General features: G+C 34.7%; 1 long non-coding RNA gene and 2 pseudogenes across 1 annotated transcript; 1 reads left to right on the top strand and 2 right to left on the bottom strand.

Moving 5' to 3' along the window:
- Positions 1 to 15,171: 15,171 nt before the first annotated feature.
- LOC147792290 (uncharacterized) lies at positions 15,172 to 20,635 on the bottom strand (annotated as a pseudogene).
- Positions 20,636 to 20,936: 301 nt separating this feature from the next.
- Positions 20,937 to 58,427, bottom strand: LOC147792289 (secreted RxLR effector protein 161 pseudogene; annotated as a pseudogene).
- A 7,074-nt stretch (positions 58,428 to 65,501) lies between these two features.
- LOC111796767 (uncharacterized) lies at positions 65,502 to 68,029 on the top strand. Its single transcript, XR_002815418.2, has 3 exons — positions 65,502 to 65,747; positions 65,834 to 66,477; positions 66,579 to 68,029. It is a non-coding gene; the product is annotated as an uncharacterized LOC111796767 (long non-coding RNA).
- Positions 68,030 to 72,089: the final 4,060 nt, after the last annotated feature.

Raw genomic sequence — 72,089 nt, 5'->3', positions numbered from 1 at the left:
AAGTACCAGTCGATACGGGGAGGTGTTCGGAGCGTCAGTCCCTTGTCGGTCTTTTAGTGTCCTTCGTCCGTTTTCATATTTGGAGTCTTTTGTATTTCATTTTATATTTGCAATTCCTATTGGTAACATTTAACTTTGATTTTATATTTAATTTTGGTGTCCTTGATTTTCTTTTCTCGTTTTAAATTTTGCCAGATTTTTACCTTCTATTTTAATTTATTTTCAATTTTGTTTGTTTTCGATTTCGTCTTTTTAGTCACGATTCGGTCATTCGAAGCCTCGAAAGTCAGGTCGTGACAAATTGGTATCAGAGCAGTCAGGTTTTAGATTCTGTAGACCTTTTCTAGGATAGAGAGTCGTACACCTCTGTGACTCAGCTTGACAACACGCCTCACTGCGACCAGGTATGTAGTCTAACCCTTTTAGTAGGTTTTGATATGATGTAAAACATGTGAACTTGATATTTGTCTTGGGTTACGTGGTAGCTATAATTATGCCTTAGGGTGATAAATAATGAATGCTCACTCTATACGTCAATGCTATATTTTAGTTATTGTGAGGAGCCGAGAGGGGTCATGTTATAACTTACTAGCCTTAGGAAGACAGAGAGGTGACACCGCTGAGATCGAAACGTCCAAAGATGTACATGAGACTTTTCCAAGGCTTAGTACGAGGTGAATTACCTAGGACCCAGCCTCCTGTAACCATAAGTCTAGATGTCAAGCATGCCTCCGTAGAGGCCACGTAGTAGGCCTAGACAGTATAGAGTTGCCTTGGTGCAAACCACATAGTAGACCCAAACAATATTGTTCTTACAAGTAAGGCGGCCATTGTAGAAATTAAGCACCCCTCAAGCAAACCATTTTCACGAGTGAGTTTGGTTAAGTTGAAAGTCGAGAAATAAGATTCACCATCAGAGAGAGTGAAGCTATGGAGGCCATGGCTTCAAGGTTGGTTGGAGTCATCATGAGATAAGATCAGAGTTATCGACATCCATAAGTGAGATGTGTGCTTTTATGCCACTAATGAGTCATGGGGTGTAGGATATTCCTACTGAAGGATCACGTAATGAATGACAAGTCGCTTCAAAGTATTGCACAAAGAGGTGAAGGGTTGCTTCAAGAATTAACAAAGAACGAAAGGAAATTATTTTTCAACCCAGTAACTGGGTTTGGATACATTTTTGCAAAGAGCGATTCCCATCTCAAAGAAAGACCATGTTACATCAAAGAGGGGATGACCCTTATCAAGTCCTTCAAATAATTAATAACAATGCCTATAAAATTGATCTTCTTAGAGAATTTTCAGAACGTTCTACTTTTAATGTTGTTGAAATAATTAATAACAATCCAGTTGGAGTCCAACCTGCACATGCCCATTTCGCCGAGTCCAAGCCGAGACGACTGGACTCATTGGATTTCAATTCTATCAACCCATGCACCAAGGGAAACTGGAATGTTATTCAAGATTTAGAAGCTGTAGTGATTTTAGCATTAATCTCATGGGTTTTCAAAATATCTAAAACAAAACTTTTCACTTTTCTTTAGGTAACTTTTAAAATTCCTAATTCTCAATCTCACCTTTATCGTTTAAATTGGAGAAACATATTTTTAAATTTTTTACCAATAAATCTATATAATGACTATAATAATGAATGGTTAAACTTTAAACTTGACCTAAAAGGAACTAATATAATAAAAAATCAGTTACAAAAGCTAACAGCGAACCAGTACCGAGAAAATTAAGAAAGTTTAGGGGAGGGTCCCACCCTGTTATGGAAGATATGTTGTAATAACCAAAATTTACACAACACTTTTAACTAATTGTGTTTCAATATAACTAAGTACCACTCATTTTGGCTATATTTATGTATATATAAGAGATAGAATCCAATTAGGTTGGTAAAAAAGGGTGAAGTATCTTCTAGTAGAAAATGAAGTCTCTAAGCATATTCTGTTTAATCGTGTTGATTGCCTTGGCATCGAACAATATGATGAAGTTTTGTTTTGCAGAATCTAAGTTACAATTACCGTTCTCTCGATGGAAAGTGACTATTTTAAATGGGATGACTGCTTCAACTCTAATTGTTCATTGCAAGTCAGCAAATGACGATATGGGCGAGCACGTACTCCGCACTGGAGATAATTACAATTGGAGTTTTAAAGAAAATTTTTGGACTTCTACGTTGTTTTGGTGCCATTTTAGCAGCAAATATGGACAAGTTGATGGAAATGTTTTTTGGCCAGTAAAAGGGAATTGGTTTAATGATCAATGTGATAATAATAATTGCACTTGGGCAGGTCGAGAGGAAGGTATTTACTTGTATTTTGGATCTCTCAATATATTCCGGTTAATGTATCATTGGAAATGATGCAGTTTGACTTTCATTCAATTTCAATAAATAATTTTAAAACTAATCAAATTCTAATCAAATTTGATTTTCAAAATTTTAAAACTTCAATTATATCTTCAAACTAATTAGTTGGAATAGGATATATAATTTATATATAAAGGATACATAAAGTAGGAAGTTCCCAAATTCTTAAACTCTAGCTTATTTGACAATGTTTAGAATGAAAGTTCCCAAATTCTCAAACTCTAGCTTGGCCACAAATCAAATATCCCAAATTCTCAAACTCTAGCTTGGCCACAAATCAAATACAGTAAGTGGTTCGTAGATCCATATGATTTACTAGTGCATTGAATTTGCATTGGGTTAGGGTTAAATTTTAACCGAGTTCATGTCATGATTTTGGCTCCAAAAATCTACTAGAATTGGGGTAGGTAGTCCAAAGAGAAGAAGTATTACTAATTTCTTGCTTTTGTATCGTCAAACGTGTTATACCATCAAATTTATCATATGTTTAGTACATCATCAGAACACGTGTCATAACATTCACGTATCATCTCATAGCCACGTTGTATCGTACACATATCATGGACTCATCATCTTGTAAACATATCATAGTCATATTGTTTTGTAAACACGTCAGTCACATCGTTTCATAAATATAACCTAGTCATATTATTTCACAAACATATCATGGTCATCTCATTTCATAAAACGTATCATAGTTGTATCATTTTATAAAAATATTCTTGTCATATCATTTCATAATCATATCATAGGCATCTCGTTTTGTAAACATGTCCGAGTGTAATAGCCAAAAATAAAGGAGTAAATAAACAAATAAAAATTATTATAAACAAAAATTATTATTCCCTTTTAAAAATAATAATAATAATAAATTAATAAATAAAAAAATAAAAACAACCTATCCCACAATTCCTACCAAAGGAAACATAAACAAAAAAACCTATCCCACAATTCCTACCAAAGGAAACATAAACAAAAAATCTATCCCACAATTCCTACCAAACAAAAAATATGGTTTGAGGAAACATAAATGCTTATCTGGATTTACAAGCTCATTTCGTTTGTAAACAGAAAACAGATTTCGTTTGTAAGTTAGAAGGAGATTTAGTCTTATTATTTCAGACCTTTTTTTCGTTTATCAAACGGTTAGAAATCAATTTATATCTTTTTCCCTTATCCAATCATTTAGATTTTTGAGTTCAAATCACTCGGAATCAATAAGATTTTAAATCAATTCAGATTTTTTTTTTGCTTATCCAATTATTTAGATTAGAATCAATAACATTTTAGTTAAGAGTTTGAATAAATCATCTAACCTCAGTAGTCCAACAATATTAAAAAATTGGTCTTCCATATATTAAATCAAAATTAAAATAAAATAAGGAAATACAGTCCAACAATACTTGTCTTGACTAAACTTAGATTATTGGGAAGTAAGAAAATAAGAAAATATAGAAAAAATTTTGAAAAGAAAATCAATTAGCAAAATTGGCCAATAATATTTGTTGGATTAAAAAGTAAATATTTAATGAGAATAGAATTTTATATATATATCCAAGACTTTAATCATAAAGTCTACAATGTTCACGTCACAAGTCTAACCCATGGACCATTCTAAAATTTAGAGAATTGAAATTGAAATTGATGTCACAGTTTATATAGGTTGACTTGGATACAAAAGACAAAATTGAACTTTCTTAAAGATAAGTCAGTGACACCAGCCTAAGCTAATCAGGTAAGTGGCCTTGCTATCGGCATAGTTCTATTTAGTGTTGACACGTGCCCCGTTGTTCTACACGTGTCATATATATTGATATATGTGAATTGCCTGTTGATTGATATGCTTCTTATATGTTATGTATATGTTATAATATGTGAATTGTATGATAATAATTACGGTACGACGTGTTCAATAATATGTTTGAGATAAGGATACGAGAAGGGTGCACAAAACAAAATGTAACGATAGGAGTAAGATACGTTCATGAAAAGTTAAGGTTAGGATAAATACCGGAGTGCTATTGATAGGAGAGATTGATGAAAGAATACGGTTAGGTTATGGGTAGAAAGGGATAGGTTTGTGATAGATTGATAGAACGATAACGTTACGATACGTTCCTGTGATGATATGACTAAGGTATGTTCACGTAACGATATACTATGATAGGTATAAGAACGTTAAAGCTATGATAAGTTAGGGAACAATATGACCACGAAGTGTTTATGATATGACATGTTTATGATACGATATATTGTGATGTGATTTGTTATGTTTAGATTATTTTGTGTGACCATTGAGGTAATTATTGTATGAATTGCACGTTATGAAATGACATGTTAAAAGCATAGAGCATTATGTTATGTTTTCTAAATTGTATGTATACAGCATGTTATAAATGACATGATATCACGATAAATGAAATGAAATATAACCCCGTTAGAATTATGCATGATATGAGAATTGAAAAATGAGAAAAGATATGATATGAATGTAAAACGATAGCGAGGTTATATTTAATAATGTTGAAAATGGAAAAATATTGAGCATTATGTGTGCTCATGCATTTGGGGATACCCCTATTTCATTACGATGGGTACGGGTACGATCGGTATATTTTACAAAATCCTGCCGGAAGGGGTACGATCATTATGTTTTACATAATGCTTCCGGTAGGGTACGCTCATTATGTTTTAGGTTAACACTTGATTTTAAGTAATCCGTTAAGACTAGAGTCTCCAAGTTTTGGTTGATCGTAGTTTGCTCCATTTGCCATGTTATTTTTGGGATTTGCGGTTGCTTTCTTGTCTAATACAACTTTTTCAATTATGCTATCTGAGGTGGAACTTATGGTCTATGTGCTAAGACATTTGAGGGTTTGCTGAGTTTCTAGTTATTTACCTAGATTCATAGTTTCATAAAATTAATATATATTAAATGTAATCACGGTTGAAAGAGGAGAAACAAAATAATATAAACTTTAAACCAACGAAATAATATTTAACCTAAGTGCTACAATTTAAAGAAGAATACAATTACCCTAGCTTCGATGCCATGACCTTCACAGCAACGTTGTCATTTGTACAAGGGTACCTTACCTTTCCCCGAAAAATAAGAGTAGAACATGATTTGAGTATTTTACGATATATTCACTCAGTAAACTCACTATTGGGATTAGGAAATGCAATTATATGTAATCATGATTGAGACCTATACTTTAATTATCATCATGGCCTTGGTCTCACTTTCAAGTTCGGGCTGAAATTGGATGTGAAGTACTGCTCTACATACGACCCTTGCATGCGTGCATGGACTCCAAAGCGAGTTCGTATACGTATCATTTGACCTAGCTTTCAACTAGTGTACCCTCACGCCACAAAAAAAAAAAAAAAAAAAAAAAAAAAAAAAAAAAAAAAAAAAAAAAAAAAAAAAAAACTTGACATAAATCATGGTATATACGTATGATGCAGGTCATAACTTTGTTCTTTCATTAGATAGCTTTCATGAATAACATACTTTATTCAACCGTAATTCATAATCCTGACATAAACATGTTAACATGGTGTGTGTAGCATAACATAGAGAAGTATTATGTATCACAAAATACGAGTGCAACAATCCAAAGTAAGGATAAAACTAATCCAAGGAAACCAATAAAACTAACCCAAGGAAACCAAGAGAATGAATTAATGCATTTAAGCAAGAACAATGTCTTAAGCAAGTAATTTCTATACCCTAAGAATTAATTTAAGAAACTTTCGACATTCGACATTTTTAATTCATTATCTAGAATGAATTTTTAATTCGATATTTTTCGACATTCGACATTCGACATTCGACATTTAAGCAAGACAACGTCTTAAGCAAGGATTGGAAAAGAAGAGACAAACAAAAATACGCAAAATGAAATTCTTTTGTCCAATTTATAAGGAACTTTCGACATTTTTAATTCATTATCTAGAATGAATTTTAGTATGCTCAAGAAAGGAAAATGATACATTACTAAAATAACCTTTAAAATATGGATAATTATGAAAGTGCCCTTCATTCCAAAATAAGAACATCCACAATGACCTTCTACACACAATCTATTGAATCTAAAACCAGTATTGGATCCCTCCAAAAATGGACAAAGTCTATAATGTTCACAGATCACCCCAAGTCAGAATTCAAATTGGAAGTTAATAGCTCTCTGATCGAAGAGGATGTTTCTTATGGATTATCTAGAAAATTAATTAAATCACGACAATGATGGAGGTTTCAGCATCGGTGTAAGTTTTCCCTATGAAATCTGAAATTGAGGCAACAGTATGGAACAAGAATCAAGTTGAATCGATCTCTCAATCACAAGCAATAAGCGTTTAGATTTTGGGTCTCCTACTCTCAAATTTCTTCCAAATTCGAGAGAAATTCTCCCTTATTCCCCTTTAAACTTGTTCCTACATCTTCTATACAAGATTACAAACAAGATTTATGAAGGAATCGAGGATTGAAAATGCCTAAAAACCATTCCCCCAATCCGATCCGCCATTGAAGAACTTCAAAGTAAGCTTGAAAATTAAATCGAGCCTACACAAAAGTTCGTCAACTAAGACAAATTCTAACAAGTTTCTGCACCTCCAAGAAGTATTTTCATAGAATATCGTGAAGAAAATAACCTCAACAACGTGTCCAATGGAAGGAAATCCGTTTCTAGTAGAATTTGGGGGCAAGTGTTAGAATTTCTTTCTACCATCCCTTTTCTTTCAATTTAAAAATTTCTTTAGATTAAGAGGATCAATTTGAGTAACTTTGAAGTAGGAATCGAGAGTTAAAATGATAAGATAAGAAATCAATACAAGGGGAATAAGATTCGGATTACCTTGTTGATCGAATATTTCAAGATAAGAACACTTGTTTGAGATTCGAATCACTCCACAAGCAAGATCGATCATGTCTAGCTTGAATGATTCTTGTTGATCAAATATCTCAAGACAAGAACACTTGATTGAGATTCGAATCACTCCACAAGCAAGATTGATCATGTCGAGCTTGAATGATTCTACATGCAACCTATACTACATAGAATTGCAAAGAAACTTAGCCATTGGCTAAAGAAAAGCACAAATGCTTCTTTTTATATTTTCCAAGTCTACCTTACAAATACAACATACATGACTTTATATAGCCTCAAAATGAAACTATTAAAGGCATTCCAAAAGTTGTAACATTCATAATGAGCCATTATGTAAATGTAACCTAAAGTAAATAAATGTCTTAAAATACAATAACTCTAAATTACCCTAAATTGTAACCCACCCAAAATTTGCAACAATCAAACTACATTTCTTCTTCAATGTAGCATGAATTGAAACATCTTTTGATAATTTTGACAACCTTTTCTTCACATTTCATTGAAGTATATTTTGACAACCTTTAAAATTCGCCAAAACCTTGACCTTGTAAGTCTTCTAAGGGTTTTCAGATAAAAGGTTTGTCTTTTCCAGAGTTCGTCTCGACATTTTGGCCGGAGTTCATTGATACATGGGCTTGTTAGTGAAATGAATCCAACCACCGATTATTTTCATGTACCCGAATGAGCAATTACAAGAAGCAAGACAAAGAGTATTCAATAGGCCTTTATATTACATCTTCAAAGGCTTGTCAATGTACAACAAATACAAAGATTTTTTAGTACAAATATATTTATTTGCGAAAGTTTGTAAGTATCCTAGTAGTACCTCTAGCTTTGCAAATCCAGCATGGTTGGCGCTTACCAGCTACAGCCAGAGCCAACAGTTCATTTTTTCCAGAGTCTATCTTGATGTTTGGACCAAAGTTCTTCCAAACTCTTACAAACTAGAGCTTTAGAGAGCTAAAAACCCAAAGTTCGTCCATCCCTCACATTGTCTCGACGTTTGGTCCAAAATTCAAACAAAATATGATCCGTTAGGCTTGGAATCCTAAATTTTTTGGTTTAAAGATCCCGTTTCGTCTGGACTTCGACTTGTTAGAGCTTTGGAGAGTTTAAAACTCAAAGTTCGTCCTTTCGAATGTGAGTTAATAAGCTTGACTTAGTAAAAGAAATTATTAACGTGTAACAATTTTAGGATAATTATTGAGTAGTTTTTTATTTAAACAAGTTTAGATTTGTTATTAAGCGGTATTAACAACTTGAGGAGGAAGTTGAGGAGATCAAATATACAATCTACAAGTAAATACTTATGAGATTTATGTTATTTGTACCCAAGGTTTGGTACAAAAATAAAAAAAAAAATAATAGAAGTATTAACAAAGCATAAGTACTTAAGGTTCCTATGTTCAAAAGCTCTCTCCCCTCAAGTACCCTCAAGTTGTTCTTCCGCTTCAAGTTCCCTCAAAATGTTCTTCCGCTTCAGTTATTTGTTTCGACATATTTCAATCGTGGGCAATTGAGGATTCTATTGACATGGCTAAGTTAGGGCATGGCTCTAATACCATGTTAGATGAACACGACTCTCCACAATGGTATGATATTATCCACTTTGAGAATAAGCTCTCATGGCTCTGCTTTGGTATTCCCCAAAAGGCCTCGTACCAAATAGTATTTTTTTATTATAAACCCATGATAATTCCCTAAATTAGCTGGGACTTTCCTCCAACACTACCAACTCAAACAACTTAATGTATCTTTGAAGGATAAAAAAATGAGTGTTTTTAATCTTGCATTTTAAACCTCTAAAAAAGTACCATCCATCAATTTAATACTTTATCAATTTTTTTAATACATAAAAAAATGAATGGTCCAACTTTAAAGTTTATATAAAAGGAGCTAATAAAATACAAAATTAGTTGTTACAAAAGCTAACGGCTGAGAGTGTTGAGAAAATTAAGAAAGTTTAGTTGGTCACCTTACCTTTTACACCTTGTTAGGGAAGATATTCTCGGATAACTAAAATTTACAGCACACTTTCAACTAATTGTGGTTAAAACATAACTAGCTACGACCTTAGTTCGACTATATGCATGTATATATATATAAGAGATAGAATCCAAATACTTTGTAGAAAAGGGTGAGAGATCTTCAAGAAGAACATGAAATCTCTAAGCATATTCTGTTTCATCGTGTTGGTTGCTTTGACATCAAACAATATGATGAGATTTTCTTTTGCAGAATCTAAGCAACAATTGCCGTTCACCAAATGGAAAGTGACTATTTTAAATGAGATGACTACTTCAACTCTAATTGTTCATTGCAAGTCAAAAGATGACGATTTGGGCGAGCACATAATCCGCACCGGAGATAATTACAACTTGAGTTTTAAAGAAAATTTTTGGATTTCTACGTTGTTTTGGTGCAATTTTAGCAGCAAACATGGACAAGTTAGTGGAAATGTTTTTTGGCCCGAAAGAGGGAGTTGGTTTAATGATCAATGTATTCATCATAACTGCGCTTGGGCAATTAGAGACCAAGGTATTTACTTGTATTTTGGATCTCGCAAGGGCTTCCGATTAATGTATTATTGGAAATAATGAACTCCGACTTTCATTCAATTTCAATAAATAATTTTATGAATAAAAATGCTCGTTATCTTTTCGGAGGTTAAAGTTTCAATTCTAATGAAATTTGCTTTTCAAAATTTTAAAACATCAATAATGTCTTCAAACTAATTAGTTCGGATAGGATAACCGTGACGTCGAGGTACCATCACGAATGCGTCGACAGAAACTTTTTGGTAATGCTATGTATATGACAGCGGTAAAAGACACACATGCCAATGTCTCCAACATGGCACCAATAGACATGAACAAATCTACGCAAATGGGTCCAAGTTTAGACAAACATTGGCACGAACTTCAAGAAGAAATCTAAGAAGAGCAAACTTTGGTTTGTGATCTTTTAAACCTCTAATGAGTCGAAGTTTTGTCCAAATGCTGAGATGGACTCCATAAAGGAGAAACTTTGGTATCTAACTCTTCAAAGCTCAAAAAGTGTTAGAAAGAACTAACTTGTACACATGAGTCGAGACAAGTTCTGGAATGGATGAACTTTGGGTTCCAAACTCACCAAAGCACTAACGGTTAAAATCCAAATGAAACGGGCTCTTTAAACCATGATGTTTAGGTTTCTAAGCCTAACGGATCTAAGTTTTGACAAACTTTGGACCAAACGTCAAGACAGTGTGATCAAAGGATAAATTTTGGATTTTCAACTCTTAGAAGCTCTAGTTTGGAAGAACTTTGGTCCAAACATCAAGAAAATATTGGCTCCCAACACGATAGAGCACTAACAAGTTCATGTTTCGACGAATTTTGACACAAATGTCGAGGCAATCTCTCGAAAGGATGAACTTTTGGTTTTAAAACCCTCCGAAGACTTGCCAAGGTTTTGGCGAACTTTGAACGCAACATACTTCGAGTCTCTAAGTCTCCAAAATATCGACGGGTCCAAGTTTGGACGAACTTTGGCACAAACTTCGAAATGAACTCTAGGAAGGGCAAGCTTTGAGTTTGCAGTCCTCCAAACATCTAATGGGTCAAAGTTCGGTCCAAACGCTAAGAAAGACTCCAAAAAGAATAAACTTTGGGTTTTTAACTCACCAAAGCTCAAAAAGGGTTAGAAAGGACGAAATTTGGACAAATCTCTGTCCGAAATCTAGAAAGGATTAACATGTACACAAGCGTCGAGACAAGCTCTGGAAAGGATTTACTTTTGGTTCCTACCTCTCTAAGATTCTAACAGGTCAAATTCTAGATGAAACGGACTCTTCAAGCCACGAAGTTCAGGTTTCTATGCCAAACGAATGGACGTTTGGACGAACTTTGGACTAAACGCTGAGATATTATGACGAAAGGACGAACTTTTAATTTCTAACAATCTGAAGCTCTGGTTTGAAAGAACTTTGGTCCAAACATCAAGACAAACTGGAGAAAAAATGAACTTTTGATTCTCAGCACGATAGATCTCAAACAAGTCCATGTTTCGACGAACTTCGGCACAACTGTCAAGATGAACTCTAGAAAGGACAATCTAGCAATCTTTGGGTCTCTAGCCCTCCAAATCTTCTACAGGTTTTGAAAAAAATAATGTTTTGCACAATAGAGCTCTTACAAGTCTTTGTTTTGATGAACTTCAGCATAAATATCGAGACGAACTCTAAAAAGGATGAACTTCTTATTTCAAAACCATCCGAAGACATACTAGGCCCCAGGTTTTGGCGAACTCTAAAGGCAGCAAACTTTAGATCTCTAGCCCTCCAAAGCTCTGACGGGTCCAAGTTTGGACGAACTTTGACATGAACTTCTAGACGAACTCTGGGAAGGGCGAACTTTTAATTTTGTAGCCCTCCTGAAAGGACAAACTTTGGGTTTCTAACTCTCCGAAGCTCGAAAAGGGTCTGAAATGATGAACTTTGGGTGAACTATTGTCCAAACTCTAAAACGGACTAACTTGTACACAAGCGTTGAGACAAGCTCTTGTAAGGACGAACTTTGGGTTCGTAATTCTTTAAAGCTCTAACGAGTCAAAGTTCAGACAAAATGCTCTCTTCAAATAATGAAATTAAGGTTTCCAAGTATTAGAGCCACATAGCAAGGCCTGATTGTGAGAAGAAGAAACTTCAGTCTTTTTCTTTAAAGAGTGAGCTGAAAGCGATTCAAAATATGGCAGCTAAAATCAAGTTCATCAACCGGCAATTCCTAAGTTTGATTGCCATTTTTATCATTGGTTTATGCTTATGAAAAATTTTCTTCGTTCAAAGGAATATTGGTCTTTGGTGGAGACCGGAATCCCTGCCGCAGCAGAAGGAGTAGAGATTACCGAAGCACAACAAAAAACAATTGCAGACCAGAAGCTAAAAGTCTTGAAGGTCAAGAATTATTTGTTCCAAGCCATTGATCGAACTATTATGAAAACGATCCTTAATAGAGATACTGCAAAACAAATTTGGGACTCCATGAAACAGAAGTACCAGGGTTCCACCGTAGTCAAAAGAGCTCAACTCCAAGCTCTTAGGAAAGAGTTTGAAGTCCTACAAATGAAAGAAGGTGAGAGTGTTGATGCATATTTTGCTCGAGCTCTCACATTGCAAACAAGATGAAAATTCATGGCGAACACATGAAACAAGTTGTGATTATTGAAAAAATCTTGAGATCAATGACATCAAGATTTGACTGTGTTATATGTTCGATTGAAGAGTCTAATAATTTAGACACTTTAACAATTGATGAATTGCAAAGTAGCTTACTAGTACATGAGCAAAGACTGAATGGACGTGTAAGTGATGAACAAGCACTAAAGATGACATATGATACCAGATTTGGTAGAAGAGGAGTTGATCGAGCTCGTGAAGTTTTTCGAGGAAGAGGTAGAGGAAGAGGAAGAGGTAGACATCCATTCAACAAAACTACCGTTGAATGTTATAAGTATCATCAGTTAGGACACTTTAGATATGAGTGTCCTCAATGGGAAAAAGAAGCAAATTATGCTGAGCTTTAGATATGAGTGTTTGACTGTGTGTTCTCCCTGCTTAGCATGTCTATCTACACAGAGTAAGGGTGTAAGAGTTAAGTTTGTTATACGATGACTTAGGTTAAGATGACAAAAATGACTAGGTACCTTAGGATTGTGAACAACGTGAAGAGAGTCTATACCCTATTACACCAACACTAAAGAAAGACTCGAGGAGTTAGAATAGAGTAACTCGGAGTCAAAAGCTCGTGCTAAGCAACCTAGCTGGCCTAGGAATCCTATAAACCTCTTCAACTCCCAGACATGATCAAGACATATTTTAAAATCGTGAGTCGACGGTTGACTTTTTGACCCTTAATCTCAAATTAATTAATTAATTAATTAATTAATTGATGTTTTGATGATAAAATCTATACTTAATTATTAACAATTATCAGTATTTTGAATTGTCCGTAGTGTAAGGTTGGGAATAGCGATTTCAACTTCTTTTTCAATCACTCAAATTAGAGCTAAAACGAAGAAGTTTCAGTCGAAATAAGATATCCGACGTGATGATGTGGCGGCAAAATTGACATCATAGATCAATCAAAATATGACACTTATAACTTTGGAAGAGTAACCGGAGCTTTCAATTACTCACATTATCTTTATTAATTTTTTTTTTATTATATTATTATATTTTAAAAAATAATAAAAATGAATTTGGAAGTTTTTTAATATTTACTTAAAAAAAATTAAAATAAAACATTAAAAAATCTGGTCTACCTTTTTTTTTTCAAACAACAAATATAATTTTAAAATACTTTAAATGATCTACCTTTTCATTTTTCTTAATGGTCAGTTTTTTTTTTTTTTTTTTTTTTTTGGTTTATATTAAATTCTTATTTTTGCGGATTCTTCTCTATTTAAACTCATCCGTTCCCCATATTTTTCACAACACAACACACAACTTCCATAAGTTTTTAGGGATTTATACTAAACGAGTTAATGGGATGTGTATTTACTGTTGTACAAACTGTCCACACGTGCAAGTATGAACCTACCAATCGGTTCGCACACCTCCTAGGCCCTATCGTGGTCAGGCGAGCATTCTCTAGAGTTGTTGATGTCGGACACCTGCAAGGCATAGTGACCGTCGTAGCATTATGATTAACATGATGATCATTTTTCTGTCTCGTAGTGTACGTGTCTGTATCATCGTAAAATAGGGGTATTCTTGGATGCATGAACGCACAATGATGCATGAGATCCCAACATTTTTATTCATTATTATGTAAGACAACCCCTTCCATTTTTCCTTTGTATCATAATCTTTATCATAGTTTCCTTACATAAATTGCGGTTGTGCATTATGTCCACACACTTTTGTCGTATATCATTCATATTATGCATCGTGTCATACCATGTCATATCATACATACATCATATCATCAGCATATCATGTACAATATCGCCAAACGTGTTATACAATAATATTTATCATATCATCAGTACATCATCATATCACGTGTCATAACATTCACGTATCATCTCATAGTCACGTTGTATCACGAACATATCATGGACTTATCATCTCGTAAACATATCATAGTCATATTGTTTTGTAAATACATCGCAGTCATATTCTTTTATAAACATATCATGGTCATATCATTTCATAAATGTATCATAGTTATGTCATTTCATAAACATATTCTTATCATATCGTTTCATAAATATATCATCGTCATCTCATTTCACAAACACATCTTAGTCATACCATTTTCTAAATGTATCCTAGTCTTATCGTTTCATAAACATACTCTAGCCATATCATTTCATAAACATATCCTAGTCGTGTCGTTTCCTAAACGTATCGTAGTCATATCGTTTCATAAACATATCCCAGTCATATCATTTCATAAAGATATCTTAGTCATATCGTTTCATGCACACACCATAGTCACGTTGTTCCGTAAACATTTCACACATGTCAAGCATATATCACGTATAGAACCACGAGACACATGTCATGATACAAACATCAACTTTTAACCAAACCGTTAGTAAGGTCACTTACTTGGTTTGCATTAGCAGGTGTTCTCCTTACACTCGAGTACAATTGACTATGTGAATTTTATTTCCCGACCTTAAGGTAAGTGCTACATATTAATTTATGCCATATTAGTCGGTTCAAAACTACAAAATAATTTTTTTTTTACAATTATTATAGGTTACCACTACTTTAAAAGAGTTGAGTTTGACTTATGTCGAGGTTGAAAATGAAAAATGTTGTCATACGTTAATCAAAAGTTAAAATAAAACCTCATACAATTATGCTATAATTTTACTTATGAACATTCCTTGGAATATCATATTCACAAGTAAGTCCTTACTTAATAGTCAATCATTATTATTCTACCCAAAGAAAGAAATTTCATGCGTTGTTCTTACGAGCCTCAACACTGTCTCTGTTTTCCTCTATTTCATCAAAGTAGTCCTCTCGAGCATTTCCAGCCAACATTAAGGCAGCCAACCAGAAGAGGGATGAATCAAGGGATAGAAATGCACCCCCACCCAAAAGACCAGTCATAGCGATCTGCATGCTGTCTCAAGATTGTGATGAACGTTGCGAGTCAAGTGAATTTGCTCGGCGATTGTAGGCCATACGAGCAAAGTTATAGCCAATCCAATTGTGAACCAGCAAACACAGAGTAAAGGATGATAACGTTTCGAAATCACTTTTTAGGTAACAGTTAAGAGTAAAGGATGTGATTTGGAAAGAGAAGTTACAAGGCAATGTTGAAGAAAATAGAGAAACTGGTGCTCTTAAAAAAGGCACCTCGAGGAACGGATTTTCGTTGGTAAGGATAGAACAAAGAGAACAAAGAGAAGTATCCTGCAATTGAAGAAGCAAGCATAAACGCAAGGGAAAGATATCCGAGGGCCACAGTTGGGTCCGCTGGATATTGATAGATCACAGTGCCTTTGCTTGGGATGGGAGTTCCAGATGCAAGCTGCCCATAAGCAATCACAACAAGAAAGGACAGTGACCATCAATGAGGGAGCTTGGAAAATTATATGTTATTACATTGGTTGGGAGGTTCTCATCTTGTTGTGATTGTTTCAAATGCACAAATATCTACACAATAAGAATCAAACAATTTGTGTTAGTGAAAAAGTGAGTAATTGAAGGGTTGATAAGAAGATTGTAGTATGAAGAGCAAGAATGCTCTCTATATAGAGAGAATACAAAAAGATATTTAGAAAATCTACTTCAAAATCTTCTGAAAATTGGGTAACAAACATGTAAACAAATCAAAAACTAAATCAAATCAAAACTAAATCAACTCCTAGCACGTGATCTTTAACACTCCTCCTTGTTTAGATGTTGTGAACTCCAAGCTTTTTCCTGAACACCCATCTTACTCCAATTATCTTTCTGTTTAAAGGTCGATCAACCAACTCCCTGGTTTTGTTTTTCTCGATCACTGAAAGCTCCTCCTCTGACAGGTGCATCATCAACCAAAGCATCTTGTCGTTCATCTTCAGACTCTTCTTGTCGTTCATCTTCATGCTAATTTAGTCGTTCATCTTTAGACTCTTCTAACATGCTATAAAATATTAAATTGTTTGGTGCATTAGAAATCTGATTCATATTCATCAGTTCTTCCAATTTTCATTGCTCATTTGTAACAAACTAATCATCTTGGCTCACAATAACACGAATAGTGTGTGGTTGAAAAACTCTGTAAGCTTTGGATATAGTGTTATACCCAACAAAGATGCCAGCTTCTGCCTTTTTGTCAAGCTTATCACGCTTGACCTGTGGAATGTAAGTTAAGCAAAGACACCCAAATACTCTAAGGAACATTAAAGAAGGTTTGTAACCATACCAAACTTCAAATGGTGTTAGGTCATTCACAACTTTTGTTGAAATTCCATTTTGCAAGCACACAACAGTGTTTGCTGCTTTTCCCTAAAAACATTTTGGAAGATCCTTCTCATGAAGCATGCATCTCGTCATCTCCATTATGAATTATATGAATCCAACAACTGATCACGTGCATGTACCCGAAGTACCGATTACAAGAAGCAAGGTTAAGAAGATTCAAGAGGCCTATACATTGCATCTTCAAAAGCTAGCTAGTGTACCGGTTGAAACAAAGACTTTTGAGCCCAAAAATCTTTATAGCATTAGCATATCAAATCAAGAAGATAATGGAGTGGCGATATTGGAAAGTAATTAGAAGACTTGCCTTTGGTAGTTGAATTACCAATTAAGGAAATTATTAATGGCTTATTTGCTTCATTTTATATTTAATAGCATCTATTAATAGTTTGTATGAATTGCCTTATATTCTTCAATTTGTATTTAATAGCATTTATTAGCATTTATTAGTGGTTGGTGACTGAACTTTATTTTGTTAGGGTTATCTTCTTGGCCTATTTAAAGGCATGTAATATTCATGTTTGGGGGATTTTGTTGAATACAGAAAAAACCTTTGTGTTTTCTTGATACCCTTTTGGTGTTATTCTTTTTCAAACCTTGCTTTAGGTTTGATGTTTAAACCGATTCATTGAATTAGTTTTGATCAAGCTAATTCTGGAGTGAATTGTCTTGGTCTAAGAGTGACCATCATAGATTCCAAGTTCGATCTAAGAGTCATTCATCTTCTAACCAGCTCTTGGTTGGAATCAATCCGTTAAGTTAGCTTTCTCTGTGAGCGTTTTGCAAGGATTCTAGAAGAACCTCTAGCTTTGCAAATTCCAGCATTGTAGGCGCTTATCAATGAATCTATTCTCCTTTCACTGACGCCATTCTGTTGAGAAGTGTGTGGTTCTGTCAATTGATGTTCAATTCCAACCCTTCACAAAACCTGTTAAAAGTTTCCGAAGTGTACTCCTTCCATTAATTGACCTTACATTTTGAATCAAGCATGCACTTTCATTCTCAACTCTGGCTTTGAACTTCCAACACATTCTTGTTAGATCATCAATAAAAATAATGTAATAAAGATTACCATTTAATGATGGTGTTCACTGAGGACCACAAAGATCAGTATGAATCAGCTGCAGTTTTTTCGAGGCTCTCCATGCCTGTTTAGGATAGGGTTGCCTATGTTGCTTCCCAAAATTACAAGCATGGCAAAGAGACATGTCATCATCAATGTCAGCGAGTCCTTCTACCAGCTTCTTTCACTGCATCTGAAGCAAACCTCGATGATGAAAGTGCCCAAGTCCTTTGTGACAAATCTCAGTGGCACTAGCTCTTGATATGATGGCCGTCAGATTTACAGTAAAGCTTTTTCCTCTCATTTTGACATTGAACAAGTCATTTCCACTAGCATCTCCGATCCAAGAACTGCTTATTCTCAAACAACACTTTATAGTCTTTATCAAGTAACTGACCAACACTTAAGAGATTTTGATCAATTTTAGGTATAAATAAAACATATGGAATGAATTTTGTACCTTCATAGCTTGTTATAGCTACTGTGCTTTTTCCCTTGACTTCTAAGTGTTCACCATTGCCAATCATCACTCTCTTGACTTCAGTGTCTCTTAATTCCTCAAAAAACTTCTTGTCATATGTCATATGACATATGATTTGTGCACCCACTATCAATCAACCAGTTCTCGCTTGATTCTTTGCCTGAGAAACAAGTTACCACAAACAATTGATCTTCTTCTTCTTGATTAGCTACCTATGCATCTATTTCTTTCACCTGATCTTTGGCGTTGCAGATCACAACTTCATATCCAAGTTGATTGCATTTGGAGCATTTGGCGTCAGATTTTCTCTAACACTTGTATGGTGGATGACCTTTCTTCTCACTATGGCGGCAAGGTGGATATAATTCTTTTGAAACCTCCTCCTTTTGTCTTCTAATAATTGGCAGATGAATCTCCATTCGTCGATTGGTTTTTGAAAATTTTCTTATTTTTATACCTGTTGTTGTCTTGATGCTTGATAGGTAAGGCATCTTCAATCACCCCTTCTTGCCTCATAGACCTCCTTTGCTCTTGTGCTTGTAAAGCATTCAAGAGCTCTGTAAGAGAAATCTTTGATAGGTTTTGGTGTTCTCCAGAGTAGTAATGGTGGCTTCAAATTTCTCTGGAACAGTGACCAACAGCTTTTCAACGATCCAGGAATCATTTATCATAGAACCAAACAATCTCACATTGTTGGCAATGCTGAGAAATCTGTCAGAGTACTCTTTCACTGACTCAGACTCCTTCATCTTCTGCAGCTCGAAATCCCTAATCAAATTTAGGACCTTCATTCCACGAATCCTCTCATCTCCTTCATATTCAGCCTTGAAGATAATCCCAAATTTCCTTTGCTATTTTGAGAGACATTATTCGCATGAGATCATTTGAGATACTGCTGCAAATAGGCAAGCTTTTGTCTTTGATTGTTTTTGTCGTCTTTTTCTTCTGTGCTTTGATTTGTTCTACAGTAAGATTTGCTGGAAGTGGAGGGACCTCGTAATCCTATTCTATTGCGTCTCACAGATCCAAAGCCTCCAAATAAGTCTCCATACGAACTGCCCACATTTGATAACTATCTCCATCGAAGACTGATGGTGCAATAACTGAAAAACTAGATTCACCTTCCATTTTGATCTCACAGATCCCTTAAGAAGATAGCTTTTGATACCAATTGTTAGTGAAAAAGTAAGTAATCTAATGGTTGACAAGAACATTGTATTATGAAGAACAAGAATGCTCTATATATGAAGAGAATACAAAAAGATATTTAGAAAATCTACCTACAAATCTACGGAAAATCGGGTAACAAACAAGTAAACAAATAAAAAACTAAATCAAATCAAAACTAAATCAACCCCTAACTATAAGGAGATTTAATCAGATACTAACTGACATCAATCTAAGCAAATACGTGATCTTTAACAATTTATGAACATAAGCTTACCTTCTTGTTCTCAGCTACGACTCCAAATATAAAGGATTTCACACCTAAAGTTGCGACAGTAAGAGACATTATCTTGACAGACACGACCATTGATCCGAAGATAAATGTTACAAACGAATTTTTAGAAAAATGGGCAAGAGAACGGGAAGACTATGGAATGAGATTAGTGAATGCTTGACATTTATAGTGGTCAGTATCGTCCAATGCATATCTTGAAATCATGAATTAAGAATTAAAATATGGAAATAAACAGATTTTCTTTTGATTTTTTTTTTTTTTATTTTTTTTTTTATTTATTTTTTTTTTTTTAGGAATTATATGAACAAATTACCAATCTGGGTGTAAATCAGTTATGCATGCTCTTATTGCCAAAAAGAAAATTGGCTTCATTGATGGCACTATTGAAGAACCGTCTCAAAATGCAAATTCAACCGAATTTGAACACTGAAATCAGTTCAACAGTATGATAATATCTTAGTTAATTCATTCAGTTGAAGCAGATATCGCTGATGGAATTATTCACGCCAAGATAGCTCATCAAGTGTGGGTTGATCTTCACGATCAATTCTCACAAAAGAATGCTCCAGCAATTTTTCAGATACAAAAGTCGATAATAATGATGTCACAGGGAACCATGGCACTGTCAGCATACTTCACCAAGCTCAAAGCACTCTGGGATGAATTGGAAGCGTACCGCATGTTGAACACAACTCTCTGTGGGAAACACTCGCACTCTTTATTAAGACCAATCGAGAAGAGAATACAAGACACTTTGTAGAATACTACTACTTTATAATGCTTGGGATTTCTTGGGATGAAACACTAGGTAGGGTTGAGGGGTATTTATACTATACCCTACGCAATCTAGACCTAACAAATGTAAATATTTTTCCTAAAATATCGAGATCGCTTTCGTGAAACATCTAGTATATTTCCTAAAATCTCTACTAAAATAAATATATAATGGGCTCGTACAATTATTGGGCTTGACTCTATTGGGCTAGTGATAATATTCTAACACTTCCCCTGAGCACTAGTCCTCAATCGCCGCACCATGTTAAGCTGACAGAGAAAACTCTCATGTTTGCCCGTATTCGACTCTTTTGTAAACAAGTCTGCCACTTGGTCATCTATCTTGATCTGCTACATCTCGATTTCTTCCTTTAGGACCTTCTCTCTAATGAAATGGTACTGCACCTCCACATGCTTTGTTCTACCAATTTTCTACTAGATGAATCGCAGATTGGTTGTCGCAAAGAAGTGATGTTGGATACTCAATTTTCTGGTGCAAATCTTCCATTAAGAGTTTCAACCATGTACTTTCCTGAGCTGCTCCAGCCGCTACTCTATACTTTGCTTCTATAGTTGATAATGATACTGTTGGTTGTCTCTTGCTACACCAAGAAATTGTTCCTGAACCAAACTTGAACACATACCTAGTGGTTGACCTCCGAGTATCGTGGTCTTCTGCATAGTCAGCATCACAGTGTCCAACTAGCTTGCAGTCTTTACTTCTTTTGTACAAAAGACCATAGTCGATTGTACCTTTGACATATCTCAAGATACGTCGAATTGCATCCAAATGAGGCTTATTTGGACTTTGCATGTACCGACTCATAACCCCAACTGCATAAGAAATATCAAGCCGAGTTAAAGTTAGGTAGAGTGCATTTTAAGCACTCTACATAGAACACCATTTTAACTACTGTTTATCTTATAAATAGAACACCATCACCGTTGTTATCTAACAAGACACCCTTTGAAGCACTCTACAAACGACCACCTACATTTCACCATCTTAAAGTTTTTGGTTGTATGTTATGCAATTGTAGTACACCCTAAGCAAAAATTTGAACCTCGGGCAATTTCTTGTGTTTTCATAGGATATCCTTGTGATCATAAAGGTTACAAGTTGTATGACAAGCAATCTTAAAATAAAAACTTTATCAGTCGTGATGTTAAATTTTGGGACGATGATTTTCCTTTTTCATTAGCTTCACAAACTTTGACATTAGCTCCTTCAACTCCCATTTTACCACTTCATGATTCATCCTACTCAAACATCCATTCTAGTTCTCCCCCACCTTCTTTTCCTTCACTACTATATCGTTGACTCTCTGCCTTCTATTCCTTCTCCAGATTCACCCACTAATTCTAATCTTATCCCACTGATACATCAATTCCACTCTGACGTTCTACGCGTACCAAATAGCCTTCAGCTTGTTATAATGATAATAAGATGTCTTCTGGAGACAATCATTTAACCTCTAGCTCAAGTCCCTACACTGGCACCAGGTACCCCCTTCATGATTACCTTTCATTCTCCCATTTTTCACATACTCAACGTGCTTTTCTAGCTCTTATTACAGCCTAGACAGAACCTAAAACCTATAATGAGGCAGTTGGTGACCCATTACGGCAGCAGGCTATGAATGATGAAATTACAGCTTTGGAACGTAATCATACTTGGTCTCTCGTTCCTCTACCACCTGGCCATAAAGCTATTTGCTATCATTGGGTGTACAAGATTAAACACAACTTTGATAGTTCTACTGAACGTTATAAAGCTCGACTAGTAGCAAAGGGACACACTCAGGTTGAAGGTGTTGATTACAAAGAGACGTTTTCTCCTACAACGAAACTTACTACACCTCGTTGCTTACTCACTATTGCTGCTGCTCAAAAATGGTTTACTCATCAGTTGAATGTTCAAAAAGCCTTTCTCCATGGTAACCTAGACGATATGTTTTTACCACTAGGTATTCGCCGACAGGGGGGGAATATAGTATGTCGGCTCCATAAATCTCTTTATGGTTTAAAAATGGCTTCTTGCAATTGGTTTTCCATATTCTCTACCACTACACAAAATGTAGGGTACACGCAGTCCAAAGCAGATTACTCTTTATTTATTAAGAGTAAAGGTACTTCTTTCACTGCAACTCTTATCTATGTTGATGATATTCTGTTGACAAGCAATGATCTCAAAGAAATTCAACATCTCAATACTAGTTTACTCGAGAAATTCCTTATCAAAGATTTAGGGAATTTGAAATATTTTCTAGGCATTGAATTTTCTAGGTCTAGAAAAAAAAATTTATCTCTCAAAGGAAGTATGCTCTAGACATTTTTCAAGACACATGTCTTACAAGAGCACGTCCAGAAAGATTTCCTATGGAGCAAAATCTGAAACTTTATCTAACAGAAGGAGAGAAGTTGAATGATCCAAGTAAATACAGACAGTTGATTGACAGATTAATATATTTATCAATTACTAGGCCTGACATAGTGTACACAGTTTGTATGCTTTGTCAATTTATGCATGAACCAAGAAAACCACATTGGGAGGCAGCTCTTTAAGTTATGAGATACATCAAAGGTACTCCTGGTCAAGAACTTCTACTACCATATGAAAACAACTTAAGATTACAAGCATATTGCGATTCAGACTGGGGTGGTTGTCGAACTTCTAGACAGTCAATTTATGGGTTCTGCATTTTCCTTGGAAATTCAATTATTCCTTTGAAGTCTAAAAAACAAATCAATGTGTCCAGATCATCAGCATAAGCCGAGTATCGAGCTATGACAAATACTTGTTTAGAGTTAACTTAGTTAAGATACATTCTTCAAGACTTGAAAGTTCCACTGCCGAACAAGTATTATTGTATTGTGATAATCAAGAAGAAATACACATAGCAACCAATCTAGTTTTTCACGAACGTACGAAACACATAGAATAGATTGTCATATAGTTCTAGAAAAATTACAAGCTGGAATCATCAAACCATTTTATGTTTCAACTAAAATGCAATTGGAAGATATTTTCACTAAAACTTTGGGAAGACGTCAATTTGATTTTTTGAAAGACAAGTTGGGTGTGATTGACAGACAATCTCCAACATGAAGGGGAGTATAAAGATATAATATTTAGAGAATATATTATAATAATTAGTTGTGGAATATATCTTAGAAATTTCAGGATGGTCGAGAAGGAAAAAATGACCACCAACATCAAGGGATGAAGGATTTTAAGATAAATTATGGATTTTTCGAGAAAAATAATAATAAAATATTCCGAATGTGACAAATTACCAAAATACCCTTAAAGTTCCACTTGATTACTGTAATTAAAGAAAATCTGCAACCAGATTTGGTTCCAAAACCGTCCAGCAGAAGAAAATCAATCGTATATTCATATCCAATCGTTGGATTGAGCTGCTATTTGGATAAGTTTAACAAAACTCAAGGTTTTGTAGATCCAATGGTTAAAGCTGAAAACTAACGTCGGTTGAACCTTCATGGTTTTAGATATTTCCACTTAAATTTTAGATAAATAAAAAACGAAAAAATTCACCACAATTCTAGAACAATCAATGGCAGTGCAAGCTTGATCTATAAATAAGAAGTTATGGGTAATGTTTCAAGACAAGAATCGAGTGATGGTTCCTAAAATTCGAGTTTAAAGCTTTTAGATTATGGATTTTTCTTCCTCAGATTTCTTCTAAATTCGAGGGTTGTGGTTAATCATTTGACATCCTACCAATTCCTACACATTCCATATGGGATTTCCAAGAAGTTTCATGAAGGAATCGAGCAATGAAAAGCTCTAGAATCGACTGTCCCAAAAAAAGGCAAGAAACATGTTTTCTGGCGAACTTTGGAAGGTTATAACTCAAGCTGCAGACCACGACAAGATATGAAATTGTCCCCTACTTCTTCCTTGAAACTTAATCTAAACGTCTTGTGAAAAAATTTAGCCAATTAGAGGTGTATATAGAGCGGTAGAAAGGCAAAACCAGAGGAGTATGATAAGAAAAAAAATCGTGATTTTTCCAGCAACCAATAAAGAAGATAAGTTCAAAGTCAAATGTCAAACTTTGACCAATAAAAGTCAAAGGTAACCATATGTTGACCTTTCTACACTTTTTGATCAATTTGAACTTCTTTCAGACTGGTTCTCATGAATTTCTTTATGGTTACTAAAACTACACTCAAAGATGAATCTAGTAAAGATAATTTGGAATAATTCGGAAACCGAAAGCTCAAGAACAGAAGTCCTGAACACAAATGACGAGGTAAGTAGCCACTTTGGACTTTTCTTAAAAAATACTTGTTCGAATCACTTGTATTTCTACATGAACCCTAAACTAAGTATGGATTTAGGGTATATAAAAGAAAAACTCAAAGAACCATAAGTTAAAGCCCTGAACCGATCAAATTGCTCGGAATTTAAGTAACATTAAAACAAACAACTAGATGAACTTCGCTGCCTATGAAATTTTAATGCTAAGCATATAATAACATGTGGAGATTATATATGAAATTTGGTGGTCATTGGATAGGGATAGGTAGGTAAACCAAAAAATGGTGCAAAATGACCATATTACCCCTACGGATGTCTACCTACGGTTCATGACCTAGAGGACCTCTAAATGCTATTAAATTTTGTGGTAGACCTGATAATGTGATGTCTGATGATGGGGAGAAGTTTGAAAGCCATTGGAACACGTGAAGTAGTAAAACCAAGAATTGGGGGGGGGGGGGTAAAATGACCAAAATGACCAAAATGCCCCTAGGACTACTTATTTAAATTCATGGCCTATACGTCCTCCAAATGACTTGCTACTTCTTATAAAGCCTATTCCTAAGGACAACAAGGTATGTTCAAGAGTTTAAGTTGATTAGAGCAAGCTTGGAACCTAAAGCAAGTTAGGACCAAAGAAACACCTAAAGGAAACACCTAAAGGAAACACCTCAGGACTCAAGACCCTTTTAGAGCCCTCTAAGGAATTCAATATGAATCTATGACCTTCTAGAACAACTCAGGCTTGTTATTACAATGAATTCATAGGCTTACAAATGCATTTTACAGCTTATGCCTATAGGAATTATGAACATTAGAAACTTACAAGATTGAGAACCAAGAACAATACCATACAAGCTCTACAACTACCAAAGCAAGAAGAATGCTAGGTACCACTCAAGGATGAGGGACCAAGGTCCTAAAACTTAGAAACTCAAGAAAAAATCATAAGACCTCCCATGGTAAAATATGTTCTTGACTCAAAATACGCTGCTTGGAACGTATGAAGCCTTGAGCGTAGGTATTCAGACTATGCTACTTGGAACGCATGAAGCCTTGGACATAGGTATTCAGACTGTATCATAGGACAAGCCCTTGATGCAAAATTAGACTACATTGTTTGGAACGTAAGAAGCCTTGAATGTAGGTTTTCAGACTGTGTTACTTGACACGCATGAAGCCTTAGACACAGGATGTACTACTTAGTTATTTTGTTGTCTACTTGGTAAGGTAAAATAAAAGGGAGTTCTCTATCTACACACCTACTACAACTTAGTTTAAACTGTTGAGAAACACTTGCACCATTGTACTACTTAGTTATTTGTTGTCTACATATGGTCATTTTCTTCATGCATGTGTCATGATAGTTTCTTTGTCTGAACTAATTAGGCATAACGGCCATACTACACAAGGTAAAGCTCAATCACTAAACCCATTATATGTAGCACTTGTTATTTTGAGCAAGAGTCATTAGTAAGGGGGCATACTATACAAGGAAGAGTTATGTATAATAAAAAATTAGCAAGAGTCGGTCAGTAGTGTTTCCTTAAAAGATATAAATAAAAAAAAAAGAATGAAATTAAAACTCAAATTGAGAGATGTATTCATCAAAGTCAAGGTGAGGATCCAATCTACTTTAATCCATCTTAGTTCGTAAAAATGTCCATTATTCACCCAACCTTAGCCAATTTTCCCAACAAAAACAATAATAAAGAACTTCCATACCTCAAGCTACTCTCGAGAATGATTCCACACCTACACTAATATTCATTAAGAACAATGACTAGTTTAAGTTTGGGGGAATTAAAACAATTTTGTCACCCCATGTAAAATAATAAAAAATATATATATATACAAACTCAATACCACTACTCATCAACCTAAAGCTTATACTTTCAATGTTAAAAAAGAAAAAGCAATCAGATTGCCCCAATTGCTTCTTGGCAGGCAATTTGCATCACCAAAGAAGGTGTATGGATGGAAGATAATGAGGATGTAAAAAAAAAAAAAAAAAGTTTTCCTTATTGTTCAGGTGAGTTGCATCACAAATGTTGTCATACTGAAAACTCCAGGATGTTAGCAAAAGAGTCGAGCTAAGTGAGAATGAGTGTTAATCTAAATAGTCATCTCTTGAAGACCTGAGTGATCTGCACCACAAATGGAGGCAACTAGAGAATTGGAAAGGACTTGATGGATTTTTGGGAGAAAAAAAAAATTATGACAAGAGAAAGTTAATGAAATAAATTATGAAGTCAAGTCACAAAAGCAAAGGTAGAGGGAATGACAATCATCTTCGAAGAGTTTTGGGGTATACGGTGGAAGTGATGAATGTATATTTTTCTTCTAGGATTTGGTTGCAAGTGTAGGGTGAAATGTATGGGAAAACTGAGTTGAGGAAGGAGAGAATGATTACACAAGATGAGCAATGTATAAAGTTTGGGAGTGTGATAACTCTCCAAAAATAGAGTTATATGAAGTCTTTTTGTAGTTAATTTTTCACTCATACAAACAATTTTTTCGATAAGTTCTCCATTTATTCTAATTAGTAAACATGAGTAGTCCGTGGTGTTTAACACGTAAAGAATATCAATTTTCATAAATTGAGTCTAATTGTACATTTAATTGAGTTATTTGGTAAAATTTTAGAACATTTATGTTGTACCATGATGCTGCAGCAAATCTGGAAACAACTATACTTGCAATCTGGAAACAAATTGCTTACCCTGATGCTAAAGCAATACGAAACCCAAATTTTTCGGGGCTGACATGAAAATTATAATCCAAATCAGCAAGCCATGTGGGTAATTTACTACCAAATTAAGAACATTACAGGTGACAATTTACTCATTTTCAGCCCTAAATGGGAAGAAACAAGCAGTATAAAAGGAAAATGTTACCTAAAAAGAGAGGAGAGCCTCAAAAGGGACAAAAAAGGAATAAACAGAGGACTCTGCCATTGTGAGACTAGAGAGTTATAAGAAGAAGAACCCTAATCCAGTCATCTTTGACAGTAGAAGGAATAGAAACCAAGAAGGATAGATTAAGGCAATGAAGCAAAGAAACCAAGGTGATAAGATAAAGAATCAACTACAAGGGGGATAAGATTCGGATTACCTTGTTGATCGAATATCTCAAGGCAAGAACATTTGATTGAGATACGAATCACTCCACAAGCAAGATCGATCATGTCTAGCTTGTTGATAAAAAATCTCAAACACTTGTTTGAGATTCGAATCACTCCACAAGCAAGATTGATCATGTCGAGCTTGAATGATTCTACATTCAATCTAAACTACATAGAATTGCAAAGAAACTTAGCCATTGGCTAAAGAAAAGCACACATGCTTCTTTCTATATTTTCCAAGTCTGCTTACAAATACAACATATAAGGCTTTATATAACCTCAAAAATGAAACTACTAAAGGTATTCCAAGAGTTGTAACATTCCTACTTTATGGCCATAATTAGCCATTATGTAAATGTAACCGAAATTAAATAAAAAGTCTTAAAATACAATAACTCTAAATTACTCTAAATTGTAACCGACAAAAAATTTACAACAATCAAACTTTATTCTTCTTCAATGTAGCATGAATTGAAACATCTTTTGATAATTTTGACAACCTTTTCTTCACATCTTCATTGAAGTATATTGTATGATTGATGTCTCTTGGTTCATATCATTCTCCACTTCTTCAAGAGGATTCGTCCCCGAATCTATTTGTGTAACTTTGCTGCAAAAAATAAGTTATGGAAATACGACAGACCTCACAACACTCTCTCAAGAGTATATGCTCAAGGAATTTTAGGCCACTCTATTTGCACTCATTTACACAAATGAAGCTCTCATTCTCACCTCTCAAAATTTTAAATAGAGCAAAGATTGAAATTTGAACTCTGGGTTGATTAAAAACTAAAAATATGAAAATAAATAAAAATCAAATTGAGAAGAAACGCAAAGGAAACATATATCCGATCTTGAGCCTGAAGCTCTGATACCAAATGATAAGATAAGGAATCAACTACAAGGGGGGTAAGATTCGGATTACCTTGTTGATCGAATATCTCAAGGCAAGAACACTTGATTGAGATTCGAATCACTCCACAAGCAAGATCGATCATGTCTAGCTTGAATGATTCTTGTTGATCAAAAATCTCAAACACTTGTTTGACATTCGAATCACTCCACAAGCAAGATTGATCATGTCGAGCTTGAATGATTCTACATGCAATCTAAACTACATAGAATTGCAAAGAAACTTAGCCATTGGCTAAAGAAAAGCACACATGCTTCTTTCTATATTTTCCAAGTCTGCTTACAAATACAACATATAAGGCTTTATATAACCTCAAAAATGAAACTAATAAAGGTATTCCAAGAGTTGTAACATTCCTACTTTATGACCATAATTAGCCATTATGTAAATGTAACCGAAATTAAATAACAAGTCTTAAAATACAATAACTCTAAATTACTCTAAATTGTAACCCACCAAAAATTTACAACAATCAAACTTCATTCTTCTTCAATGTAGCATGAATTGAAACATCTTTTGATAATTTTGACAACCTTTTCTTTACATCTTCATTGAAGTATATTGTATGATTGATGTCTCTTGGTTCATATCACAAGGGAACTTCCATTGAAGGACAACAACAAACCCCGATGACTCTCTTTTCTTATTGTATCAATTTTTCATGATTAAGATGTAGATTTCTTTGTTTAATTTAGTTTCTGTGGATAACTAAACCTTATAGGGGAGGCGAGAGAGTTTTTGTAGTATAAGTATATTGATGGTGTGATTTTAGTTTCTATTTAATACTCTAATTTCATTGAAAGAGTAGTCGAAGAAAATAGAAGGTTTAGGAATAATTTCTCCTAGAGAACAATTATGGAAGTAATCACCATGCATGACCCTGGAATGTAGGCTTGGGAATCTATTAAAAGAAACTAAAATTAACCCGAAAGTTTAACAACTTATTTATTTAATCTCTCTTAGACGAACCTTCTTCATTATTGTTCATTTTATCGTTGCGCTCTGTTTTTCGACAGCATTGACACTCTGCATAATTTTGTTTAATTAGTTTAAAATCACCCACAACCATTTGAATGATACCATGAACTCACTGAATTTCCAGCAACACAAGTAACGAAAAAATAGATTCTCTATGAAATCGATAATTTAAATCGAGAACTTTGAAACTAAGAACTAAGGATGAAGACTAGAACATGGATCAAGATCCAAGTTCTCATAATTAAAAATCGAGAACCTTGAAACTAAGACTCTTAAGCAACAACAGAGGTTAAGAACTTAGATCCAAAGACCAAGGCCCTTGAGCAAGATCATGTCAAGAACTTAGAACTCTAGAACAAAACTTAAATGTCATAAGTTCTCAGGTCAAGAACATGATAAGAAAGAGTGTGATATTCTAGTGCACTTTAAGGAAATGTTTATGAGCCTATAAGTAGACTACTTACTAAATCTTTGTACCTGGCATATATTAAGCACACAATTAAGAGCTTACAAGTAGGCTACTTACCGAGTCTTTGTACTCATTTAAGATTTTTCTTGTTTTTCAACTAACAAGGAGCTGGTTGAGGATTTATGCAAATAGGAAAAAGTGTCGTACAGAGTCAAACCTTGTTTAATTGCTTAAAATATATTTGATGTTTTCAAGAGAGTCGTGACTCGAGTTTAAAGAATGGAATCATGATATTACTCCTCGCTTCTAAAAGTGAAAGCTATCTTGATAGACCAATATAGTCTTTCCAACATGCTTTGTCCTCATTCACATGCATTATAGGAAAATTCCTAAGAAGTCTCCTAACATTGAATTGTTTTGAGTAAAGCACACTTAACCATGTAGTCCTATGACTAAGCTACCGTAAAAGAATGTGCACCTTGGTTGTATAGGTAGTGACTTTCAAGTCTTTTAAACATTTCTTATCTTATCCTCACGATCGCTCTTATTCGGATATGATCTCAGATTATTCATGTACCCCTCCTTTACTCAGGTGTAACACGTATAACACGTATTCACTTAGTATTGTTTTTTGCATAATTTTTTTTTTCAACCAAACTTTATAAATGGGAACGAAACAAAATTAAAATAAATGAAATCTAAGATAAATGGACAATAATATTACTGTATTTTTTTTTTATTATTATGACGGTAAATATATTTTTATTCTATTCATTGTATATTACATCAATTTTGTACATACTCATTTGATTTTTCACAAATTTTTTCTGACCTTTTGTTTTATTTTAATCAAACCAAGATGTTTTTATTTTTCTTTTACTTCTACATTATTAAATGTTAGTTAATAGGTAAGAAGCCTAAAAAGAGGAAAATAAATTTAACAAATGTGTAATAAAAGTTTTAACCTTAAAAAATATACTTAGTTAAAGAAGAATGCCACCAAATCTTTTATTTTTCGACTTAGTTGTTAATATAAAAATCTCACTTTTGACTCACCCCATTTACAATAGAAATTTAATATTTCATTTGCATAATTTTATTTATTCATTAATAGGAGTCCAAAATCAACTAATTATGTTACAACATAGCAATATGACATAACACAACATAGTATAACATGACGTGACATAACATAGTATTGTACAACATGGTACAACTTAGCTTAACATGGCATAACAATCATAATTACGAAACGTGAAGGGGCCACGAAGCACGCGTCATCATACATAATACAATTTGTCCAACCAAACAAACAGTAGAGTCATTTACTTGATTTGCCTAAGCAAGTACTGATTATTCTTACTACTAGTATGCTCCTAAAGATCCAATTCAACCTTAGATTCATAGTCTGTCCTGATGATATCAGTTAAAACAAAACAAGTGCAAAGACTTCTAGGTCATATCCTCTGAACCTTGTTAAAGTGTCCAATTACATATCTCTTTCCCATGTGAAAACTTCATTTGTATAATTTTTTTAATAATCATAGGGAATAATCAACCCAACACAGGGTTCTTTTCTTTGACTTCCTTTACAATATTAGGGAGGGACTTAATAGAACCCTCCTTACAATTTATTACTTCAAAACATGTAATTCGTTCGGCATATGGGTACTCCGAGTTACTTGAAGAACAAGTTTCGAGTAAGCAAAACAAAACCTTATTTAAGTTAAGATATTTAGAAAGTTATGATATCGTTAAAAAAAAGCCCATCACGAACTTACTCGAGGTCGGTCATATTAGAAAACAAATCAATGTTGCCCAAGCACTCTACAACCAACTTCTTCCATTCTTATTTCCAAAGTGTTATGTACAATTTATCTGTAAGAGCTGGAATGCACTCATCTCCAACCGATAGATAACATGCTTCTCAGGTTAACTACATAGGGTAGCTTTGCCAGTTTCAAATTACCGTTCTCTGAATCAAAGGATTTGCTTCCTACACTTTCCTTCCACCAAATTCACCAATAAGTCAATCTCTAACTTCTCGTATGTAGGCGCTTGTTATATCGGCTGCGCATGCAACCCCCTTTAGGCATATGTAGTCACGCTTGGCCAATGAGTTATACTTCTTTTTTCTATTAGTTGGACCTCTATTTGTACCTCTATTTGTCAAAAAAAAAAAATATATATATTCCTTGATTTCAATATTGACCTTATTTTAATGGGAATTATGTGCAATGAGAGGGGTTTTAGAAATTTTTAGCACATTTTGCATGGGAAAGCGAGCTTAGCAGGATCACTATGTTGTAAACCCATCTTAAGATTGGGCGTCGGATCATGTTGGTTGAAATAGTAGCTAGCGGCCACAAGGGTTGCCCTCTATACTATGGTGACTTTATGGTCCTATGCTCAGAGCATTATACTAGGTTTGGAACTCCTAAACCTCAAAGAAAAAGCCTAGGACACATACTATGTCAAAGATGTGATGAAAGCTTGGGATAGGTTTCTTACCGAGTATTTTTATATTCACATCTTTCTACATTTTATTTTTTAGGTGAATGATGCCACTTTTCGAGGTGTGGGACTGCTTGAGATCTCTATATCACAATCATACATTTCCAACTGTTCGGCATCATGATCTTGACATGCTCATGACAAACCCCAAGGAAAACTTAAGCCTCATTCACATTTTTCACCCAATTTTTTGTCTTCTTTAAACATTAGGTGAGGTTCGCCTTCGCATGACATGCTACAATAAAGTTGTTACTACATACATGACGTGATGAATGCATGCGCAAAATATTCATTTAAATTATTTCTTAAAAGGTATCATGGTCTCAAACGTTCGTAAAAAAATCTTTAAAACAATAATGAAAAAAATAAATCATGTGAAGTTTAGATAAAATAAAGAAAATAAAAAAAATTTCCCTAAAGTAACCTAAGGGCTACAAAATAAACAAAAATTGTGACTACCCTACCTCTAGTTCCATGGCCTTCATTGCAGCAACGTTGCCATCCTTACGTTGGTGGCTTACCTTTACTTAAAAAGTAAGAGTAGTACGTGGTTTGAATATTTTAAGAAATACTTAGTAAGTACCACACATTTGATGTCGAGAAATAAAAACACGTGACATGATGGGACATATTGTTTAAAAAACATGGCATGGCCTTAGGTAGCTTTCTAGTCCGGGCAATGTTCGATGTATAGTACTCTCCTACACACGACCCAATCACGAGCACATGGACTCACTAGGGCTCATGTTCCCCTAGGCTTCTTTCATGGACTCACGAGTCTGTGAATTACGTAGATATAGTTCCTATCAAGTCTTTCATACATAACATAACTTACATGACATGGTCTATGGAGATTTACACACCATAGATTATCATCATGATAACGTATTATTACAACATAGTGTAGTCACACTATAGTATAGCATATAAACATGGCATAATACGATATTGAATAGAATAGCAATCATTATTATGACACGTGCAAGGGTAATAAGTATGTGTCATAATATGTAATAGAATTCATTCAACCAATCTATTAATAGAGTCACTCACTTGAGTAGGTTAAAAAAAGGTTGTTAGTTTATCTTTGGAGCTACTCCAAATTTGTCCCTTGAAACTAAAACAAATTTATCTACCTAATGTTCACGGAGTAAACCTCTGATTAGCTTATTATACTTTAATCTGGCCAAAGAGTGATCATACTCATCTCAAAAGCTATTAAAAGTGCAAAATCGAGCAATAGAAGTGTACAAATTTGTAGAAAAGGTTTAAAGTAGTGAAACGAATTGAAAATTTGTAAACAAAGCCGTTCACGTCGTTTGAGTCGCACTGTACTGAACCAAGCCGAGCCATGAAGTTGATACTTGAAAGGGACATGGGCTGGGCTTGGCGCGCGGCTAAGCACATGTATCATAGGGTCAGGATATGCACACATCTTGCAATCTAGGCCGGACTACTATCGAGTTAAGTGCTTAGGTCGTGAGGCTACTATGCTAAGGAACGAGAGTTTTGGTCCGAGTGCCTACTCTGCTGAAGGATGTGCTCATTGGCTAGATGCGTGTTGGGTCTACCGTGAGTTGCTGGATCGGCAGGTAATGAAGATTCCTAAGCCACGACATTAGCATGGGCTTACTGGGCTGGTTTTTGGTTGTTGCACCAATGGGCCATGACTGCTTAATGGTTACAAACCTGGTTTTGGTTGCAGTTCACCGAGGCTGAGGGTTTGATTTTGGCTCAGATTTCGAGCCTCAGATATTTTCGTAGATATTTTCGTCCACATCTAGTAGTTCACCAAATCCACCTCTAGCAGATATTTTCGTCTTTTGGCTTTTCCAAATTATTACAGAGCTAAAAATTGTAAAAAGCCTCTTTTTGGGTTTTCCCTTTTGCCCTTCCACTCACGGTTTTAAAACGCGTCTACTAGGTAGAGGTTTTCACACAGAATGTTTTATTCTCTTCTCCAATCGATGTGAGCTCAACATCCTTGCTGGCACACCATTCGATAACTGAGCCTTGGGAGCTCAGGATCCTCGCTGGCACACCATCCAATATCTGAACCTTGGGGCTCAATATCCTCACTGGCAAATCACCCGACATCTTCCTCTAATATTATTTGTAACAACTCAAGTCTGCCGCTAGCAGATATTGTCCGGCTTTCTTTTCTGAGTTTCCAACCAAATTTTTAAGACGTGTGTGCTTAGGAGAGGTTTCCACACCCTTAAAAAGAATTTTGATCTGTTGGAGAATTTTGTTCTCTTCTCCAACCAACGTGAGATCTCACCTAATAGAAAAAAGGATTTAACAACAACTCTCTAAGTTTGTCTTTTTTTTAAGGGGAAATTCCTTATTCGTACTTTTGAGAATTCAAATTGGAAAACTTGCTGTAATATGCCAACAATGGTATCTGATAGGGAAATCTTTAGGCAAAGTGACTTTACAGTGAACATTGAGAGAGAAGTTAGTTAAGGAGTGTCTTAGGGGAATGAGCAGTGGAGAGAAAACTTGAGAAAGTGGTGTATGTTTTCCACAAGGACATTGAGAGAGAATTTTCCACAAGGATGAAAAGAAAATATGTATAATAAAGGCTTAGCTAGTTTAAATAATTAGGTGTATGTTTAAAATTATTTCATGCAAGATTAGGTGACGGCTACCATTTCTAACGGGTATCCGGCATAGAGAGCTACCAAAGCATGCTCGCTCGATAAGGAAAGGGGCCAGGGGTGTGCGAACCGACTGGTGGGTCCATACTCGCACATATGGGTCATGCGTATGATGGTGTTAATATAACACATGCGGAAGCAATTTGGATCTTAGGCACTTTTAGAACATCAATTATTGTAAATGACTAGCATGTTCATAAGTATTAAAACTTAATGAGTTTAAATACTAACCTTTTGTAGTTCAAACTCCTTTTGCCTCACGAACCGATTTCGAACCACCACTAGTGTCTTCTCCACTATTCTCCGGCCTTAGAACGGGATTGTGGAATCCGGTGAGTGACTAAACTTGGGAGGGATTTTGTATACGTGAAAGAGAGTGCTTGTGAGAGGTTTTTCATCAAGATGAAGAAGAATCCCTTCCAAGTATCATGATCACTCTATTTAAAGAGTCAAGTTTGCATGTTCATGCAAACTTGAGATCACCAAATCTTGACACTTAAAATTCCACTCAAATGTTTGGGATTATGTGGCAAGCATGCATGTTTGAGTTAACCAAATTTTGACACTCAAAATTCCACTCAAACTTGTGGGGTTTATTTGGCAAACATGCAAGTTTGGTTAAACCAAATTTTGACACCTCAAAATTCCACTAACATGATTTTTCCATTAGATGAAAGTCAACATTTTGACTTTCTTCATTTTAATTAGATGAAAGTCACATTTTGACTTTCTTCATTTTAATTATATGAAAGTCAACATTTTGACTTTCTTCATTTTAATTCAACAATTAATTTGAATAATGAATTTCAAATTAAAGTAACATTAAATAATTAATTAAACTATTTAATTAATATTTAATATTAATTCAAATGCCAATCCCAGTCAATTCCGACACATAATTGATTAAGATATTTAAATCTTATTTAAATATCTCAGATTCTCTCTTTTCGTTTAATTCGTAAATAAAATAAAATTGCGGTTAAATATATCGTATATATGTAACGCATATTCTCTAATTTGAATTCGAACACTTCGAACTCACTCGTCACACTGTTCTATGGTTTAGTCCGATATCAGCTAGCAGAGGGACCTAATGGACCTATAGATCATGGGCTCCAACGATTCAAGATTAACCGATTAAACTCAATAACCTGGTTAACCAACATTCGTTAACTACTAGGACACTCCACTATAGCCTAGTAGTTGCACTCCCCTCACTATAGATATATTTCTGTCCATCTGATATAACCATGATTAGTAAGTCGATCCTTCACAGGTTGTTCGTAACTAGAGCTGGGTCAATTTACCGTTTTACCCCTGAAGTTACTTCTTGTTCCTTATGTCTCACTGATCCTCTAATAAACAATTGGTTTGTGGTCCAACCAGTAAACCGAATCCCTCTCAGGCCAATGAGAGGGTGGGGCCCCTTGTTCAAGACCTGGAGTCAGTGCTTAAGGGAACTACCTTTCTTCTATCCCTAAAAGTGGGTAGGAGTGAATTCCGTCTTGCACCCCACATCCCCAGCCATTCACCCAGTCTTACCCCTGAAATGGGAGGCCTGTTGAGTCGGCGAACTAGAGCCACTCTCACCCATGCAAATCTAAGGATAATTCCGAATAAACAGGAGTTCATGGTTAGCTCAGGATTAAAACCGAGTTACCTAGGTTATCGAATGAAAAGAAAATCAGTCTCAACAGTAAACGACTTTATAAAGTGAGAGTGGTTTTCTTCATGGTCCGATCTTATGCAATACTCATTGCATAGGACGCCCCCACTCACATGTCTTCTCATGCACAATTTAGTGATCGCATTGTTTATATCATATACAAAAGTGGGCCGCATCCATAGTGTCCCCAGAATAAGGTACTCAGCCTTATCCTTATACTATAGATCATTTTGACTATATACTTGAACTTGATCCACTCTTATGTCTCTACATATGGTTCAAGTAGTCATACTATAGCCAGAGTGTTCTTAGTTTATTGGATTTAGATTAATGATCGTAAAGTTCACTTTATTCAATAACAATTTTTACTGAATAAACAACAATAATAACTTTATTGAAAATAGAATATATCTTTGTTTACATACTATAGCCAGAGTGTTCTTAGAATATATCTTTTTTTTTTTTTTTTTTTTCTTGTTCTTATCAATCATATCTATTTTTCTTCCAGTTTAATGTGCATAAAAAATTGATAAAAATATAAAACATTGATAATGCTAATTAAGGAGAAAATATAGAAAAGACAAGCATATAGTTTGTGTTTAACACAACTTTGTTTTTCTATCTCCACCAAAAATAGCAAATGAAAAAGAATTGATATTTATAACTATGCAACAAATATGAATATACAACCAAAACATTCATAGCAATTTATTTTTTTGGATGGATATTAACTTTAAATTAGCTTTCCAAACATCTTTAAGGGCTTGTTCAATACAAGTTTTTTTTTTTCTTTTTTGGTATATAATGAACCAAAATCCAAATGAATAAGCATCAACAAAAGAAATTTGAGTATCTAAAAAAAAATGAAGACTGTAACCAGCTTCGGTTTTATTTTATTGTTTGCTTTGGAATCAAGCATTCTTATTAACACATGTTTTGCAGGATCCAATAGATAAGTTGCAGGGGAAAAAGGGCAAGCACCAGAAATCAAATGGCAAGTGACTATTTACAATTATCAAACAAAATCAGTTTTAAATGCTCATTGCAAGTCAAAAGGCGACGATTTGAACGAACGCGTTTTGGACAAGCAAGCTCAATTCAACTGGAGCTTCAAAATGAACTTTTTGCGTACAACTTTGTTTTGGTGCAATTTTAATAGTTTGAATGGAAATGCTTCATTTGAGGTATTTTGGCGAGAGAACTCATATTGGCTTTCTAAGGATGGGACTTTAAAAACTGCATTTGGGCAGCTTTTGATGATGGATTTTACTTAAAAAAAATATTTCTTCCCGCAAGTTTGAATTGATACACCCTTGGGAAAAATGAAGTAAAGTCTCCCTCACTCATTTTGGTCCCACAAAACCTTTTTTTTTTTTTTTTTTTCTTTCTTTTATGTTTGATTGCTTTCACATGTAATAATTCTACAGAGAGTTGTGGGTTTCCTTATAGCCTGAAAATGTTGTATATTTAAATCTAATAGAAGTGGGAGGAATCTTTTGAGATTTTATAGTTATTTTGATGTTGATAATTTGGTTGGGTTTCAAGTTTCTAGTTGTAACGACCTATGTCAAAGCTTGGAAATATGAATTTGGCACTTAATGACCCTAATATTCCCCTGACAATATTGTCAGGTTATTTACTCCTCGCTTCTAAGAGTAAAAACTATCACCACAGACGAACATGAGTCCTTCCAGCATGTCTTTTCCCCACTCACATGATTTTTTGACACCTTAGGTGGAATTAAATTTCACAGAGCAGCGTTAAGTAGCACTAGCATCAAGGGGTCGTAGTAGCTTCGGCCTAGGCAAATCGAGTAAGTAGCCCTACCGTCGTAGGTTATAGAAATTGTATGTTGTATGTTGGCACATGCCCATGGTTTCACACATGTCATAATTTGTATGTTGAGACTGTTATGATTTAATACGTAAATGTTATGCAACGTGAACGTTATGTTGTCTTGCATGAATTGATATGCAATATAATGTGATGTGGTGTGTTATGCTTGGTTGCATTATGTGACTGGTAAGATATTTGCTGTATGACTTGTGCATTATGAAACGTTATGTTGAAAGCATGAAAAATGTTACGTTATGTCGTGTGAATTGCATGTATAGCATGATATGAATGACATGAAGAATGATAAATAACATTCAATATAACCTCGGTATAAGCATGAACAATATGTATAACTGATATTAGAAATTGTAGGCATATTGAAGGTTACAAGACTTTCACCCCTGCAAATCACAGGTAGGAGTTCATAACTCACTCAGTATTAAAATCGAGTCGCATATGATAATCATGTGAATTATTAATCTTCTCAATTAATTGATTTATAAAGAGAGATTAAATATTTTTTGGTCTAGTCTCATACAAACTCATGGTATAGGTTACCCCCACTCACTTGTCTTCACATGAATGATATGATCAAACCATTTGTAACAATTACAAGGTTGGTTTATCAATAGTGTTATCTTAGTATTTGAAGTAGTTATCTCTCCATAAAATCCATAAATTTTACTAACCTTCATATATTATCTAGCAATTCTTTGTACTAAGGCCGAGCCTAGCAAAATCTTTGTGAGTTGTACCGGCGTGAATCGACTGAGTCAAACTTGAAATATTTGAACAAACCTTCTCATCATCAAAGTAATAAAACTTACAACTTTATGACTCTAATCATGTCTAAACCAACTACAAGTTGTTCCTCATTTAAATTGTTCACTAAACTACCGTCTATAAAATTCAGTGTTCGAGAGCTCAGTATACGCTCACTATATAGAAATATCAAGTTGACTTAAGGTTCATCTTGTTGCCTTTTTTTCTCTAATTAGCACTACTATAAAAGAGGTCTACAAACATCCTTTAATACCTAATTTAAGTGAAATACTTAAGCCATGGAGAATTAATGTAATAGAAAAAAGAAAAAAAAAGAATAATTATTAAAAAAAATTAAGTTTAAAAAATAATAATAATAATAATAAATAAATAAATAAAAACCACCCTTCCCCACTTCTCTCCACTAACCTCTCATCCATTTCCCAATCATCTCTCCTCAACCCACCCATTAATCCAGACTATCAACTTGTGAAGAAAACAAAAAAAACATAAAAAAACAACAAAAATGTCAGATTTGAGAAAAAAAAACTAAAATGGCCTCCACCCATAAACTCAATTTAGGTGAACAGAGATCTCGCCATGTTGTTAAGGTATATATTAAATCTTTCTTTGCTTTTATTATAATTTCATTTTTAGAAAATCAGATCTTATTGTCGTAATTGTTTAGGTTTGAGTTAGAAATTAGATGTCAATATATTTATAGGAATTCTAGTAAATCACATTAATGTTATTTATCAATAATGCCATATCAATAATTTTATATAAGAGGACAAACGAATTGATTAAAAATTAGTCAATAATTTCATATAAGAGGACAAATGAATTGATTAAAAATTAGTCAAATATTTGTGAACTGACCATAAAAAAAGAAAGATTTTTAAACTTAAGAAAAATAAAATAAAATGAAAGATTTAAGGTAAGAATCTCACCTAGGTTGAGAGAGAAAAGGGAAAATGTAAAATAAAAAAAAAAGAAAAAAAAAAAAGAAAAGAAGAATAGAATGAAAAACACGAGAACAGACGGAGAAACAAGAAAGGAAGATCTCAAAAGTATTAAATTGTTATACTAGTAAATATAATAGCAAAAGTATAATAAAATAATTCTCAAATATATTATGAAATTATAGTATAAATAAATTGTATATCACTCGGCATTGTATTGTTAGACATATTATATTTTAAGAAATATCAAATCTAAATAGAAAGATTAAGAATTTGTTAAATACTTAATAAGATTTAGGAGTTAAGAATTAGTGAAAGAATTCGGTGAACATATTTAATAAGATGAAGCACCTTGGCATAAGTGAGTACGAATTTGAGGGATGGAAGCAAGTTAATTTGGAGTTAGATAGAACTTAGGCTAAGGTTATCCAAACAAGTGGTCTTACTATTGGCATGGTTATATTTGATGTTGACACGTGCCTCGTAGTTCTGCACATGTCATATATATTGATATGTGTGAATTATTTATGGATCGATATAGTTATAATATGATATGTATATGTTATAATATGTGAATTGTATGATAACACTTACAGTACGAGGTGTTCAATGATATGTTTGAGATAGAATACAAGAAGGATGCACTATAAGCGTCTACAATGCTGGAATTGGCAAAACTAGAGGTCCTTCTAGAATCCTTGCAAAACGTTCACAGAGAAAGCTAACTTAACGGATTGATTCCAACCAAGAGCTGGTTAGAAGATGAATGACTCTTAGATTGAACTTGGTACTCTTAGATACCAAGACAATTCACTCCAGAATTAGCTTGATCAAAACTAATTCAATGAATCGGTTTAAACATCAAAGCTAACGCAAGGTTTGAAAAAAGAATAACACCAAAAAGATATCAAGAAAACACAAAGGTTTTGTCTGTATTCAACCATTCATCCCCAAATATGAATATTACATAACTTTAAATAGACCCACAAGTTAACCCTAACATACTAAAGTTCAGCCACCAACTACAAATCACAAATAAATGCTATTAAATACAAATCGAAGAAAATAAGACAGTCATAAATTGTCTTAATTAGTAATTCAACTACCAATAGCAAGTCTTCTAATCACCTTCCAATGTCAGCCAATCCATTATTTTCTTAATTTGATACTTGAATCTTCTTTGTATTGCTTCTTGTAATTGCTCGTTCGGGTACGTGGAAGTGATCAGTTGTTGGATTCATATCAAAACATAATGTACGATAAAAGTAAGATATGTTCATAGAACGTTAAAGTTAGGGTACGTATCGAAGTGCTATGGATATGAGAGATTGACAAAAACGATATGGTCACGATCGTTTGATAAAAGAATAAGATCAGGTTATGGGTAGAAGGGATACGATTATGATAGATTGATAGAAGATAGCGTTTGTAAGGATTCGAATTTTTGTTTTATTTATTTTAGATTTTATGGTAAGATTTTTATTTTTGCTGCCAAAACGAAAAGATATTATGCTGCAATTATTGTCGCTGGAAAAGGTATGATTTCTAGCAAGGAAATTACTACCTTAATGGAAAAGTCATAAAGACCTTTTATATTCCCATATACAACTCTCCTCCTTCCTTGGAAACAACTTTTGCTCTTCAAACGTTTAGGGTTTTCGAGGGTGTCTGAGAGTACGGAAAAATCGAGAGGGTTAGCCAGGAAAAACGTGTGAGGTGGTTCGCCGGATTTTCTTCGGTGAGTGGCCGGAGGGAGAAGCGACCGAGGCTATCGGTGTTCACTATCGTTGCGCGTCGGTCGGAATAGGCGAGGGGTGTCGTCGCATCGTTGGAATCGGGGTTGTGACGTCGTCGTTGGCAGCGCAGCAACGATTAGGGTTTTCGTGAGATTTCGGGTAAGGAAGACGAAGGAAAACGGGTCGGGTTCACGTTCGGCCTCTGGACCAGCCCACGGAACGAACGCGGGCCCTGTGCGTTTCGGCCCAACGCGGACGCGTGCTGCAGCTTTGGTCTCGGCTCCGCACACGTGCTCTCGGCTCGGCTTGACGTGTACGGCAGCTCGGCTCCGTCAAAATCCGCGGCTCGGCTCCGTCAAATCCCGCAGCTCAGCTCGGCGGCTTAATTGGTCGGCTCAGCAGCTCGGCTTGGTGAATCGGTATCACTATAATATATCGATTCCAAGGTTTTTGGCCCTTCCGAAGCCGTTTCTGCCCTTAGTTTTACCATCCAAGGTCAGTATGGCTTCCAAACGTTAAAGACAGATTAGGTCGAGGGTTTATTTGATAAATAGCATGAGGTTTAGCTAGGTTACCTTATGAAAGGTTCTAAATTGTTATGTGGTTATCATAGGACATATTTAACCGCTGGGATTAGCTCATTGTGAGTGACTTCAACCAAGACCATCGAGGTAAGTGACCTTACTGTTGGAGTTAGCTTTCTACGTGTTGTATGATGGTGCGTGCCCTGTGGCCCCTGCATGCACCATATTTTATGTGATATGATTATGTGATGTATAGATTGTGTTGACCGTAGATTGTGTATGTTATGTGATGTATGAACTTGTGTTGACTGTTGACTGTTTATGTTATGTCATGAATGAGATGTTAGTATTGTATGCCATGAATATGTTGATTGATGCCATAGATACACGTAGAATTATCGAGTCATGTCATGGGATGTTTATGCAACTGGAATGTTTATGTAATATGCCATGTAATGTAAGTCATGTGAGATGCCCTGTGATGTAAGAAACGTAAATGCGATGTTAGCACTACTTATGTAATGCCATGTTAAATATGTTAAGGGACCTCATGCATATATGTATGTCACGTGCATCGGGATTCTTCCCCTTTATGATACGAAAGAATGAAATACGATATTTATGTTCGCCATGATACCATGCGGGCCCTTTTCTGTTCTGTGGTGTCCGGCTACGTGTAACACGTTTTGCCCGACCAAGTCAGGCCCAGGGGGTATGTTTAAGAGCCCGCCTGGTGGGTTCATGTACACGTACATGGGCCATGTGTGAAGGAGTACCACACATCCAACCCTACCCGGAATAGAAAAGCGCCCAAGGCTATGAAAAGTTTATGAAAAGCTAGGTCCCGCTCATATGTTGCATGTGTTTGCATTCCTAACCCCAACAGTGGGGTGACTTACTGAGTATTTCATAAAATACTCAAGCCACGTGCTACCTACATTTTTCAGGTAAAGGCAAGGCGCCAATGTACGGTTGACGGCGGAGCTGAGGCCACCATGGAAGTTGGAGACGGGATATTTTTAGAAGTTTACTTTTATAAGACTGTTTTAAGTTATAGGATTGAGTACCGTTTTATTTGGATTTATTTTGGATTCAGTATTGAAGGTTTATTTTCGGAGTTTAGGTAATGTTTTGGATTCATGAATTTTTATGAAAGACTATTTCAAGGTTATTTATGATGAGCTTCCGCTTAATGAGATAAGTATGCATGGGTGACGTCACTAATTAGGTTAAAGAAAATTAGGGGCGTTACAGCGTTAGAGTACGTTCCTGTAATGATATGACTAAGGTACATTCATGTAACGATATGACTATGATATGTATAAGAACATTAAGGCTATGATAAGTCAGGGAACGATATGACCACAAAAAGTTTACGATATGATATGATTATGATACGACATGTGAATGACGGATATATATATGTTGTCATATGATATGAAATATGTTATGGTATGAAATATGTGATAAATTGACATGTATATGATCTGATATATTGTGATGCAATATGTTATGATATGATATGTATATGATGAAATATTCTGTTAAAAGCATGGAACGTTATGTTATGTCTCCTAAATTGTGTGTAAACAACATGATATGAATGACATGAAATAACGATAAACGGCATGAAATATAACCCCATTAAAATTATGTATGATATGAGAAATGAAAAATGAGAAATGATACGATATGAATGAAAAACTGTAACATCTGAACCCCAACGAGAAACTTAAAACCTAAGTTTTCTCCTTTAAGTTGAACTTTTGAAATTTTATTGAGGATCTTAGAGACTGAATTTTGAGATGAAGTAGAAGAGAAAAATGTTTAGAAATATCTGAGGAAATCAAGAAAAATATAAAAAAAAACATGCTGGAAAATTAGAAAAATGGTCAAAGTCAACTCAGAGGGGGTAATTTGGTCATTATGCCATCTTCCTCTTAAGAACAGTTAGTAAAAGATGAATAAAAGAGTAGAAACAAAAAGGGTAAGGAAAGAGAGGAAAGGAAAAGAAAAAGAAAAAGAAAATAGAGAGAGAAAGAAGGTTCTAGAGAGAAGGAAAAATAACAGCTACTTCCAATCCGGCCACAAGGAGTCCGATTCTGGTGAGATTTCTTCACAAATCCTTCACAGAACCTATAGGAAGCTTTATGGACCCTTGAATAGTTCAAAACCGTCAAGGAACGAAGAAAATTCGTAGGTAAGTTCTTGAACCTTTGTTTTAGGATTTTTCTCAGATCTATGAGAAATATTAAGAGTTAGATTCTGAACTTTGAGTATGTTAATCCAGAGAGGATTACGCTTATAATCCGTGAAGGAAGTCTTGATCGATTCAGATCGGAAATAGGAATTAGAAATACGAAAATACAAAGAAAATAGAAAATAATCGGTTTTCTGCAAAATCGTAGAGATGAGAGGAAGAAGACGAACGACAGAGGGACACGTCAGGAAAGGAAAGGGTCGCGATCGCCGAAAAGATGGGACACGTGTCAAGCGGAAAATGGCGGGAGAAAATTTACGAAAAATACTGCGTCAGGTAGGGTTTGAAGACCGGCGCCTGCTACTAGATTCGTGAACCTGTGTGCGACCCCGAACCCGCATCTGCCATGCGTCAGCGTGGGAAAATTCGTAGGAACCCGCCTGCGTCCAGATTCGAACACACACCCTGCCTCTCAGTGGACCAGTCAGCCCTCGCCACGTGGCGACACACCAGGGCGCGACTCCATCCCCTTAGCGTGTCTGTACGCCCGCGTGGGAAATCCCTCCGGCACGTGCGGCATGTGAACCAGCGCGTGACATCTATTTTTATCCCGATTTGACTTCCATTCGACTATTTTTCATGCCGGTTTTGATACTAATCTAAGTCTAACTTGAATTAGAACCTATCAAGGAAATTCCAGAATTTTTGGAACCTTTTCCGGCAAATAATTCGAGCTTGGGAAGGCACGCGTCAACCAAGTAAGTAGCCATTTGGATTCCCATGAGAAGTACTTGTAGGAACCGCTAGGAACGAGCATGCATGCTACCACCCATAAACTTAGCTAGCCGGACCTAGCATATTTGTATGAAAACTACGAAAATGAAATGATTAAGGAAAGCTAGATATGAAATGTTTATTAAATCTGTTTTGATTGAGATTCTGATAAAGTATGTATGCATGAGGAGGATGGGAAACTTGTGAAATCTGCGCTCCGGGTGAAGATGGACGTTATCTTCCCGTTGAGCATGTTTGTTAATATTGCATGAACTACTGTGTTAACTCTTATGCATGATGATTGCTTGTCTTATCTTTCTTGTTGAATAGGAAGGAATTATGAGCGTGGATTAGGGTGCTTGTGACTAAGTAGGCTAGACGAAATCCTGGAATGGGAGACCTCTAGAACACCGCGTATATAGACCCACGAAATGATTACTGACAGGTCCAGAACCCAGAATTCCAAACCCGATAGGTTTGTGAGACCAGACACGAGAATCCTAGAGATGCATGAATCCAAGTCTAAGCCACCAAGTTCCACCGTAGAAAGAATAGTAGGTAACCACGGTAACTATAGGTAGCCCACTAGAGTTGAGCAGTGTGGATAGTGTAATCAGAACCTCCACTTCCCTCTCTACTTCAATATCGTACCGTCGAGACAGAGCTTCGATACGGAGATCGTTGAGCTTGGCAGATCCGGATAGGGAAGTGTGACAGGTGCCCAGACCTAGTGGTGATAGCTAAGGGGTCTTCTGAACAGGACTCCTGGGCCGTAGAAACCCGTCCCTGAGCGGGGGACGTGGAGCCACGTAGGATGACTCAGTAGCTGACCGGCACACAGGGGGTCGCACCCCGTTTAGTGGATGTATGGTCCCGTGTGAGGGTTGTCAGCTAACTTCCCCGGATGATGTTTAGAGAGAGTCACGTATTCAGATCCAGCCATACGATCCCCTCAGATTTACTTATGAGGTCGCGTCTCACCTCAGGACACTGATCATTTCACTGCATAAGATGGGCAAACCTCCTAAAATACAGAAAAGAGAGTTGTAGCGTGATTCGCATTCACTAGAACCTAGAGATAAGACCGTGTATACCTACTAAGATAAGGATGCGAAAAGAGCCTATAAGTAGGTTGCTTAATGAGTATATTTTTATACTGACCCCTTTCTTCCCTTTTTTTTTTTCAAGTACCAGTCGATACGGGGAGGTGTTCGGAGCGTCAGTCCCTTGTCGGTCTTTTAGTGTCCTTCGTCCGTTTTCATATTTGGAGTCTTTTGTATTTCATTTTATATTTGCAATTCCTATTGGTAACATTTAACTTTGATTTTATATTTAATTTTGGTGTCCTTGATTTTCTTTCCTCGTTTTAAATTTTGCCAGATTTTTACCTTATATTTTAATTTATTTTCAATTTTGTTTGTTTTCGATTTCGTCTTTTTAGTCACGATTCGGTCATTCGAAGCCTCGAAAGTCAGGTCGTGACAAATTGGTATCAGAGCAGTCAGGTTTTAGATTCTGTAGACCTTTTCTAGGATAGAGAGTCGTACACCTCTGTGACTCAGCTTGACAACACGCCTCACTGCGACCAGGTATGTAGTCTAACCCTTTTAGTAGGTTTTGATATGATGTAAAACATGTGAACTTGATATTTGTCTTGGGTTACGTGGTAGCTATAATTATGCCTTAGGGTGATAAATAATGAATGCTCACTCTATACGTCAATGCTATATTTTAGTTATTGTGAGGAGCCGAGAGGGGTCATGTTATAACTTACTAGCCTTAGGAAGACAGAGAGGTGACACCGCTGAGATCGAAACGTCCAAAGATGTACATGAGACTTTTCCAAGGCTTAGTACGAGGTGAATTACCTAGGACCCAGCCTCCTGTAACCATAAGTCTAGATGTCAAGCATGCCTCCGTAGAGGCCACGTAGTAGGCCTAGATAGTATAGAGTTGCCTTGGTGCAAACCACATAGTAGACCCAAACAATATTGTTCTTACAAGTAAGGCGGCCATTGTAGGAATTAAGCACCCCTCAAGCAAACCATTTTCACGAGTGAGTTTGGTTAAGTTGAAAGTCGAGAAATAAGATTCACCACCAGAGAGAGTGAAGCTATGGAGGCCATGGCTTCAAGGTTGGTTGGAGTCATCATGAGATAAGATCAGAGTTATCGACATCCATAAGTGAGATGTGTGCTTTTATGCCACTAATGAGTCATGGGGTGTAGGATATTCCTACTGAAGGATCACGTAATGAATGACAAGTCGCTTCAAAGTATTGCACAAAGAGGTGAAGGGTTGCTTCAAGAATTAACAAAGAACGAAAGGAAATTATTTTTCAACCCAGTGACTGGGTTTGGATACATTTTTGCAAAGAGCGATTCCCATCTCAAAGAAAGACCATGTTACATCAAAGAGGGGATGACCCTTATCAAGTCCTTCAAATAATTAATAACAATGCCTATAAAATTGATCTTCTTAGAGAATTTTCAGAACGTTCTACTTTCAATGTTGTTGACTTGAGTCCTTTGATGTAGGTGATAATTTTCCTGATCCGAGGACGAATCCTTTTAAAAAGTGGGAAGATGAACACTGAACATTATATACTTTCAAATATATGTATATTCTATGAACATTAAATATTATATATATATATTTTTTTAAATAACCTAAATGTATGTATAAATCATATTCAATAAAACCCTATTCTTAAAATTAAAAAGAAACTTGTTCATATTATAATATATGTATTTAAAAATAGTATAGAGTGAATGAATATTTTAAAAATAGTATAAAATATTGAGGTATGAGAAATTTAAAATATATATATAAAAAAAAAAACTAAATAAAATAATATAAAAGAAGCTAAAATTAGTAAAGTAATAAAAGATGAATCCAGTTGGAGTCCAACCTGCACATGCCCATTTCGCCGAGTCCAAGCCGAGACGACTGGACTCATTGGATTTCAATTCTATCAACCCATGCACCAAGAGAAACTGGAATGTTATTCAAGATTTAGAAGCTGTAGTGATTTTAGCATTAATCTCATGGGTTTTCAAAATATCTAAAACAAAACTTTTCTTTAGGTAACTTTTAAAATTCCTAATTCTCAATCTCACCTTTATCGTTTAAATTGGAGAAACATATTTTTAAATTTTTTACCAATAAATCTATATAATGACTATAATAATGAATGGTTAAACTTTAAACTTGACCTAAAAGGAACTAATATAATAAAAAATCAGTTACAAAAGCTAACAGCGAACCAGTACCGAGAAAATTAAGAAAGTTTAGGGGAGGGTCCCACCCTGTTATGGAAGATATGTTGTAATAACCAAAATTTACACAACACTTTTAACTAATTGTGTTTCAATATAACTAAGTACCACTCATTTTGGCTATATTTATGTATATATAAGAGATAGAATCCAATTAGGTTGGTAAAAAAGGGTGAAGTATCTTCTAGTAGAAAATGAAGTCTCTAAGCATATTCTGTTTAATCGTGTTGATTGCCTTGGCATCGAACAATATGATGAAGTTTTGTTTTGCAGAATCTAAGTTACAATTACCGTTCTCTCGATGGAAAGTGACTATTTTAAATGGGATGACTGCTTCAACTCTAATTGTTCATTGCAAGTCAGCAAATGACGATATGGGCGAGCACGTACTCCGCACTGGAGATAATTACAATTGGAGTTTTAAAGAAAATTTTTGGACTTCTACGTTGTTTTGGTGCCATTTTAGCAGCAAATATGGACAAGTTGATGGAAATGTTTTTTGGCCAGTAAAAGGGAATTGGTTTAATGATCAATGTGATGATAATAATTGCACTTGGGCAGGTCGAGAGGAAGGTATTTACTTGTATTTTGGATCTCTCAATATATTCCGGTTAATGTATCATTGGAAATGATGCAGTTTGACTTTCATTCAATTTCAATAAATAATTTTATGAATAAAAATGCTCGTTATCTTTTTTGAGGTTAAAGGTTCAATTCTAATCAAATTTGATTTTCAAAATTTTAAAACTTAAATTATATCTTCAAACTAATTAGTTGGAATAGGATATATAATTTATATATAAAGGATACATAAAGTAGGAAGATCCATTTAGGAAACTATGGAATAAGGAAAGAGAAGAGCTTTAGGTTTGTGTTGTAAGAGAAAAGTTCCCAAATTCTTAAACTCTAGCTTATTTGACAATGTTTACAATGAAACTTCCCACATTCTCACACTCTAGCTTGGCCACAAATCAAATACGGTAAGTCGTTCCTAGATCCATATGATTTACTAGTGCATTCAATTTGCATTGGGTTAGGGTTAAATTTTTAACCGAGTTCATGTCATGATTTTTACTCCAAAAATCTATTAGAATTGGTGTAGGTAGCCCAAAGAGAAGAAGTATTACTAATTTCTTGATTTTTTATCGTCAAACGTGTTATACCATAAAATTAATCATATGTTTAGTACATCATCAAAATACGTGTCATAACATTCACGTATCATCTCATAGCCACGTTGTATCACACACATATCATGGACTTATCATCTTGTAAACATATAATAGTCATATTGTTTTGTAAACACGTCAGTCATATCGTTTCATAAACATAACCTAGTCATATTATTTCACAGACATATCATGGTCATCTTATTTCATAAACGTATCATAGTCGTATCATTTTATAAAAATATTCTTGTCATATCATTTCGTAAGCCTATCATAGTCATCTCGATTTGTAAACATGTCTCAGTGTAATAGCAAAAAAATAAAGGAGTAAGTAAACAAATAAAAATTATTATAAACAAAAAGTATTATTCCCTTTAAAAAAAAAAGAAAATAATAATAAATTAATAAATAAAAAAATAAAAACAATTCTTCCCCCTTCTCTCCTAACTATGGTCCATTTTTCCAATAATCTCTCCTCAACCTATCACAAAATTCTTACAAAAGGAAACATAAACAAAAAATGTGGTTTGAGGAAACATAAATGTCTATCTGGATTTACAAGTTCAGATCTATCTTGATAACAGATTTGGTCTGTAAGTTAGATCTACCCTAGAAAGAGATTTCATCTTTATATTTCAGACCTTCTTTTTCGTTTATCAATCTATTAAAAATCAATTTATATCTTTTTCTCTTATCCAATCATTTAGATTTTTTTTTATTGAGTTCAAATCACTCGGACTCAATAAGATTTTAAATCAATTTAGATTTTTTTTTTCTTATCCAATTATTTAGATTAGAATCCATAACATTTTAGTTAAGAGTTTGAATAAATCACAATCTAACCTCAGTAGTCCAACAATATTAAAAAATTGGCCTTGAATATATTAAACCAGAATTAAAATAAAATAAGGAAATACAGCCCAACAATACTTAGTCTTAACTAAAATTAGATAAAAAATAAGAAAATGTAGAAAGAAAATAAAATTTTGGAAAGAAAATCAATTAGCAAAATTGGCCAACAATAGTTGTTGGATTAAAAAGTAAATATTTAATGAAAATATTATTATATATATATATCCAATACTCTAATCATAAAGTCTACAATGTTCACGTCACAAGTCTAACATATGGACCATTCTAAAATTTAGAGAATTGAAATTGAAATTGATGTCACGGTTTATATAGGTTGACTTGGATAAAAAGGACAAAATTGAACTTTCTTAAAGATAAATCAGTGACACCAGCCTAAGCTAATAAGGTAAGTGGCCTTGCTATCGGCATGGTTCTATTTGATGTTGACACGTACCCCGTTGTTCTACATGTGTCATATATATTGATATGTGTGAATTGTTTGTGGATCGATATGCTTCTTATATGTTATGTATATATTATAATGTGTCATATATATTAATTACGGTATGATAATAATGACGTGTTCAATAATATGTTTGAGATAGGAGTAAGATACGTTCATGAAAAGTTAAGGTTAGGTTACATATTGGAGTGCTATTGATAGGAGACATTGATGAAAGAATACGGTTAGGTTATGGGTAGAGAGGGATAGGTTTGTGATAGATTGATAGAACAATAACGTTACGATACGTTCCTGTGATGATATGACTAAGGTATGTTCGCGTAACAATATGACTGTGATAGGTATAAGAACGTTAAAGCTATGATAAGTTAGGGAACAATATGACCACGAAGTGTTTATGATATGACATGTTTATGATACGATATATTGTGATGTGATAGGTTCTGTTTAGATTGTTTTGTGTGACCATTGAAAGAATTATTGTATGAATTGCACGTTATGAAATGACATGTTAAAAGCATAGAGCATTATGTTATGTTTTCTAAATTGTACGTATACAGTATGTTATAAATGACATGATATCACGATAAATGAAAAAATATAACCCCGTTAGAATTATGCATGATATGAGAATTGAAAAATGAGAAAAGATATGATATGAATGTAAAACGGGGTTATATTTAATAACGTTGAAAATGGAAAAATATTGGGCATTATGTGTGCTCATGCATTGGGGGATACCCCTATTTCATCACGATGGGTATGGGTACGATCAGTATATTTTACAAAATCCTGTCGGAAGGGGTACGATCCTTATGTTTTACATAATGCTTCCGGCAGGGTACGATCATTATGTTTTAGGCTAACACTTGATTTTAAGTAATCCGTTAAGACTAGAGTCTCCAAGTTTTGGTTGATCGTGGTTTGTTCCATTGGCCATGTTATTTGTGGGATTTGCTGTTGCTCTCTTGTCTAATACAACTTTTTCAGCTATGCTATCTGAGGTGGAACCTATGGTCCATGTGCTAAGACATTTGAGGGTTTTCTGAGTTCCTAGTTATTGACATGGACTCAAAAGTTCATAAAATTAATTTATATTAAATGTAATCATGGTTGAAAGAGCATAAACAAAATAATATCAACTTTAAACCAACGAAATAATATCTAACCTAAGTGCTACAATTTAAAGAAGAATACAATTACCCTAGCTTCGACTCCATGACCTTCACAGCAACGTCGTCATCTGTACAAGGGTACCTTACTTTTCTCCAAAAAATAAGAGTAGAACATGATTTGAGTATTTTACGATATATTCACTCAGTAAACTCACTATTGGGATTAGGAAATGCAATTATATGTAATCATGATTGAGACCTATACTTTAATTATCATCATGGACTTGGTCTCACTTTCAAGTTCGGGCTGAAATTGGATGTGAAGTACTGCTCTACATACGACCCTTGCATGCGTGCATGGACTCCAAAACGAGTTTGTATACGTATCATTTGACCTAGCCTTCAACTAGTGTACCCTCACGCCACAAAAAAAAAACTTGACATAAATCGTGGCATATATGTATGATGTAGGTCATAACTCTGTTCTTTCATCAGATAGCTTTCATGAATAACATACTTTATTCAACCGTATTTCATAATCTTGACATAAACATGTTAACATGGTGTGTGTAGCATAACATAGAGAAGTATTATGTATCACAAAATGCGAGTGCAGCAACCCAAAGTAAGGATAAAACCGACCCAAGGAAATCAATAAAACTAACCAAGGAAACCAAGAGAATGAATTAATGCATTTAAGCAAGAACAGCGTCTTAAGGAAGTAATTTCTATACCCTAAGAATTAATTTAAAGATTTAAGGCATTTGAAAAAGGATTGAAAAAGAAGAGGCAAACAAAAATACGCAAATAGAATTCTTTTTTCCAATTTATAAGGAACTTTTGGCATTTTTAATTCATTATCTAGAATGAGTTTTAATATGCTCAAGGAAGGAAAATGATCCTCTCATGAAAAAGTTTTAGAAAAAGTTTATTTACTTTTTGAAAAATAATAATAAAATATTAAGAAAATGACACATTACTAAAATAACCCTTAAAATATGGATAATTATGAAAATGCCCTTCTTTCCAAAATAAGAACTTCCACAATAACCTTCTACACACAATCTATTGAATCTAAAACCAGTATTGGATCCCTCCAAAATTGGACAAAGTCTAGAAAGTTCCAGATCACCACATCAATAAGTCTGGATTCAAATTGGAAGTCAATAGCTCGCTGATGATTGAAGAGGATGTTTCTTATGGATTATCTAGAAAATTAATCTATAAATCACGACAATGATGGAGGTTTCAGCATCGGTGTAAGTTTTTCCTATAAAGTCTAAAGTTGAGGCAATAGTATGGAACACGAATCAAGTTGAATCGATATCTCAATCACAAGCAATAAGCGTTTAGATTTTGGGTCTCCTACTCTCAAATTTCTTCCAAATTCGAGAGAAATTCTCCCTTACTCCCCTTTAAACTTGTTCCTACAGCTTCTAAACAAGATTACAATCAAGATTTATGAAGGAATCGAGGATTGAAAATGCCTAAAAACCATTCCCCCAATCCGATCCGCCATTGAAGAACTTCAAAGTAAGTTTAAAAATTAAATCGAGCCTACACAGAAGTTCGTCAACCAAGACAAATTCTAACAAGTTTCTGCACCTCCAAAAAGTACTTTCATAGAAGATCGTGAAGAAAAATAACCTCAGGAACGTGCCCAATTGAAGGAAATTCGTTTCTGGTAGAATTTTGGGGCAAGTGTTGAATTCCTTTCTACCATCCCTTTTCTTTCAATTAAGAATTTCTTTATATCAAGATGATCAATTTGAGTAACTTTGAAGTAGGAATCGAGAGTTAAAACATTGTAGAATGAGCTACCCAAGAAAAGGAAAATTCACCTTTTTAGACGAGTTGCAAGCAATGGACTATTTTTCAAAATTAAGGTCTCACCCAAAAAGACTTCCTCCAAACAAATTCTTTTAGCTTGAGGAAACAATAAAGAAGAGGTTCCATGAAACAATTGGGCCTTGAAAACCCCTAGAATCGGTGACCCAATAAAGAATCATTTGTTTTGAGATCTGACGAGAAAATAGATTTTGGACGAACTTTGCAGGCGAATATCTTAGAATACGATCAACGATAAGATATGAAATAAATTCCTAGCTCCTCCTTGTAGTTTCATGAAGAAATCGAGGGAATAAACGTTGTAAATGGAGTTATAGAGGGAGAGTTTTAGACGGAGGCGCAATACAAAGCGCACATCTTCTTCCTGTCCAGAAGAAGAAGAAGATGACACGACCTTTCCGTATCGACCATGTCAAACCACAATCCAACCTTCCCTTAGTTTTTCTCAATTTTAATCTCCTTCCAAACCGATTCTTATGAAAACACTTTATGGTTTCAGAAACTATACAGAATAAGGAAAATGTGGAAGAAAATTTGAGGTAATTTGAATATCGAAAGCTCGAAAACAGAGGTCCCGAACATCAACGATAAGGTAAGGAGCAATCTTGGACTTTTCTTAAGAAATACTTGTAGCAATAACTTGGATTTTTGTATAAATGTTAAATCAAGTATGAATTAAGGGTATATGAAAGGAAAACACAAAGAACCGTGAGTTAAGAACCTTAACCGAACAAATTGCTCCAGGTTTAAGTAACACTAAAATAACCCCTCTATTTACCTGTCCTAATATAATTTCTATTAAAAAAATATAAAATCATAATAAATTTAATAATATTTTTTATTGGACATTTAAATGTTATATAAGGAAGATGGAGTAAGAACGTACCATATAAATATGGTATAAAATTATGGAAAACTAAAAGCTTATTGGACATTTAAAGTTATCTAAATTATACGTTTAGTCCCCGAAAAACATTCAACTTTATATCTATTTGGTCCGTAAACTTAAGGCAATGTCTAATAGGTCTCTAAATTTTCATTTTATTAAGTTCAACATTTTACGGTAAGAAATTGAACCATCAAAGTTTGTGATCTTAATTCATACAGTATCTACCAAATTATGTTTAGGGTAGTTCATACCTTATCTACAAATGATCAAAATGTATCTAAATAATATTTTGACTCATAACATAATACAGACAGATTGTTTGTTTAGTGGGAGAATTTATGGGTCAAATTTATGGGTCAAATGTGAATTTACTAAGTTGAGTGTTGAAAATAAATTAATTTTGTAAATATGAGAATATTTGAGTTTAATTTGTTCCACTTTTATACGAGTAAAATTAGGTTTAATTGTCCATTACTCCAACTTAAATGAAAAAAAACATGTTATCTTTATATTGGGATATGTAACCAGCATATTAACAAATATTTTTATTTATTATTAATAGCATTTTAGTTATTTTCATTTTAGTTAACCATCTGTAGTTGGCAGTAATACTGTGTTCTAAAGTGTAATGCAATAGTCCTTTATATTTAAAGTGGATGAACAAGGATGACCTTTCAATATTTTATATTCTTGTTGTAAACGAGAGCAATTATCGACATGTTTGGTAACAAGTTCTTCTTATTGTTTATAATAAAAATATAACCATGTTTGATAACGGTTTTTTTTAATTAAAAATATACTTTTGAAACTCATATGAAAATTATGGAAATGCCACTTGATTGTTAAGAAATGAGGATACTATCTCATGTAAACCATTAGGATAGTCCTTAGGTTTTAAGCAACATGGTGACTTCCCTAACCCAAGAGGAGTTCAAAGTTAGCACTTTATTAAGAAATTAGGTTACTATATATTGATAAACTTTAGAATGAGCCCTTAAGCAACCTCATTACTATCTTATGATTAATAAGTAATTTGGATGCTTCCCTAAATTAGAATGAGCTCGTGGTGAGACCTTTTCTTTTAAGTAATTAGGAGACCACTTTAATAACATGTATTAAGTAAGCTTATCACACACCAAAACAATGCCAGGGCGCATAGAATGTAAGAACAAAGAACCAAGGTTCTAAGACTCCGAAACAAAAGAAACCCCTATTTTTCTCATGGTAAACCATGACTCAAACTACATGGCTTGGAGTGTAAGAAGTCTTCGATGCAGGTTTCAAAGTATGCCACTTGGAATATATGAAGCCTTGAGCATAGGCATTCAAACTATGTTGTTTGGAATGTAGAAGTCTTGGGCATAGGTTTCTAGACCGCGTCACTTGAAACATATGAAGCCTTAGACGTAGGTTTCATATTACACCACATGGAACATAATAATACTTTGGTGTAGGTTTTAGATTGTGTCGCAAAGAATTCATTAAGCCTTTGATACATGTTTAGACTATGTCTCTTGAAACACATGAAGCTTTGGACGGAAGTTAAGACTGTGTTGCTTGGAATGCATGAAGTCTTGGACACAGGTTATCAGGTTCATGTCTTGTACTGTAAATTCCAGGGGAGTGTTTTTAAGAAACACAATAAGAAGCAAGAACAAGAAATAAGAATAAGAACAAGAACTAAGAACAAGACTATCCAGGAACATGGACAAGGACTAAGAACTAAGGAGGAAGACTAGAACATGGATCCAGATCTATGCATGGTTGAAGTAGCGGATGAAGTTGCAAGCATCATTTCATGAGTTGTTAGAAAACTTTATTTATTATTTTTAATTTCATAAAGTTTGTAATGGTGAAATTGATTATGTCTCTTGTGGAGATTTAAAGGGATCAGTATTAAATCATGGCCACTCACTCCTTTTGTGGGGAGACTATAAATACCCACGATTATTTTTTTCTGCTACACCATTTTGTTGTGGCGCGTTAGCACACGTAAACTGACGTCGTATCCCACACTCATGTAAATATTGATTGAACTCATCTGACATGTATTCTCTACCATTGTCTGAACGTAGACAACGAATCTTTACTCCTACTTCTCCTTCGATTATCATCTTGAGTTCTTGAAACTTTGAGAACTTCTCAGACTTTTCTTTCATAAAGAAAGTCCACACATATCTTGAGTCGTCAATAAATGTCACCATATACCACATTACGCTGATTGATGCTTGTTTGAGTGGACCAAACAAATCAGAGTGAATTAACTCTAATTGTTTCTTTGCTTTGAAACTTGACTCTTTGTATAGTAATTGATGAGCTTTACCATATTGACATCCAGTACAAACAACGTCTGTTTTGACTTCAAGTTGAGGTAGACCATTGAGCATGGATTTCTTCATAATCAACTTCAACTTATGGTAGCTAACCTGTCCCAATCTTGCATGCCATAGATCTGTCGTCAAATTCTTTCGGGTCTTGTGAACATAGGCAGACTCTACAGATAGGATGGAAATAGACTCCACTTCGTTCTTCTATTGTCGGCTTTCCTATTATCTTAACATCTTGATAGACTTTTACATTTTCTGGCCCAAACAAGACATAGTTTCCTGATGTTCTTAGTTGTCGCACTTACAACGAGTTCTTCTTTATACCCGGTACATGATAAACATTATGTAGTGACATGTATCAGATTTATTGCCAGGCATGATTGTTCTATTGTCAATCTGAGCAATTGACAACGGTGCGTTATTTGTTTTGCGCACTATATGGCTTCCTTTGAAATCTTTCTTGTCTTGCAATTTACTCTGATCGCCAGTCATGGTTTGAGCAACCTGAATCAACGATCCAGTCATTCTCATAATTGATATGGTCTCCCATCGTCGCTATGAGTGCTAGCTCGTCTTCTTCTATGGCATATAGTACCTCTGTATCCCATTCCTCCTCCATCTCCATGTTGGAGGATGGCACATTGTTTTCGATTTAAAAGATACCACGTTATCAATCATGATTCTATTTTTATTATAAACAATTTAACAACAGTAAAAACAAATTAATAATAACTAATCCCTTCCCTTCCTAAACTGTAACACATCTACAGCCCTAAAATACTCAAGAAACTCCTTCTCACAAAACCATACTTTACAAAATGAAAAAGAAAAAAAAATACAAACAAATGGGTTGGTTTATTTATTTTTGGGTTATTAGGGATCAACTGTTATCTTCCATTACCAACAAATCAAGCACAAATGTGTTCATACCCATCTCTTTTCCTCTCCCATTTCAACAATGAGTTTATTTTCAACACTTGCACTTTCTCTCTTAATTTCATTGTTCTTTGCTAACCAATTCGCTACCATTGAAGGATCATTCATCCAAAACCCAAATAATATGGTCAAGATAAAAAATGCTCTAAAATCTAAAAATTAGCTCATTGTTCACTGCAAATCTAGCGATGATGACTTGGGAGTCCACAAGCTGACATCTTAGAACAACTACGACTTCAGTTTTCATCCAAACTTATGGGGATCGATATTGTTTTACTATTCCTTCCAATGGTCTGGCTCGTTTCATAAATTCAATGTCTACATAGATAAGAGAGATAGAGATAATTGTGAAAGTAGTTTATGTTCGTGGCATATGAGTGAGGAAAATGTCTGTATGTTCAACTATAAAACCGATAATTATGATATTTACTACAACTGGTCAGGTAAAAAATTCATCTATCTATAAATTTGAATGTTTGATTTTAATATTGAAATAAATAAATGTTTTTGATATGTTGTCTATGTGGGAATGTTTTTTTTTTTTTTTTTTTTTTTAAAAAAAAGTTTGATATGATTGGTACGAGTGAAATATAAACGATTTTAGTTACCTATGAACATAAATTATAATATGAAAATTTGTTAACTTATTTTGGTCATGATTGATAATCAAAACAACTATATGAGATGCGATATTGCATTAGAAGGATTTTGACGTAGGGTAAAGGTAATGTAGAGCCTTAGGCTTGACCTAGAGTAGAGGCAAGTCGGTTAGAGTTGTTACATGTGTGATTGAACAAAGTTTAGTTTCTATATAAGTCATGTTCGGTTAGTGACAAACCTTGTCTAAAATCTAATGAAGCCACAAAGTCAGGTAAAAAAAAGGTTTTTCATGATTGTGTCAAAATCATGACTTTGTATGGTTGAAAATGTACGACTGTGACAATATTCGAAAATGCTAGCACAATGTACAGGGAGGTCCATCGAATCAAGTTCACAACCAATTGTTATTAGAAGACAGTCACGGTGTAATAGTCTCATTTATTTAAGTTCTCAACTTTGAGAGAAATTAACGGAAAATGTTGGGTTTATATAAGGACATGATAATACAAGTATATGATATAAAAGGCACTTTACATTATGTCATAAATGATAAGGTAATAATATATACATTTTCATTGAGAAATGACATATTAAAGGAGGGAAATACGGAGTTACCATAATAAGGCATTTCACAACTCGATCATAGAAGGTAAAATAACAATTTAAAGGTTCATCATTTTTTAAAACAAATTGAGAACGTGGAGTTTTCAAAATTTCTAATTCATTTTAGATTAGAAAGAACAATAAACGAGGTTTTCAAATAATTTTCAAATTGTTCGGTCATTTAGTAAAAGAAAATAAGAATTATTTCAAATGAACCTTATTTAGGTGATCTAGATCTCTTGGTGGTGGTTTGGTTTAAGATGAATCAAATAATTATGTTTGGTGTAGTATGGAAAATGTTATAAGAAAGAGAGGACCAATTCATCTTAAGATCATGTATTCATGATACGTAGATGTACGACATAGACACTAGTAAAGAGTTAACCAATTCATCCTAGGATCATGTATAAAACTGTGATTGATAAATACGATTTGGGGAGCCAAGTGATGAGATATGATGTAACACCCCAAAAAATAAAGGAAATTATCTACAATAAGAACAGGCCGCCTATGTATGATCCAAAGGATTCAAGGAAAGAAATTAAGACCGATCAAGCAAGGATAGGAGTCTTAAGCAAGTCATTTCTTTACGGTTAGAAGTAATTTTAAGAATTTAAGGCCTTTGGACAAAGATTGGAAAGGAAAAAGTAGGTGAAAAGGGCAAAAAGGTCATTTTCTCAATTACCAAGAATCTTTCTCGATTTTTAATTCCTTATCTAGAAGGAATTTAAAGATGGTCGAGAAGGAAAAAATGACTAGCAACATTAACGGATGAAGGATTTTTAGAAAAATTATGGATTTTTCAAGAAAAATAATAAGAAAATATTCTGAATGTGACAAATTACCAAAATACCCCTAAAGTTCCACTTAATTACAAAACTGTAATTAAAGAAAATCTGCAACCAGATTTGGTTCGAGAACCATCCATCAGAAGAAAATCAATCGTATATTCACATCCAATTGTTGGATTGAGCTGCTATTTAGATATGTTTAACATGACTCAAGGTTCTGTAGATCCAACGGTTAAAGTTGAAAACCAATGTCGGTAGCACCTTCGTCGTTTTAGATATTTCTGACTTAATTTTAAATAAATAAAAGATGAGAAAATTCACCATAATTCTAGAACAATCAATGATGGTGCAAGCTTGATCTATAAATACGAAGTTATGGGCAATGTTTCAAGACAAGAATCGAGTGATGATTCCTAAAATTTGAGTTTGAAGCTTTTAGATTGTGGATTTTTCTTCCTCAAATTTCTTTTAAATTTGAGGGTTGCGGTTAATCGTTTTCCATCCTACCAACTCCTACACATTCCATATGGAATTTCCAACAAGTTTCGTGAAGGAATCGGGCAATGAAAAGCTCTAGAATCGGTTGTCTCGTAAAAAGGCAAGAAGCATGTTTTCTGGTGAACTTTGGAAGGTTTTAACTCAAGCCACAGACCACGACAAGGTATGAAATTGGTCCCTACTTCTTCCTTAAAACTTCATCTAAACGTTTCATGAAGAAATTTAGCCCATTAGAAGTATATATAGAGTTGTACAAAGGCAAAACCAGAGGAGTATGATAAGGAAAAATCGTGATTTTTCCACCAACTAATGAAGAAGATGAAATCCAAAGTCAAAGGTCAAACTTTAACGAATAAAAGTCAAAGGTAACCATATGTTGACCTTTCTACAGTTTTTGATCAATTTGGACTCTTTTCAGACCGGTTCTCATGAATTTCTTTATGGTTACTGAAACTAGGCTAAAAGATGAATCTAGTAAAGATAATTTGGAATAATTCGGAAACCGAAAGTTCAAGAACGAAAGTCCCAAACACAGATGATGAGGTAAGTAGCCACCTTGGACTTTTCTTAAAAAATACTTGTTGGAATCTCTTGGATTTCCACATGAACCCTAAACCATGTATGGATTAAGGATACATAAAAGAAAAACTCAAAGAACCATGAGTTAAAGCCCTGAACCGATCAAATTGCTCGGAATTTAAGTAACATTAAAATAACAAGCTAGATTAACTTTGCTGCCTGAGCATATTATTGCATGTGGAGGTTATATATGAAATTTGGTGGTCATTGGATAAGGATAGGTAGGTAAACCATGAAATGGTGCAAAATGACCATATTGCCCCTAAGGATGTCTACCTACTATTCATGACCTAGAGGACCTCCAAATGCTATTAAATTTCGTGGTAGACCTTATCATATGGTGTCTGATGATGTGGAGAAGTTTGAAAGCCATTGGAATACGTTAAATAGCAAAACCAAGAATTAGGGGTAAAATGACCAAAATGACCAAAATGCCCCTAGGACTACTTATTAAAATTCAAGGTCTATACGTCCAACAAATGACTTGCTACTTCTTATAAGGCGTATTCCTAAGGACAACAAGGTATGTTCAAGAGTTCAAGTAGATTAGAGCAAGCTTGGAACCTAAAGCAAGTTAGGACCAAAGAAACACCTCAAGACTCAAGACTCTTCTAGAACCCTCTAAGGAATTCATTACGAATCTATGACCTTCTAAAACAACTCATGCTTGTTATTACGATGGATTCATATGTTTTCGAATGCATGTTACAACTTATGCCTCAAGGAATTATGAACCTTAGAAACTTCCAAGAATGAGAATCAAGAACAATACCATGAAAGCTCTACAACTACCAAAGCAAGAAGAATGCTAGGTACCACTCAAGGAAAAGGGACCAAGGTCCTAAAACTCAGAAACTCAAGAAAAATGCCTGATTGAATTAGAAGGATTTTAACTTAGGGTAAAGGTAATGTAGAGCCTTAGGCTTGGCGTAGAGTAGAGGCAAGTTGGTTAGAGTTGTTACATGCCTTATTGAACAAAGTTTAGTTTCTATATAAGTCCTGTTCGGTTAGTGACGAACCTTGTCCAAAGTCTAATGAAGCCATAAAGTTAGGTAAAAAAAAGGTTTTTCATGATGTGTCAAAATTGTGACGTTGTATGGTTGAAAATGTACGACTGTGATAGTATTCGAAAATGCTAACACAATGTACAGGGAGGTCCATCGAATCAAGTTCACAACTAATTGTTATTAGAAGACAATCACGGTGTAGTAGTCCAATTTATTTAAGTTCTTAACTTTGAGAGAAATTAATGGAACAGGTTGGGTTTATATAAGGACATGATAAAACAAATATATGATATAAAAGGCACTTTACATTATGTCATAAATGTAAAGGTAATAATATATACATTTTCATTGAGAAATGACATATTAGAGGAGGGAAATACGGATTTACCATAATAAGGCATTTCACAACTCGTTCATAGAAGGTAAAATAAAAATTTAAAGTTTTATTATTTTTTAAAACAAATTGAGAGCATGGAGTTTCCAAAATTTCGAATTCACTTTGGATTAGAAAGAACAATAAACAGGGTTTTCAAATAGTTATCAAATTGTTACGTTATCTAATAAAACAAAATAAGAACTATTTCAAATGAACCTTATTTAACTAATCTAGATCTTTTGGTGGTGGTTTGGTTTAAGGTTTTGTTTATGATGTTTATGAAAAATATTATAAGAAAGAGAGGTGTATATATTCTTGATAATAATTTGAACATATACTATATTTTTTGTAATCTTTCTAAGTGTACATACTAGAAGTCATTAATGCATTAATTTAATCGTCTTGTCAAATTTAGGCTTCACCACTTTGACTTCTTCAACTTATGCATGCTTTCTTTGATGGACTCCTCCATTGTCTCCTTACCTTACTTGAAGCTTAAGGAGGTCTCCTAATTCTCAAAAACTACCTCCTTAAAGAGGGACTAAAAAATTGTCTCCTCAATCATACTTATTGTTCTTGAGGTAATTTTTCACTAAAAGCGTGTCTTAGCCCCATAGCCCCATAAAATCAAGTGGCACATTGGACATTATATGGCTTTAGGCAAATCATGTAAATGGAAAACAATCTATATTGCTTCTAATCATGCCTAATGGCTACTGAATCCCCATTTCTCCATCAAATGTTAGTAGATCGAATTTTAGGAAACAAAACTCTTCAATGGTCCCTTGGGACTCTATGGGGTCTGTGCAGCATAGCTAGCTGAGATAGCCTGTCGTATCTAGTTGGTCTATGTCTCCCTTGCGGTACCATAAATGATTGTAAGGCCCCAATAGTGAAAGTAATAGTTCGTTGTACTTTAGGTATAGCCTGACTAAGAATGGGTCTTTGTTGGGTCTCTGTTTGTGTGTTTAGAGCTTGGGGCAATATTCCCTCGAGTGCACTCTCTGTGGAGTTTTCGGAGGCCAACCTTTTGCCTCTATGTCTCACATTCTCAATAGTCGGTTCTTTTTACTTAGGTGGCGTGATCTATCATGAAAGAAGATCTAGGGTTACAATTTATTCTTAGGCACTAAGTGCGTCATAGTAAGTCTATCTTAAATAAGTAACCCTAATCATGCAACCATAACTCATAGAATTTAGGCATTTTACATGACATACTTACCTAGTAACAGCTGAGTTTGTTTCGAGTTGGGTCATAGAGAATTAACAACTCTCTATCTAAACAAGTGTGCAAGATCTAAAACCTGGAAGAAAAATCCAAAATAGTTGTATATTTCATTTACTTTGATGTATTTTCTTTATTTTTTCTTGCTCTCAACACTTCTAGTTATTCTGTATGACACAAACATTTGAATAAGATAACATGCACTAGTTTAGGGAGCTAGTTAGTGATTTCTTCACTCTAAAAAGTCATTAGATGTATGTTCTTTTCAGTACAACAAGAACAAAGAGAATTGAAAAGCGGAGTGCTTAAGCTTTCTTTGCTTCAAAAGATCTCTCCACTCAAGGTGTTCCTTTGCTTCTTTTACTTGTTTCGACATATTCCGATCGAGGTCACATCCAACAATAATAAGGTCATACAAACTTGTGCAGAACTCATGACCAAAATTACCCTTATGAAATCTGACATTAGTTTTTCTTCTACCAGCTAGATCAATTATAATAATATACCTCAATTCGTCTTAACATCGTAGACAAATCCAAAATGGTATTTTCATTCTCATCATAGACAACAGTTGCATGATATCAAATTGTTGATGAGTTGCATCCATTGATTCTCTAACTTACTTCCAATGGGGTTTTCACATCGAATTTATAAGTAAAAATTAAAAAACATTTCGTTTTATTTATATGATTTTGTGGATTATATACTTTTAATAGATAGCGACGTTTCCAACCAAGTTAAAGTTGATCTTTTGATTTTTTAAAATGGTCCAATTATTGCCCTTATGTCCTAGAAAAAAAAATCATTATTTATACATTCTCAGAGTGACACGAAAGTGTCACCATCCTAGTTTAAGTTTATTGGGATGCTATGGTTTAGAAGTATATATCATTATTTATTTTACTTAATGCATCTTGTGGTTGTGATTAAGTTAAATGATACCAAGTACTTGTTAACTTCAAAGATAGATTTTAGTAGTGTTGGTAAACTATCAACCGTTCCATTTTTACCTTATTTCAAAATAGTTCTTCAGTCAACCTTTTTGTAATATGATGTTGTAAGATTCCTTGGCGTCAGAGTTTTTGGGACCCATGCTGAAACACGACCCCGCCGCCACCATTAATCGCCAAACATCACCCCGACCTTAGCACGCTCACAAAACACCTGCAAAAGAGAAAGCACAAAGGATAAGAAGGAGAGAGTGGAGTTTGGTGAGGTTTTCCGGCGAGACTCGACAACGATATCTCGTGACCGAAACAACCAAACTCGACGTTGAAACGTTTGATTCACGACACAAGAAGGATCCTCGACGACTGTACATCGATCTAAGGTACGTTTCATATCCTTCTCGTGTGCGTCGTCGTTCGTAATTTAATAGTTAGATATGATAAAACGCTCATAGTTCTATGATTGTAGGCGTTTTCAATTCACAAGACCTCGGGAAAAGGAAGAAAAGAGGCGGATAGAGAAGTAGAGGAAGAAAAAAAAACAGAAATCGACATCGGAAACGACGAACAGAGTAGAGAAAAGGTCGCTGCAAAATCTTGTTGCGAGTCAGGTGAAGAAGAAAGGATCCAACAAATCCGCATCCGAGTTAGATTCCACCCATGACCCGCCTTGCCAGCAACCAGCCTAGACGACGCAGCCCGCACCCGCAGTGGCTCACGTCTGCAATCCACGACCTGTAACTCGCTATGCCTACAACCCATTAAACTGAAGCCTAATCCAAGCCTCGGCCCAGTCCATCTGTAGCAGTCCGCGCTTGTAGCAATTCGAGAAGCCGAGGCCCAAATTGCAGCCAACCTGTAACCCATGATCGCAGTCCAGCCTACAACTCGTGACTGATGCCTCGACCTACGCCTTGATCGAAGTCACCTGCACACCTGTTGCCCTCGTATTGTGCCATGTAGCACGCTTGCAGCAAATGACTCCTTCAACTTGGTCAGCTTAGACGGCTCGGCTTGGCTATCTGCAACCCTTTAGGCTTATTCGGCTCAAGTACTCAAATTTCAAACTAATTTCTACCATTTTGACCCTCCCAAACCAGTTTTCGACCTCAAGTAAGCTAATGGATGTCGCTTTAATGTGATATTTCACAAATGTGAATTAGAATTATTATTAATTGTAAAATACTAACGAAAGGTGACGAATGATCGAATAGGAAATGATTCCCAGTAATACTTGGAGCAGCTTTCGAGAAACGAGAGCCAACGATAATAATTTAGGGAGAACGCCGGCTATGGCCAACAAAGTAAGTGGCCTTACTATAAGATAGGCTAGAGACTTGTTTGCTGTATGACGTATGTTGTATGAGATATGATGTATGATGACGTGCATGAGATATTCCATGATGTTTGATGACATGCTATGATGATTATGACGTATTTGATGGCATTATGATGACGATATATGTTGATTATGATGCATGATATTGTTACCATAATATGATGATGTTTTCTATGTTAAGTAAGATGTATGTTATGAATGCCATTTTGCACCATGTTGAGGATTCGGCCTAGGACACAACCCTAGAAAATATGTGTAACGATGTTGAAGATGAGTCCTTAATGCGCATGTATTACTAATAGTAATATAGAGATGAAACTAGGGTTGTGTTAAGAAGACGTTTTAAGGACGAGAAATAGAGGGACTCATGCATTTCTTTATGTACATAAGCATTGGGATTCTTCCCCTTTTATGATGATGAGTAAGGACCCGCATGTTATGATAATGACGGTGATGATGTCGAGTATGACACTCAGGGGCTTACTGACCTTTAGACGTTGCTACGAACAGCTAACTAGACGATTATGGGTTCAGGGGGTGCGAGCCGCCTGGAGATTAACAATTGCAAGTGTGGGTCGTGTGTAAGGAAGTATTATTCATCCAAGTTAGTCCGAACTGGAGGCCACCCCTAGGATGAGATAGTGATAGGTCCCTAGAGCATTGTTCCATGTGTTTGCATTTCTTCACGACCCCTATAGATGGGACACTTACTAAGTAATCTTCGAAATACTCAGGCCGTGTGCTAAATCATTTTACAAGTAAAGTCAAGGCACCCATGTACGGTTGACGGTGGCATCACAAAGTAAAGACAATGGAATGTGCAGAAGATAGAAACATATTTAAATTCAAGGGGCGTCTTGCTTTTATGTGAAAAATGCAGTAGCACAAGGCTTGAGCATTTTAAGAATACTCACTAAGCGACCCCCTATCGGGGTTCTGATGTAAGAACTTGCGAATGCAATGACGGCATCTATCATAACTGTTTATTTTCCTACAGTACTATTCTAACGGGTAGCTTGGATGTGTGCCATATACTCTACACATGGCCCATACGTGCGAGTATGGACCCACCAGTCGGTTCGCACACCCTTGACCCTTTTCCTTGTTGGGTGAGCATGCTCTGGTAGCTCTCTATGCCGGATACCCGTTAGAAGTAGTAGTCGTTACGACAGTATTATGTAAAATGTAATGGTAGTTCTCCTGGCTAGTGGTGTACGTGCTCGTACCATCGTGAAAGAATACGGGTATCCCTAATATTTTTCCATTTTCAACATTATTATATATAACCCGTGCTATCATTTTATTCATATCATACCATTTCTCATATCAGTTATCATATCGTTCATGCTTATACCGGAGTCATATTTCATCTTATTTATCGTTTTTCATGTCATTCATATCATTCTATACATGCAATTCACAAGACATAACGTAACATTTTCATACTTTCAACATAACGTTTCATAACGCAAAAACTAACTAAATCTTATTATGCATAAAAACTTACTCATAATGATTTAAACTAACTATGCCTAATCACTCATAAATAATTTAAATTGGATTCCAAAAATTTAACAATTTAAATTGGATTCCAAAAATTTAACATAATTAGGCATAAAAACTTACTTCTAATCTAAGTCTAATTATTCCTAAAAACTTACCCCCAAAAGGCCAATTATGCATAGAAAATTACTCCTAATAATTTAAACTAGGTCTAATCATGCATAAACAATTTAAACTCGATTAAAAAAATTTAACTAGCCCTACTAACTTTGAACCTAATTACTCATAAATAATTTAAATTGGATTCCAAAAATTTAACATAATTAGGCATAAAAACTTACTTCTAATAATTTAAACTAAGTCTAATTATTCCTAAAAACTTACCCCCAAAGCCCAATTATGCATAGAAAATTACTCCTAATAATTTAAACTAGCCTAATCATGCATAAACAATTTAAACTCGATTAAAAAAATTTAACTAGCCCTACTAACTTTGAACGCTTTCTAAAAATTGAAACTAGGAGGAAAGAGTATGAGCGAATCAGCCAAAATTTTGGGGAAGTGTACTCTCTGACTCGCTCGAACCGTTCGTTTAGGATGATAAAATGAAGTGGGGGACCTCCCTTTTATAGTGGAAGCCAACCCGCCACCTCTTAGCTTTAGCAATGCGGCACAAAGTTTCCCTTCTCTTATTTATTTTTTATTTTTTGTTCATACATCATACATGTCAAGAAGAAACTTTGGTCCTCCAAAGTGTCTTAATATTGGAATTACTTGGATACTTCTCCTTGATCTCTTCCTTCTATTTCCACGTATTTTCTTTCCTTTCGTAGTCTTGTAAAGATCATTTTCCTTGTACATGTTTTATTCTTTCTTTATGAGCATAACAAATAATCTTTAATGATATTTTTTACTAAAAAATGTTGTGCCAGTTGGTTGGTTCATATTAGAAACTTGCAATTGGCCATCATTTTTATTTTTTTTTTAGGAAAATTGACATGAGTTCTTTGCATATATCAGTTTTATGATCTTAACCTTCCAATTTCAAATTATTATACATATTTTCTTTTCGTCCTAATTTGTTACCCTTTCAATGTTAAAACCTTAAAAATTCCATAATCCTGAAAGGGTTTTGAGTAGAGTGATACCCGAGTAAAAGAGAGTACATTAATGAACCAAGATTATATCTGATAAAGTGATCCAGAATATATGAGAATGTTTGCTTAATCCACCACTCCTAAATGGTGTGAAAGTTATCTACTTATAATCAAATAAATTACAAGGATATGGAAAGAGCAATAAATTAAAATAACAATAAATGGAAATATTCGTGTGGGAAGAAATCAAATATTTATTATAAAATATCAAATATGATATATATGGTAAACTATAATTTAGTACTAAATATCTTTAACACCCCTTGGCAAGCTGAGCGTCAGATTTGAACGAACGTGAAGCTTGTATCTGAAAAATTTAAAGAGAGGTCGAGAAACACTTTTCGTGAAGATGTCAACAACCTGGTTCAGAGGAGGCGTAGAGAAACACTTTCTTGACCATAAAAAACTGTAGAGGGATCGTCGCTTAGCAACAATGCTGCCTTGGCTTCGGCGAGAATATGTCTAACCCATGAAGAGGGATCGTCGCTCAGCGACGATGCTGCTTGGGCTTCGACGAGAATATGTATAACCCAAGAAGTAGAAGGGGGGAACCTAATATGCAAGGGATAAAGACAATGTTGAAGCCGGAAGAGTCGTCACAGTGGGCGAATGAGCCAATTTTGGCGAGAAGGGTGGCAACACTTGGTTGATGAAGAGGCCAGTGCAGTGCCCAGATTTCGAAGGTAAATCTGTGCAGAAGGTCGATGGACATATCGAGATTCCGTATATTTCCGAAGAGAATGCTGATGAAGATCTTTAGATTAGAGTTTCTGTGAAGGATGAAGGGTTGATTGGGAAGAAAATGAGAGAGGCTATGTTGCCTAAGGGGAAACCCATTGTGTTGGAGAAGATGAGGTTGTATGTACAGAGTATGGCGAATGGTGATTTGTTGGTCAAAAGGGTGGAGCTGAAGAGTAACCAATCGGCTCCGCTTGTGCCAGCCATGTAGACTACTCCTGCGGCGTCAAAGCCAACAGTGGTGGTGGGGAAGAGCAATAGAGGATTCAATAGCCATTGAAAAGAATGGATCTAGCTGATAAACCAAAAGAGCTCTGATACCATGAGAATGTTTGTTTAATCCACCGCACCTAAATGGTGTGAAAGTTATCTATTTATAATCAAATAAATTACAAGGATATCAAAAGAGTAATAAATGAAAAGAACAATAAATGGAAAGATACTCGAGTAAGAAAACAAATATTTAGATATTTGCCTTATAATAAAATATCAAATATGATAAATATGGTAAATTATAATTTAGTACTAAATATTTTTAACAGTATAGAGGACTAAGAAATGCTTAAAAAGAATTGAAACTTACCATCTATATCAACCAGATGCACTTTACTTTTTGTTGGCTTAATCATATGAACTTCAAGGTTAAATGTGCTTTTCTTGGAGCAATTTTATGTTCGAAGAATTCTTGAGAATTTTTGTAGCAAACATGTGAGTGAGGAAAAGACATGGTCGAAGTACTCATATTTATCTGTGGAGATAGTTTTCACTCTTAGAAGCGAAAAGTAAATAATTTTACAATATTGTTAGGAAAATATTAGGGCCATGCCAAATCAAGAGTTCAAAAGCTTGCACATGAGTCAAGTAGAAACTTAAAACCTAACCAAATTATCAACATCTAAAGAACTATAAATTCCCAAAAGATTACTCTCACTCTTATTAAACTTAAATATACAGCATCTTAAGTCTATAAACAAACCCCACAACTCTCTGTGAAATTATTACATGTGAAAGCAAGTAAACATAAAAGAAAAAAAAAAGAAGCATGTTTTGTGGGATTAAAAAGAAGCATGTTTTCTAAGTAAAATCCATCATCAAATGCTATTCAAATGCAGTTTTTAACGTTGCATCGTTCAGAAAGCCAATGCGAGTTCTCTGGCCAAAATACCTCAAACGAAACATGTCCATTCAAACTGTTAAAATTGCACCAATACAAAGTCGTTTGCCAAAAGTTCATTTCGAATCTCCAGTGGAATGTTCGTTCAAATCGTCGTCTTTTGACTTGCAATGAGCCTTTAAAACTAAGTTTGCTTGATAATTGTAAATAGTAACTTGCCATTTGCCTTCTGGTAAATGTCAACTTTCCACTACAGCTTGTCCGTTGGATCCTACAAAACATGTATGAATAATAATGCTTGATTCCAAAGCAAATAATAAGATAATACTGAAACTGGTTAGAGTCTTCATTTTTTTTAAAATACTCAAACTTGTTTGGTTGATGTTTAATCATTTGGATTTCGGTTCATTATATAGCAAAACAAAATTAAAAATAAAAAAAATACTTGTTTTGAACAAGGTGTTAATGGGGTTTGAGAAGCTGCTTTAAGGTTGATATTCACTACAAAAATTAATTCCTAGGAATGTTTTGAGGTTGAATATCCATATTTGTTACATGGTTATAAATATCAATTCCTTTTGATTTGCTACTTTTGTGGAGATGGAAAAACAAAGTTGTGTTAAGCACAAACTAGACTGTTGCATTTTCTATATTTTCTCCTTAATTACCATTCTAAAGGATTTAAGGGAGAGTTATAAATGGTTCTTTTAAAGATGGTTATCAAATTTTTATTCACTTTTAAACTAGAAGAAAAATAGACATGATTAATAAGAAGGAGAATCACAACAAAATTAAAATTTAAAAGGTGTGGTCCAATGTTCAAACATCTAAATTCATCGCTAGTCAATATTGTTCGCTTTTTCCACTTTGGCAC

This window comes from Cucurbita pepo, chromosome 6 (assembly GCF_057944985.1).
Source record: "Cucurbita pepo subsp. pepo isolate OVF chromosome 6, ASM5794498v1, whole genome shotgun sequence".
Lineage (NCBI taxonomy): Eukaryota > Viridiplantae > Streptophyta > Magnoliopsida > Cucurbitales > Cucurbitaceae > Cucurbita > Cucurbita pepo.
Note: the sequence above shows the minus strand (reverse complement) of the source record. Positions and strands in the feature narration are given on the sequence as shown.